Source organism: Ascaphus truei, chromosome 11, assembly GCF_040206685.1.
Source record: "Ascaphus truei isolate aAscTru1 chromosome 11, aAscTru1.hap1, whole genome shotgun sequence".
Taxonomy (NCBI): domain Eukaryota; kingdom Metazoa; phylum Chordata; class Amphibia; order Anura; family Ascaphidae; genus Ascaphus; species Ascaphus truei.
Genome location: NC_134493.1, coordinates 28,767,545 through 28,839,633, shown reverse-complemented (window position 1 = coordinate 28,839,633; position 72,089 = coordinate 28,767,545). Strand labels below are relative to the sequence as shown.

At 43.3% G+C, this 72,089-nt stretch overlaps 3 protein-coding genes across 5 annotated transcripts; 2 read left to right on the top strand and 1 right to left on the bottom strand.

Moving 5' to 3' along the window:
• Positions 1 to 4,265: 4,265 nt before the first annotated feature.
• LOC142463126 (parvalbumin beta-like) lies at positions 4,266 to 10,837 on the top strand. Its single transcript, XM_075565457.1, has 5 exons — positions 4,266 to 4,423; positions 6,200 to 6,267; positions 7,928 to 8,060; positions 8,405 to 8,514; positions 10,218 to 10,837. Exons 2-5 carry the CDS (start codon positions 6,207 to 6,209, stop codon positions 10,241 to 10,243), a joined length of 330 nt encoding a protein of 109 aa, XP_075421572.1. The 5' UTR covers positions 4,266 to 4,423; positions 6,200 to 6,206; the 3' UTR covers positions 10,244 to 10,837.
• Positions 10,838 to 33,554: 22,717 nt separating this feature from the next.
• Positions 33,555 to 53,763, top strand: LOC142462964 (parvalbumin, thymic CPV3-like). Of its 3 annotated transcripts, XM_075565176.1 has the most exons (7): positions 33,555 to 33,693; positions 36,125 to 36,267; positions 37,142 to 37,192; positions 46,124 to 46,197; positions 49,287 to 49,419; positions 50,428 to 50,537; positions 53,519 to 53,763. In XM_075565176.1, the coding sequence occupies exons 4-7, from the start codon at positions 46,131 to 46,133 to the stop codon at positions 53,542 to 53,544; spliced, it is 336 nt and encodes a 111-aa protein (XP_075421291.1). In that variant the 5' UTR covers positions 33,555 to 33,693; positions 36,125 to 36,267; positions 37,142 to 37,192; positions 46,124 to 46,130; the 3' UTR covers positions 53,545 to 53,763. The 3 variants fall into 3 exon arrangements, with proteins under 3 accessions (XP_075421291.1, XP_075421290.1, XP_075421292.1); XM_075565175.1 differs by lacking the exon at positions 36,125 to 36,267; XM_075565177.1 differs by lacking the exon at positions 36,125 to 36,267 and having other exon boundaries at positions 33,556 to 33,693; positions 46,124 to 46,191.
• A 9,670-nt stretch (positions 53,764 to 63,433) lies between these two features.
• Positions 63,434 to 67,151, bottom strand: LOC142463124 (uncharacterized). The gene is made up of 3 exons (XM_075565456.1): positions 66,857 to 67,151; positions 65,376 to 65,453; positions 63,434 to 65,010 (listed from the first exon to the last, which is right to left on the bottom strand). The coding sequence occupies exons 1-3, from the start codon at positions 67,131 to 67,133 to the stop codon at positions 63,908 to 63,910; spliced, it is 1,458 nt and encodes a 485-aa protein (XP_075421571.1). The 5' UTR covers positions 67,134 to 67,151; the 3' UTR covers positions 63,434 to 63,907.
• Between the last annotated feature and the right edge of the window lie 4,938 nt (positions 67,152 to 72,089).

The following is a 72,089-nucleotide window of genomic DNA, read 5'->3' as shown; positions in this document are numbered from 1 at the left end:
GTTCCGGATCCCCTTCTGTGATACGATCGCTATCAGGACAGTTCTTTTAAGCAGGAGGCCTGGGACCAGGCCCCGCCACTAAGCCGCAGCGTGTCTGGGTGGGATCGCCCCGGACACTCACGGGTGACGTCATCTACGCCCACGTCGATCCTTTGTGAAGATAGTTGCAGAACCGGGTACAGGAGTGCCCGGCAGGTAAACTCCAAGTGCACCAACGGTACCATTTTCACTCCGGGACACGGTGGCTGCGCAGTCACACACTTATACATCCACTGACTCACTTGGGGGTGGGGGAACTTATTCCGCACGGGAACTGGACACGGGGTGGGATCACCCGGTGAAGGGAGAGGGAGAGTGAATGTTCAGCGGACGCTGGTAGTAGTGTTTCTTCTAGGGAGGGACACCTGTTATTTAATCTGTGGTTGCTGCAAGTAAACATATATTGGTTAAGGTATATCGCTGTGTGTGTGTTCATGTATATACGTTCCTGCGAAGACCCACTTCCCCTCGGGCGGAAGCTGTTGCAGGTGGAGGCGCTGCACCAAGTCATAAGTATTGTGAGCACCCCAGGCTCTCCGTGGCAGAAGCTTAGGCCCTGTGAGCCTACAGGTTATTATACAGTATATGGTAGTGGCCTGTGTCCGATAGGAAGCAGGGCTACATTTGGAGGTGCTGCTGAGATCTTAGACCTGGGGTGCCCCCCCCAAGCCAAAAATACCGCCATGGCCCTTCCGTCGCGTCAGGAAATACGTGACTGGGTGCGACAAATGCGCACACCCACCCGCCGCGCAGTGGCTGTGACCCGAGTACCCATGGCCCTACCCTTAGAGACATTGCAAACGGCCCTACGACAACTACAGGTGGAGGCGCTGCACTAAGTCATAAGTATTGTGAGCACCCCAGGCTCTCCGTGGCAGAGGCTTAGGCCCTGTGAGCCTACTGGTTATTATACAGTATATGGTAGTGGCCTGTGTCCAATAGGAAGCAGGGCTAGAGGAGGATCGAGTATAGCAGTGCAGACAAGGAACACTTCCGGGTTGGGGGTACTTGGAGTGCTTAGGTGCACTATACGCCCCACCACAGGCGTCCTCTGCCTGCTGCCCGGCCCCTGTTTCATTCACAAACTGCGGTGTGCTCGCGCTTGCCAGGGGCGTGCTGTGCTGCCCAAGCTGGGTTTAGAGGACAGGCAATAAAGCCTTATTTTAATTTCACCTTAAAAACGGTCCCCATTGCATATCGCTGCACATATCTTGGTATTACATGGCATTAAAGAGGCAAACCAAGCAGCACTTAAAATATAAATATATATTTATATATATTGTTTTAATGTACGCTGCCTTGGATTACCTTCATTGAAAACTAATTATCTAAGCTGCTCAATTTGTTCTCCGTAATTGATCTGCAATGATCCTGCTTCCCGGGGTTCATTAAATGGCTGCCTTTCAGTTTCAATCAATCCTTGAGTCAGTGTAACTCAGCAGCTACAATGTATCCTTATATTACAAAGGTAACATTATATATTGTTACAGTTTGCAGCTCAAACTGCTGGGACTATTGGCAACAAGTTACCACAAACAGGAAAGTATTACAAAGATCTTGCACTGTTGGGGAGGTGTGCTAAACCCTGTTACTGAAATCAAAGGATGATCAGAATATTAAAACTCATTAAAAATGGCATTGAGTTGAATTTTTTAATTTTTTTAGTAAGTCTAATCTAATTCTACAGAATTGATCTATATATACATATAAAAAAAACGTAGGATATTGCATGGATTGCTCCTTTATTACAGTATCTTATATTGAATTACACAGCATTAAGACAGTGTGTTTGCTTCATTGAACTTTATTTTTAGGGTCAAACTAGACCAACACCCAATGGATAATTTGGTTCTTTTGCCTTCCATGATCGCCACCCAGAGGTGTATAAAGGAACTGACACAAGAATCTAAAAATGGTTAACAAATAAAATACACAATAAATAACTATAAATGCTTATCATTTCCAGGAGTCCTCAAGGTGTGATCTGTGCTATCGCGTATTGACCATAATGACAAGTATCAGCTATTCAGCCGCCATTGCACGGTCACCATCTTTTATTATTGACCCCTTCAGCTCCGAAGTGCAGAAGCACCATCTTTTATTATTGACCCCTTCAGCTCCGATTGCTCTGCTGTGCATCCCAGGCCAATCTGGGAAGCAAAGTGTTTTTTTTTTTCATTTGATGGATAAAATAATTTGTACACACCTTTTAATGGATCAACATGAAATACAAATGCGGACAGAATATATATATACTGTATATGTATGTATGTATGTATATATGTATATATATATACATATTACAAATGCATTTTATATATATATATATATATATATATATATATATATATATATATATATAATGCATTTGTAATATGTGAAGAGGACATGCAGAAAACAAATGAAACAGGTGGCTTCAAGATAATACAATATATTATATGAATGTATTAACATTGTGAATATGAAATAAACTAAACACGTTTCGCACATACACATGATTATTATGTTTTATTTGCATGGTGCCAACATATACCGCAGCACAGTATACTGTGGGAGGGAGGATAATAACATTGTAGGACAAAAGAGCACATATATGTGGAGACAAACTGACACAATAGGAAGGGGGTCCCTTCCCCGAGGAGCTTACAATCACATACATCTGCAGAACACAGTAACTAAAATCAACTTTTATATTGCCCCGATAAAAGATATAATGTAAAGAATGTCTTTAGAAATATTCATTGCATTGATGACATTGCTCTTATCTGCGTATCCACCATAATGTTTGAGAAGATTCCAGTGAAGTGCGATAGTTTTCTGTATTGGATACAAGGCAACAGGGTCGCTGGGGTAATATACAACCTAAATAGACCAAAATATTCCATGAAGTCATTGGTATTTAATGATGTGTTGGGAGCTATTTATCAGAGTCTCCCAACTGCAAAACTGATTAAAAACTGAGGGGGGGGTGAGAGGGGGTGTGATAGATTTATTACAGGCGGTCCTCGGTTATCCAACGGAACCCGTTCTGGAAGTAGCGTTGGACAGTGAAACCGCTGTAAAGTGAGTCCCATGTTAATCAGTGGCGGTGAGCGTCGGATAACGCATTCCGGCATCGAAAAATGGCCCATAGGGAGGCATTGTAAAGCGTTGGATATGCCATTCGTTGTAAAGTAAAACGTTGGATAGCGAGGACTACCTGTACTCAACAAGATTTGATTGTAAAATTCCTTTCAACAGGATTTTTCTGATATGTCTGACTCGGAATGAATCGTCGAATTCTCAAACTGCTCGACCCGGAGTTACCCCCAAAAGTTTCATCCGTGAAGTTTGTCGAGCCCGTGAACTTGGCCATCCTTAGTAAACCGAGTCCTATTTTTGCTCCAGAATTTCTTGCATTTGGCAGCAGAAAGACTTTGCTAAATGTGTCCTTTGTCTTATTATATTATTATTATTATTATTATTATTATTATGTCTTATTGACAGTAGGTATGTCAATTGCATCATGTGACTGATCTTTTATTGGAGGCAGCTAAACAGGAAATTGCATTTCTACATAGACTCTCTTACTTTGTTACTTTTCTGTGATCTGTGTCCTGTGTAGTTGTAACATTTTACAAGTATATATGAAGGAAGCTATTCCACATTCTTATGTAAGTTTTCTTAATGCATATGATAAATGCATATGTAAGTGGCCCATTGGTGCGAAATACAGTCAGTTAACCAATAAATGAATATTTTCTAGCCAACACGTAATTTTTTTACAAACAGTTCAGATAGACCAGTATTTTCCAACCATGGTTTCTAGGAACGCTGGTGTTCCCCGGGAGTCCCTAAAGGGTTCCCTGGAATTTTCAGGTCATTTGAAAATAGTACGAAATACAGAAGAATATACAATGCATCTGATCTCAGACGCGCTGATAGAGAGGGTTGGGGTTCCTTACAATGTATCTGATCTCAGATGCACTATTAGAGAGGGTTGGGGTTCCTTACAATGCATCTGATCTCAGACACGTTATTAGAGAGGGTTGGTGTTCTGCAGAATTTCACATACGGTTCCTTAACCAAAATAAGGTTGGAAACCCCTGAGTTGGCCATAGCAAAGATAAGACATACAGCATATCTAATTTAGTTTGTAAGCATCTGATACAAGTTTGTTGACAAAAGCCCCATTTACATTCCTATGGGATATAAATACCTCCTTCATTAGCCAGCAGGTTTTTCCAGGATCTGATCTGTGACATGGTTCCTTGGTTTCTGAATATGGTCTGAGGGGGGTGTCTGAAGCATATATAAGCTTGTCCCAAGGCTTCAGAGACAAGTGAAGTTTTTGAGAAGATCTACTAAATCACTTCCCTTCAATTGAAAAATACTCAACCTTAAGGTGAGTGACACATCTTCCCGAGCGTTTTCGTCCATCTCTGGGATTCCCACTGGCTTTGTTAGACCACTGCTTGGAAATGTAACGGAGTTTATCCGATTTAGAAAAAGTTTCAGTTGTCATGCATTACTCAACGTTGATTAATACCAGATGGGAAGTGGCTGAATTGGTTCTACCAAGTCCTGTGAAAATATGGACACACATGTTGCCTAAATATTGCAGAGTTAGAATTGTGCCAGGTATCAGGGATAGGTCTTGTATTAATTGTAATTGGCTCAAATTGTATGGCTGCAAATTGGGAGTATATGTATAAAAATCCCACAAATGTGTCCTTCCTGCCATGGAAACAACACTAAGAGACAGTTATAACAGGCGTCTCTTAAAATGAATGTACCCAGCAATTTGTTTTGCACATATACTGTGTAGATTGGGCAATAAGAGGAATTAGGGAGAAGATGCAGGATGCAGGATGCACACGTTATAATGGGATTCTCCCTCTTGTCCTAATATATTTTTTTCACTTGGTGTAAAAAAACAACAACAAAAACCCAGGTTTGTCAGTTTAAAAAACAATGATAGAAAACATAATTATTATAGAGACATTATTGCACATAAAGAAGTTACTGTGTCAGATGCCTGGCCTTATATTAGGCTGGCCTTATAGTGTACCGGCCTTATATTAGGCTGGCCTTATAGTGTACCGGCCTTATAGTTGCTGGCCTTATAGTATACTGGCCTTATAGTATGCTGGCCTTATAGTATACTGGCTTTATAGTATACTGGCTTTATAGTATACTGGCTTTATAGTATACTGGCTTTATAGTATACTGGCTTTATTATATGCTGGCTTTATAGTATGCTGGCCTTACAGTGTGCTGGCATTATAATATGCTGGTATTATAGTATACTAGCTTTATAGAGTACTGGGCTTTATAGAGTATGGTGCCTTATATTATAGGGGGGGCTTATAATCTGCTGCCTTATATTATTGGGGGGCCTTATAGTATGCTGCCTTAATTATAGGGGGACCTTATAGTTTACTGGCCTTATAGAAAACTGACTTTATAGTGTACTGGGATTATAGTATATTGGCCTTACTGTATATTGGCCTTATAGTATATTGGCTTTATAGTGTACTGGGATTATCGTATGCTGGCCTTGTAGTATGCCGGCCTTGTAGTATGCCGAACTTGTAGTATGCCGGCCTTGTAGTATACAGGCCTTGTAGTATGCCGGCCTTGTAGTATGCCGAACTTGTAGTATGCCGGCCTTGTAGTATGCCGGCCTTGTAGTATGCCGAACTTGTAGTATGCCGGCCTTGTAGTATACAGGCCTTGTAGTATGCTGGCCTTGTGGTATGCTGGCCTTGTAGTATGCCGAACTTGTAGTATGCCGGCCTTGTAGTATGCCGAACTTGTAGTATGCCGAACTTGTAGTATGCCGGCCTTGTAGTATACTGGCCTTGTAGTATGCTGGCCTTGTAGTATGCTGGCCTTGTAGTATGCTGACCTTGCAGTATACTGGCCTTCTAGTATGCATGCCTTGTAGTATGTTGGCCTTGTAGTATGTTGGCCTTGTAGTATGCTGACCTTGCAGTATACAGGCCTTCTAGTATGCATGCCTTGTAGTATGTTGGCCTTGTAGTATGTTGGCCTTGTAGTATGCTGGCCTTGTAGTATGCCGGCCTTGTAGTATACTGGCCTTGTAGTATGCCGGCCTTGTAGTATGCCGGCCTTCACAGTATATTGATCTTGATGCTCTGATGTATTCCCTTCCTAGCTCTAACATGTCATTTTCCGGTGTCCTGAGTGAGGCTGACATCTCTTCTGCACTTAAGAACTGCAAAGGTAGAGTATTTCCCTCCTTCTCTGTCTCTGTCACTTTCTTCCTTCTACCATTCTCCTTTGCTTTCCTTTATTCTCTCTATGCCTTACATTCCTGTCTGTCTTTCCCCACATCCTTCCCTCGTTCTCATAATCACTTTCTTCCTTTCTTATCACCCTACTGATTAAACGTTTCGCTTGTATTAGCAAACTTTGTGATTTTCACCCTTTTTTGGTTCGGGGGACAAGCTCTGCTTCCTTTCCCAAAGTTTGCAACAACTGTGCTTACCTCTAAAAAAGTCAATGGTCATTGCATGTTCGATTAACTTTGATTACTTTCGCTTTTGAAATCGAATCAAACATTTTATTTTTAAAGTTAAAAAGTGGCAAGTACTGCTCTTTCTCCGCTTGAAAAAAAAAGTGTTATTAGCAATTAGGGCTGTTTCGCTAAAAATGTGGCCGCCAAAAGTTCAATCAACATTTTTGGAACCTTTTGTAAAGTTCATTGGAAACAGCAGCGGAAATCTTTGTATGTTATCAGATCTCTAGGAATAAATATACAAAGATTCCTTAATTTAATCAAAACGTGTATACGGGTATGTGATTATTATTTCCAAATATATCCGTGGTCACAACAAAATCAGTCCCAGGACCCCCAACGGCAGAGCAATTATAATGAGATCAAAGTAAAAAAGTGTCATTCGCAGCAAAGAAACGTTGGAGCTTATTCTCGTGGCTCTGAAGTTGTCATTGCCAAACCGCACGGTGTGACATGTTCAGAAGCAGCGGAACGAAATGTGAGAAATAACCCTATTCTCTATTGCAAATCGCGTCTTCTAAACCGCGTCTATAAAAAGTGACAAACCGCACAGGTTTCTCAGCCAAACCGCCCGGATTGTACCTGCTTTAGAAGCGGAATGGCCTGAGGTGGTGCTAGCTCCATCCCCGGTCTGACTTATGGGTTCTGCTCTCTCAGCCAAACACATATTTCAGGCTCTGGACGTAACTCTCAATACAAATCTCGCCACTCTGGAGGTAGCAGGACATTTTGGGAGTTTTTAGAAGTGGTTTGAATAACGGAGAGCTACGAGAATTACAGTTGTGGGCAGAAAATGCGAGTTGGATGATTTTGCCTTTTAGACATGGATTGGACCTGTGAGAAGGGCTTACAGAATAGCAAAGCATGCCAGTGCCATTGGAAAGTGCTCTTTAGAAGCAGTTTGTCCCACTTCGGAGCTACGAGAATGGGCCCCCAAAGGTCCTTTACCATAAGGGCCACAAAGATTTGACAATGACAAACTTTTGAAGCCACGACTACAAATATAGTGGGTATGTTTAGGAAAATATATCTTCTCAGAAAATAAAGTTAGCGTATATTGTACATGTTAAATTATGAGCCCATTACTTATCCAGTATTGTGATTGCCTTTTATTGGAGACAGATAAACCTAGTTAGAAAATGACATTTTGCACTGAATTTGCATCTTGCTCAAAACAAATAGAAATATTTCATCCAATTTAGCAGAAACCAAAAAGTTGGACTTGGACATATGTCTTTCCAAGTTGTTTCAATGTAATGCTTTTCTTGATGTACTGTATCAGCTATAAGTGTAACAGCTGTATGGTCTGCAACTATCTTTCCATCTGTTCTCAACTGTGCTGCTTTCTCTCCTATTTATACTCAGCTGCTGACTCCTTCAACTTCAAAACTTTCTTCACCCAGTGCGGTCTGAAAAGCAAGTCCCAGGACGAGGTGAAGAAAGTCTTCGAGATTCTGGACCAGGACCAGAGCGGCTTCATTGAGGAAGATGAGCTCAGGTTTATATTAATATAACTATCTGGGAGAAAAGAAGGGTCGCAGGTTAGCAGACAGGGAAAATAAAGTATAGTGTAAAACTCAAAGAAGTAGAAATGCAACAGAAAACAGTCAGAGCAATGGAATGGGAAAAGGAGGAAACAAAGGGGGTGATTACTGCACAGGGCAAAGCAGCAGCTGATTCCATATCTGAGGCTGAATAGGCTCCTTTGCCATTGAAGGAATCCCTTGGGGGGTTCTCCTTCTCATCTACTTCAAGTGGCTGAATCAGTATGACAAGAAAAAAGGTTTTGGTTTTGGTAGCTGGTTGCTGAACCTTATTCTTTGTCCCCCTCCCATTATCCAGACTCTTCCTGCAGAACTTCTGTGCAGGGGCCCGAGCTTTGACTGATGTTGAGACCAAAGCTTTCCTGTCAGCCGGAGACTCTGATGGTGATGGTAAAATTGGCGTTGAAGGTATGCGAAGATGAACTTTTGTTACAAGCTCAGATGCTCAGGTTGGGGTAATAGTCAGACATTGGAAAGGGTTTGTGGCTAATACATCTTCCAAAATGAATACGTTTCTATTTGTAATCACAGTTGGTTATTGTGATGATGTTATGATGACAGTAAAACATTTCCGTTCAGTGTCCATTCACATGTATTTATATTTTTATTAAATACTAATATCTCATAGTGAGCTTTTATAAGCTAAATTTATTTTTATAACTGTTTATAGATTATATATTGTTTCTGTGAATAATTGTGGTCTCATTTGAAATTTTATTTTTTTATAACAAATTAATAAATGAACAATGACCTCATGGCAGTGGCGTAGCTAGACATGTGCGGGGCCCTGGGCAAAAAAAAAATCAAGGCCTTCTCATATCTCTCTCTCTCTCTCTCTCTCTCTCTCTTTGCTCTCTCTTTGCTCTCTCTTTGCTCTCTCTCTCTTTGCTCTCTCTCTCTCTCTCTCTCTTTGCTCTCTCTCTCTCTCTTTGCTCTCTCTCTCTCTCTCTCTCTCTCTCTGCTGTCTCCCTCTCTTTGCTCTCTCTGCTCTCACTTTGATTTCTCTCTCTCTCTGCTATCTCTGTTTTCTCTCTCTCTCTCTCTCTCTCACACACACACACACACACACACACACACCCTTTCCTCTCTCTCTCTCTCTCTCTCTCTCTCTGCTCTCTCTCTGTTCTCTCTCCCTGCTCTTCCTTTGCTCTCTCTCTCTCTCTGCGTTCTCTCTCGCTCTCTCTCTCTCTCTCTCTCTTTGCTCTCTCTCTCTATTTACTCTCTCTCTCTGTTCTCTCTCCCTCTGCTCTCTCTCTCTCTCTCTGTGCTCTCTCTCTCTCTCTCTCTTTGCTCTCTCTCCCTCATGTCTTTCTTTTCCCTCATGTATTTCTCTCTTGTACGTCAGTTTCTCTTTGTGCCTCCTCCTTCCTATAGCTACGCCCCTGCCTCGTGGATATTAAATGATGATAATACATCTGCTCAATAACTTGTACAGTAGCTGTGCAGAGGCCGTCAGAAGTGACTTGGGTGTTCCCTAAAGCCTAAGGCTGCGCTTATAGTACTTGCTACAGCGACTGCGATGTCGCGCAGCGCCGTAGCAAGTACAGGCAGTCCGTCGTGGGTGCCCATACTTGGCGCTGCAGGGCGACGGAGCGGTCGCGATCGCCGGTAGACAAAAGATTTTTAGTTTTTCGGCGATCGCCGCGTGATGTCAGTGGCAACTGAGCGGTTCAGCCAATGAGGGCGAACCGCTCACGGCCACGCCTCCCCCTCGCCCCCCGGTCTCCCTCTGGTCTCCTACACCAAAGTGCAGGACCCGCTATTGCGATGGCTGACGTCACGCTGTCGCGTCGCCTTTAGAATAAGCGCAGCCTAAGAAGTCAAATCAACAAACTCTGAACCAGTTACATTTTCATGTTAACAATTGTTAACCTAACTCATTACCATGGCTGTTAACGATCACTTGCTCATGTGTTAACAATTTTAGAGCTTAGTGATTTTAGACCTCTATGCCTCTAAAAATCCATTAGACAATAAAATATATCATTTTCTATGCGACCATGAGAGAAATGGGCAGGGCACATCTGCAGTAAGTGCAACCTTCTAATCGTATTATTTCTTACACACTGAAATTAACACTGATTAAATGTTTTTGTTCTTCTTCTTTTTAGAATTCCAGGCTTTGGTGAAGGCTTAAAGATGTCCAAAAGCAACTCAGCTAACTTTCCCAAAACAGGACGTTTACGTAATCGGCCACTCTTAGTTAAATTGAAGTAAATAGAGGATGGTACAGTACTGTGCTAGAACAAAGTGTGCTGTAGACAAATAAAAAAGGTTTTACAGTATTTTATAATAAAACAGGAACACAAGTAGGGAGTAGTGATACCTTCTAATAACCAACCGATCAAGTGTTAATGGGACCTGGTTTACCAAGCGAAATCGCTAATACCGCTCCAAATTCTGCCAGAACAGTTCTTCACCCGTACGGATAGGGTCTCTTTCAAACATTCAAATGCTACTGTACGATCGGTGCTGGCCCCCGGGACAGCGAACGCGTTAGTGAAACCCCCATGCTTGCTCATGATGTTCCATACAACAGAAATTTAATTAAGAGTCGCTTAAATGCTCTAATATATTTATTTATTTTTTACATTGATTTTGCATTGACACAGCTGTTTTACAATGGCATCTTTTGTAAATCCACAATCTTAAAACAGTTTGTTTTGACGTCTTATACAGCGCATGTGAAGTAAACTCAATGCTATCAATAAACAGCGGCATTTTGAAATCAGTTGGCTTCGTGTTTCTTTTGCCGGATTAACCCTTTGGATGCCCCAAGACATAGTCACTACGTCATGGGGTCTGTCTCCCCAGGGCCACGTCATGGGGTCTGGTTCTCCAGGACCACGTCATGGGGTCTGTCTCTCCAGAGCTTTGTCATGGGGTCTAGTTGTCCAGGGCCAAGTCATCGGGTCTGGCTCTCCAGTGTCACGTCATGGGTTCTGGCTCTCCAGGGCCACATCATGGGGTCTGGCTCTCTAGGGCCAGGTCATGGGGTTTTGCTCTCCAGTGTCATGTCATGGGGTCTGGCTCTCCAGGGCCACATCGTGGGGTCTGCCTCTCCAGGGCCACATCAGGGGGTCTTGCTCTCCAGGGCTACGTCATGGGGTCTGGCTCTCCAAGACCACCTCATGAAGTCTTGCTCTTCAGGGCTTTGTCATGGGGTCTAGTTGTCCAGGGCCAAATCATCAGGTCTGGCTCTCCAGTGTCACGTCATGGGTTCTGGCTCTCCAGGGCCACATCATGGGGTCTTGCTCTCCAGGGCCAAGTCATGGGGTTTGGCTCTCCAGTGTCACGTCATGGGGTCTGGCTCTCCAGGGCCACATCATGGGGTTCACCTCTCCAGGGCCTCAACAGGTGGTCTGGCCCTACAGGGCCACATCATGGGGTCTGGCTCTCCAGGGCCACATCATGGGGTCTGGTCTCAAGAGTCACATCATGGGGTCTGGCTCTCCAGCACTATGTCATTGGGTCTGGCTCTCCAAGGCCTCATCAGGGGTCTGGCTCTCCAGGGCTACGTCACGGGGTCTGGCTCTCCATGGCCACGTCATGGGGTCTGGCTCTCCAAGGCCACATCATGGGGTCTGGCTCCCCAAGGCCACATCATGGGGTCTGGTCTCAAGAGTCACATCATGGGGTCTGGCTCTCCAGGGCAATATTATGGGGTCCGGCTGTCCAGGCTCACATCATGGGGTCCGGCTCGCCAGGGCCATATCAAGGGTCTGGTTCTCCAGGGTCATGTCATGGGGTCTGGCTCCCCAGGGCCACGTCATGGGGTCTGGCTCTTTCGGACCACATCATTGGGTCCGGCTATCCAGGCTCATGTCATGGGGTCTGGCTCTCCAGGGCCACGTCGTGGGGTCTGGTTCTCCAGGGTCATGTCATGGGGTCTAGCTCTCCCAGACCACATCATTGGGTCTGGCTCTGCAGGGCCACGTCATGGGGTCTGGCTCCCCAGGGCCACGTCATGGTGTCTGGCTCTCCAGGGCCACGTCATGGGGTCTGGCTCTCTTGGACCACATCATTGGGTCTGGCTGTCCAGGCTCACGTCATGGGGTCTGGCTCTCCAGGGCCACGTCATGGGGCCTAGCTCTCCCGGACCACATAATTGGGTCTGGCTCTGCAGGGCTATGTCATGGGGTCTGGCTCGCCAGGGCCATATCATGGGGTCTGTTTCTCCAGGCTCACGTCATGGGGTCTGGCTCTCCAGGGCCACATCGTGGGGTCTGGCTCTCTAGGGCCACGTCATGGGATCTGGCTCGCCAGGGCCATATCATGGGGTCTGGTTCTCCAGGGCCACGTCATGGGGTCTTGCTCTCCCGGACCATATCATTGGGTCTGGCTCAGCAGGGCCACGTCAAGGGGTCTGGCTCCCCAGGGCCACATCATGGGGCTGGCTCACCAGGGCCATATCATGGGGTCTGGCTTCCCAGGGCCACATCATGGGGTCTGGCTCTCCAGAGTCATGTCATGGGGTCTGGCTCTCCAGGGCCTCTTCATGGGGTCTGGCTCTCCAGGGTCATGTCATGGGGTCTGGCTCTCTAGGGCCTCATCATGGGGTCTGGCTCTCCATCCTCTTGGATATCACCTGTGGTGTCCCACAAGGCTCTGTTCTGGAGACTCTACTCTTCTCAGTGTTCATCAATGATCTTCCAAGGCTACGCTTATAGTGTCGGCTACGGCGACGCGACGGGCAGGTGACGGTTGCTGGAAAATCAAATAGAGATGACTTCCAGCAATTGCGACCAATCCGTTGCTCCGTCGCGCTTACTATAAGCACACACGGCAATGCATTTGTTTTGCCGCAACATTGCGTCACTGTCGCCGTTGCCACCACTATAAGCGCAGCCTAAAGCTTGTAAGGGAGCTTCAATACACATATATGCAGATTACACAATCTTATATGCACACGGCCATAGCCTCTCTGACCTTGAACACATTCTTCAATCTGACTTTTTGAGACTTGAAAATTGGATTTCCCAAAACAAACAGTTTTTAAACACTAACAAGACTGTAACAATGGTATTTGGGACCTAAGCTAAATTTTTAAGCTACAAATGACTGAGCTCCAGATCAGAACCAACATTAAAACCACCCTAACTCATGTTACTAGTTTTAAATACTTGGGCATATGGTTTGACTCTCATTTAACATTTGGGATGCACATTGATACCCTGACATCCAAGACCTATGCCAAACTAGGGGTACTTTACAGGAACAAATCCTCCCTAAGTCTACTTGTCAGAAAGTGTATCGCACAGCAGATGCTAATGCCAATTATCGACTATGGGGACATAGTATATGGCTCGGCCCCCCAAACCCACCTTAGCAAACTTGACACCCTCTACAATTCAATATGCCGTTTTGTTCTCCAATGCAACTACAACACACATCACTTTGAAATGCTCAAAGAACTAGATTGGTCATCACTTGAGTCTAGGCGCAACGTTCATCTTTCCTGTCTTGCCTTCAATTACTTTCTGGGCAAGCTACCCGCCTATCTGAACAAGCTCCTCACACCTACCACATGCAGCACCTATCATCTGAGATCTGACTCCAAAAGACTGTTCATGGTCCCAAGGTTCAGCAACGTATTCGGCCGCTCTTCCATCTTTTACCATGCAGCCCAAAACTGGAACAACCTACCTGAGACTCTCACAGCCGCCATCAGTCTAAGTTCTTTCAAAACTAAAGCTGTGTCACATTTTAATCTGGTCTGTAACTGTTACATACGCCTATAATATATATTATCTCTAACTGTGCATGCTATGTGTTGTATATAATGTATACCCTGTTCACTTATGTAACTGTATTTGTAACCATGTATTATTTGTCATATTAACTCTATGCCCAAGACATACTTGAAAATGAGAGGTAACTCTCACTGTATTACTGCCTGGTAAAATATTTTGAAAATAAATTTAAAAAATGGGGTCTCGCTCTCCAGGGTCATGTCATGGGGTCTAGCCCTCTCCTTGATAAAGGCAGTTCTCTGCCGAAACGTTGGACCTTTTGGTGGCACATTAAATATTCTTTGCATGAGACCGTGTGCCTGTTTCCATTTTTCTACACTGTTCTCCTCTGGGATGTCTGGACCTCCCTGGACCCAACACACCGGCAGATAAGTATCCCCCACCCCAGCACTATATTGTAGTGTGCATGTACTTATCTCTATGTCTGGCTCTTCAGGGCCACATCATGGGGTCAGGCTCAAAAGGGCTACGTCATGGTGTCTTGCTCTCCAGGACCACAACATGGGATCTGGCCCTACGGTGTCACGTCATGGGATATGGCTCTCCAGGGCCACGTAATTGGGCCTGGCTCTCCAGGGTCAAATCATGGGGTCTGGCACTCCAGGGCCTTGTAATGAGGTCTGGCTCTCCAGGGTCATGTCATGGGGTCTGGCACTCCAGGGCCACATCATCGGGTCTGGTTCGGCAGGGCCACATCATGGGGTCTGGCTCACTAGGGCCACATCTTGTGGTCAGGCTCTCCTCTGGCTCTCCTGTGTCATGTTATGGGGTCTGGCTCAACAAAGCCACGTAATGGGATCTGGCTCTCCAGGGCCATGCCATGGGGTCTGTCTCTCCAGGGCCACATCATGGGGTCTGGCTCTCCAGGGTCATGTCACGGGGTCTGGCTCTCCAGGGTCACATCATGGGGTCTGGCTCTCAGGGGTCACGTCATGGGGTCTGGCTCTCCAGGGTCATGTCATGGGGTCTGGCTCTCCAGGGTCATGTCATGGGGTCTGGCTCTCCAGGGTCATGTCATGGGGTCTGGCTCTCCAGGGTCATGTCATGGGGTCTGGCTCTCCAGGGCTGCGTCATGAGGTCTGGATCTCCAGGGTCACACCATGGGGTCTTGCTCTCCAGGGCCTTGCCATGGGGTTTGGCTCTCCAGGACTACGTCATGACAAAAGAGTGTTTTTTTCCCCCAGCTTTTATGGTATCCTGCATTCTCATGACGTGCAGGGCATGATCTAAAGTATAGTGAAATTGAAGTGGGGGACTCTGCCTCTTCCATTTCTGGTTTAAGGGCCACCGCGTTCACAGGACAGGGATGTGCCAGGGGGGCATTCAAAAGGTTAATTTTAGTATATTAAGTTTTATTCTCCTTGTAGATTTTTTGCAGCTTGGGAGAGTATTTACTGTATCTACATGAAATGTCTCTAAGAAGCAATCCACCTTAACTAACCTCCATTGTATTTTCCAGGATTAAAACCCCCACTATTTCCCCTGAGATGCTTACTGGTGAAGTTATCGGTATGACTTCCTGGTTTTTAAAGGGGATTTAAATGGCCGTTCAATAGGCACCTACAACCGATGATGTTGCAGCTTCCTATTAGCCCCGAGATTTGGCAGTCATTTTGTTTCCCCCTGGGAGATTTAAACCCAGCAACTACACCGCTAGGTTTCTCGGGAACCAGAAGGTCCCCATGGGTGGATAATAGTGTCATGTGTGTAAAGGGGACCCTTGGTTCTCCCCCTGTAAAAATGGGGGGGGGGTAAAAAAAAATGAGTAGGATGACTGCTCCTTTACCATGTGTTATGCACAAGCTTTAGACAACACCACAAAACCTTCATAATATTTAACATGTATTTCTAACATATATCAATTGCAGTGCAAAGTTGGTCTCCCACTAGTTACAAAGATCATTAAACGTACAAGATAACTAAAATCAACACTTTTCTATCTCAAAAGAGACATGGTGAAGGGCAGCCATAACCAAAAATGTGCTGCTCTGGGTGACTGACCCAGTTATGCTCCATTCCAATGCACCAACATATTTAGCAGCACCGTACAATGTGGGTGTGAAGGCAATAACAATAAAGCGATAATATTAATATACAATGGTAGAGTAGGTAAGGGGCTCCCAGATTCAAGGAGCTTACAACCAACAAGGAAAGGGAGAGTGGATATATAAGGTATGGTGGAGGAGATAGGTTGGAATGCTCTTTTCTTGATAACAGATCGAGGATTGGTACTGTAGGCATTGGTGGATATTAGGCAGTATCCCATAAGCTTCATTGACGAAGTGAGTTTTCAGGGCAACCTTTAAATAGATTTGGATGTTGGAGTGGTACTATTCCAAAGTGCAGGGAAACAGCCTCAGGCGAGGAGATTCCAGCTTGTGCAGCCAACACAACACAGGCAAACAATTCCTCCAAAGTGCCGGTCTTCTCTAAGAGAGATACAAAGTACAGCTCTACTCACAAGTTCAGGTTGATGAAAGGTCCATATGGGACCTGAAACTTTGTCTTCCCACTGTTCTTGGCTGTCACATTAAATGGAGAACCTCGTTATGAACGTGTGAGTAGAACGCTGCTTTGTATCTCTGTCATAGAGGAGACCTGCACTTTGAAGAAATTGATTGATGCTGGAGAGGCAAAACACAACCCCTACAACTCCACCAATGGGTGCAGCAGTAGACCAAAAAATGATCAATTTTTTCCCTGCTCACCGATGCCCATTTGTACTCGATGTCTGCTCTGATTATTTCATTTCATCTGATTGTGGCAAAAGGAAAGATGTGTTTCAGATGAAGAGCGTCTTTTATAAATAAATAATGCTGGTAACTCTAGATTCCCACTTGTCCCAATATACTGTGACACCAACTTCATTCTGAAATTCAAGTCTTTTAGTTTTTGTAACCTATCTGTCTGCTGGGATCAGCATCGCTTTTGGCCAAGGAATTGAATTTCGAACATTTAAGATCGTCACTTTAAATAGGTAGCACAATATCCATGCTGTGTTTCATTCTTTAACACAGTTGATTCATGTTAACGTTGCAGTCTATGATCGGACATCGGGACAAGGTCTGCTTTAATAGGGCCCAATAGCACACACTACTTTTTTACTCTTACATTTCTTTATTGGTGCATCAAAAGAACATCACACACTTATTACCATGAAATCACGTTGCAAAGTTTTCCATGTGAGCATATAGTGACAGTACATCAAACTATCAATATGGTCCTTCATTGCACTTTATACAGTAGTCTCCTAAATCTAAGAAGAAAGTTTTGTACATGAATTTGTTTAGTACTCAATGCTTTCTCTTCAGCAGGCACTTTATTCTTCAGCCGAAAAAAAAACATAGTTCAGGAAATGGAACAAAAATTAAAATAGACTGGTCCTATGTAAACTATGTAACTACTAATTACAAACTAATAACTATCTAACTCCCCAAAACAGAAGCAGAAAATGGGGGATGATGAGAGGAAGTGGGAGTAATAATAAGTGCAGGGATGGAAGGGAGTAATAATAAGTGCAGGGATGGAAGGGAGTAATAATAAGTGCAGGGATGGAAGGGAGTAAAAATAAGTGCCAGGGATGGAAGGGAGTAATAAGTGCAGGGATGGAAGGGAGTAATAATACGTGCAGGGATGGAAGGGAGTAATAAGTGCAGGGATGGAAGGGAGTAATAAGTGCAGGGATGGAAGGGAGTAATAAGTGCAGGGATGGAAGGGAGTAATAATAAGCGCAGGGACGGAAGGGATTAATAATAAGTGCAGGGATGGAAGGGAGTAATAAGAAGTGCAGGGACAGATGGGAGTAATAATAAGTGCAGGGATGGAAGGGAGTAAAAATAAGTGCAGGGATGGAAGGGAGTAATAATACGTGCAGGGATGGAAGTGAGTAAAAATAAGTGCCAGGGGTGGAAGGGAGTAATAATAAATTCCAGGGATGGATGGGAGTAATAATAAGTGCCAGGGGTGGAAGTGAGTAATAATAAGTGCCAGGGGTGGAAGTGAGTAATAATAAGTGCCAGGGATGGAAGGGAGTAATAATACGTGCAGGGATGGAAGGGAGTAATAATACGTGCAGGGATGGAAGGGAGTAATAATAAGTGCAGGGATGGAAGGCAGTAATAATAGGTGCAGGGTTGGAAGGGAGTAATAATACATGCAGGGATGGAAGGGAGTAATAATAAGTACAGGGATGGAAGGGAGTAATAATAAGTGCCAGGGATGGAAGAGAGTAATAATAAGTGCAGGGACAGAAGGGAGTAATAATAAGTGCCAGGGATGGAAGGGAGTAATAATAAGTGCCAGGGATGGAAGAGAGTAATAATAAGTGCCAGGATGGAAGGGAGTAATAATACGTGCAGGGATGGATGGGAGTAACAATAAGTGCAGGGATGGAAGGGAGTAATAATAGGTGCAGGGATGGAAGGGAGTAATAATAAGTGCCAGGGATGGAAGAGAGTAATAATAAGTGCAGGGATGGAAGGGAGTAATAATAAGTGCCAGGGATGGAAGGGAGTAATAATAGGTGCAGGGATGGAAGGGAGTAATAATAAGTGCCAGGGATGGAAGAGAGTAATAATAAGTGCCAGGGATGGAAGGGAGTAATAATAAGTGCAGAGCTGGAAGGGAGTAATAATAAGTGCAGGGATGGAAGGGAGTAATAATAAGTGCAGGGACAGATGGGAGTAATAATAAGTGCCAGGGATGTAAGGGAGTAATAATAAGTGCAGGGACAGATGGGAGTAATAATAAATTCCAGGGATGGATGGGAGTAATAATAAGTGCAGGGATGGAAGGGAGTAACAATAAGTGCAGGGATGGAAGGGAGTAATAATAAGTGCAGGGATGGAAGGGAGTAATAATAAGTGCAGGTCTGGATGTGAGTAATAATAAGTGCAGGGATGAAAGGAAGTAATAATAAGTGCCAGGATGGAAGGGAGTAATAATACATGCAGGGATGGAAGGGAGTAATAATAAGTGCAGGGACAGATGGGAGTAATAATAAATGCCAGGGGTGGATGGGAGTAATAATACGTGCAGGGATGGAAGGGAGTAATAATACGTGCAGGGATGGAAGGGAGTAATAATAAGTGCAGGTCTGGATGTGAGTAATGATAAGTGCCAGGATGGAAGGGAGTAATAATACATGCAGGGATGGAAGGGAGTAATAATAAGTGCAGGTCTGGATGTGAGTAATAATAAGTGTCAGGCTGGAAGGGAGTAATAATAAGTGCAGGGATGGAAGGGAGTAATAATAAGTGCAGGGATGAAATGGAGTAATAATAAGTGCCAGGATGGAAGGGAGTAATAATAAGTGCAGGGACAGATGGGAGTAATAATAAGTGCAGGGATGGAAGGGAGTAATAATAAGTGCAGGGATGAAAGGGAGTAATAATAAGTGCCAGGATGGAAGGGAGTAATAATAAGTGCCAGGATGAAAGGGAGTAATAATAAGTGCCAGGATGGAAGGGAGTAATAATAAGTGCAGGGATGGAAGGGAGTAATAATAAGTGCAGGGATGGAAGGGAGTAATAATAAGTGCCAGGGATGGAAGGGACTAATAATAAGTGTCAGGATGGAAGGGAGTAATAATAAGTGCAGGGATGGAAGGGAGTAATAATAAGTGCAGGGATGGAAGGGAGTAATAATAAGTGCAGGAATGGAAGGGAGTAATAATAAGTGCAGGGATGGATGGGAGTAATAATAAGTGCAGGGATGGAAGGGAGTAATAATAAGTGCCAGGGATGGAAGGGAGTAATAATAAGTGCAGGGATGGAAGGGAGTAATAATAAGTGCAGGGATGGAAGGGAGTAATAATAAGTACAGGGATGGAAGGGAGTAATAATAAGTGCCAGGGATGAAAGGGAGTAATAATAAGTGCAGGGATGGAAGGGAGTAATAATAAGTGCAGGGATGGAAGGGAGTAATAATAAGTGCAGGGATGGAAGGGAGTAATAATAAGTGCCAGGGATGGAAGGGAGTAATAATAAGTGCAGGGATGGAAGGGAGTAATAATAAGTGCCAGGGATGGAAGGGACTAATAATAAGTGTCAGGGATGGAAGGGAGTAATAATAAGTGCAGGGATGGAAGGGAGTAATAATAAGTGCCAGGGATGGAAGGGACTAATAATAAGTGTCAGGATGGAAGGGAGTAATAATAAGTGCAGGGATGGAAGGGAGTAATAATAAGTGCCAGGATGGAAGGGAGTAATAATACGTGCAGGGATGGAAGGGAGTAATAATAAGTGCCAGGGATGGAAGGGAGTAATAATAAGTGCAGGGATGGAAGGGAGTAATAATAAGTGCCAGGGATGGAAGGGACTAATAATAAGTGTCAGGTTGGAAGGGAGTAATAATAAGTGCAGGGATGGAAGGGAGTAATAATAAGTGCCAGGATGGAAGGGAGTAATAATAAGTGCAGGGATGGAAGGGAGTAATAATAAGTGCCAGGGATGGAAGGGAGTAATAATACGTGCAGGGACGGAAGGGAGTAATAATAAGGGCCAGGGGTGGAAAGGAGTAATAATAAGTGCCAGGGGTGGAAGGGAGTAATAATAAGGGCCAGGGGTGGAAGGGAGTAATAATAAGGGCCAGGGGTGGATGTGAGTAATAATAAGTGCCAGGATGGAAGGGAGTAATAATAAGTGCCAGGATGGAAGGGAGTAATAATACGTGCAGGGATGGAAGGGAGTAATAATACGTGCAGGGATGAAAGGGAGTAATAATAAGTGCCAGGATGGAAGGGAGTAATAATACATGCAGGGATGGAAGGGAGTAATAATAAGTGCCAGGGATGGAAGGGAGTAATAATAAGTGCAGGGCTGGAAGGGAGTAATAATAAGTGCAGGGATGGAAGGGAGTAATAATAAGTGCAGGGATTAAAGGGAGTAATAATAAGTGCCAGGATGGAAGGGAGTAATAATAAGTGCCAGGATGGAAGGGAGTAATAATAAGTGCAGGGATGGAAGGGAGTAATAATAAGTGCAGGGATGAAAGGGAGTAATAATAAGTGCCAGGGATGGAAGGAAGTAATAATAAGTGCCAGGGATGGAAGGGAGTAATAATAAGTGCCAGGATGGAAGGGAGTAATAATAAGTGCAGGGATGGAAGGGAGTAATAATAAGTGCAGGGATGAAAGGGAGTAATAATAAGTGCCAGGATGGAAGGGACTAATAATAAGTGCAGGGATGGAAGGGAGTAATAATAAGTGCAGGGATGAAAGGGAGTAATAATAAGTGCAGGGATGGAAGGGAGTAATAATACATGCAGGGATGGAAGCGAGTAATAATAAGTACAGGGATGGATGGGAGTAATAATAAGTGCAGGGATGGAAGGGAGTAATAATAAGTGCAGGGATGGATGGGAGTAATAATAAGTGCAGGGATGGAAGGGAGTAATAATAAGTGCAGGGATGGAAGGGAGTAATAATAAGTGCCAGGGATGGAAGGGAGTAATAATACTTGCAGGGACGGAAGGGAGTAATAATAAGGGCCAGGGGTGGAAAGGAGTAATAATAAGTGCCAGGGGTGGAAGGGAGTAATAATAAGGGCCAGGGGTGGAAGGGAGTAATAATAAGGGCAAGGGGTGGAAGGGAGTAATAATAAGTGCCAGGATGGAAGGGAGTAATAATACGTGCAGGGATGGAAGGGAGTAATAATACGTGCAGGGATGAAAGGGAGTAATAATAAGTGCCAGGATGGAAGGGAGTAATAATAAGTGCAGGGATGGAAGGGAGTAATAATAAGTGCCAGGATGGAAGGGAGTAATAATAAGTGCAGGGATGGAAGGGAGTAATAATAAGTGCCAGGGATGGAAGGGAGTAATAATAAGTGCAGGGCTGGAAGGGAGTAATAATAAGTGCAGGGATGGAAGGGAGTAATAATAAGTGCAGGGATGGAAGGGAGTAATAATAAGTGCAGGGATGGAAGGGAGTAATACTAAGTGCAGGGACAGATGGGAGTAATAATAAATTCCAGGGATGGATGGGAGTAATAATACTTGCAGGGATGGAAGGGAGTAATAATACATGCAGGGCTGGATGTGAGTAATAATAAGTGCAGGGATGAAAGGGAGTAATAATAAATGCCAGGATGGAAGGGAGTAATAATACATGCAGGGATGGAAGGGAGTAATAATAAGTGCAGGGATGAAAGGGAGTAATAATAAATGCCAGGATGGAAGGGAGTAATCATACATGCAGGGATGGAAGGGAGTAATAATAAGTGCAGGGACAGATGGGAGTAATAATAAATGCCAGGGATGGATGGGAGTAATAATACGTGCAGGGATGGAAGGGAGTAATAATACATGCAGGGATGGAAGGGAGTAATAATACGTGCATGGATGGATGGGAGTAATAATAAGTGCCAGGGATGGATGGGAGTAATAATAAATGCAGGGACAGATGGGAGTAATAATAAGTGCCAGGATGGAAGGGAGTAATAATAAATGCAGGGACAGATGGGAGTAATAATAAGTGCCAGGATGGAAGGGAGTAATAATAAATGCAGGGACAGATGGGAGTAATAATAAGTGCCAGGATGGAAGGGAGTAATAATACATGCATGGATGGAATGGAGTAATAATAAGTGCCAGGATGGAAGGGAGTAATAATAAATTCCAGGGATGGAAGGGAGTAATAATAAGTGCAGGGATGGAAGGGAGTAATAATAAGTGCAGGGATGGAAGGGAGTAATAATAAGTGCAGGGACAGATGGGAGTAATAATAAATGCCAGGGATGGATGGGAGTAATAATACGTGCAGGGATGGAAGGGAGTAATAATACATGCAGGGATGGAAGGGAGTAATAATACGTGCAGGGATGGATGGGAGTAATAATAAGTTCCAGGGATGGATGGGAGTAATAATAAATGCAGGGACAGATGGGAGTAATAATAAGTGCCAGGATGGAAGGGAGTAATAATAAATGCAGGGACAGATGGGAGTAATAATAAGTGCCAGGATGGAAGGGAGTAATAATAAATGCAGGGACAGATGGGAGTAATAATAAGTGCCAGGATGGAAGGGAGTAATAATAAATGCAGGGACAGATGGGAGTAATAATAAGTGCCAGGATGGAAGGGAGTAATAATAAATGCAGGGACAGATGGGAGTAATAATAAGTGCCAGGATGGAAGGGAGTAATAATACATGCATGGATGGAAGGGAGTAATAATAAGTGCCAGGATGGAAGGGAGTAATAATACATGCATGGATGGAAGGGAGTAATAATAAGTGCAGGGATGGATGGGAGTAATAATAAATGCAGGGATGGAAGGGAGTAATATTAAGTGCAGGGATGGAAGGGAGTAATAATAAGTGCTAGGGATGGAAGGGAGTAATAATAAGTGCAGGGATGGAAGGGAGTAATAATAAGTGCAGGGATGGAAGGGAGTAATAATACATGCAGGGATGGAAGGGAGTAATAATACGTGCAGGGATGGAAGGGAGTAATAATACATGCATGGATGGAAGGGAGTAATAATAAGTGCAGGGATGGAAGGGAGTAATAATACATGCAGGGATGGAAGGGAGTAATAATACGTGCAGGGATGGAAGGGAGTAATAATACGTGCAGGGATGGATGGGAGTAATAATAAGTGCAGGGATGGAAGGGAGTAATAATAAGTGCAGGGATGGATGGGAGTAATAATAAGTGCAGGGATGGATGGGAGTAATAATAAGTGCAGGGATGGAAGGGAGTAATAATACATGCAGGGATGGAAGAGAGTAATAATACGTGCAGGGATGGAAGGGAGTAATAATACATGCATGGATGGAAGGGAGTAATAATAAGTGCAGGGATGGAAGGGAGTAATAATACATGCATGGATGGAAGGGAGTAATAATAAGTGCAGGGATGGAAGGGAGTAATAATAAGTGCCAGGGATGGAAGGGAGTAATAATAAGTGCAGGGATGGATGGGAGTAATAATAAGTGCAGGGATGGATGGGAGTAATAATAAGTGCAGGGATGGATGGGAGTAATAATAAGTGCAGGGATGGATGGGAGTAATAATAAGTGCAGGGATGGATGGGAGTAATAATAAGTGCAGGTATGGAAGGGAGTAATAATACATGCAGGGATGGAAGGGAGTAATAATAAGTGCAGGGATGGAAGGGAGTAATAATACATGCATGGATGGAAGGGAGTAATAATAAGTGCAGGGATGGAAGGGAGTAATAATAAGTGCCAGGGATGGAAGGGAGTAATAATACATGCAGGGATGGAAGGGAGTAATAATAAGTGCAGGGATGGATGGGAGTAATAATAAATGCAGGGATGGAAGGGAGTAATAATAAGTGCCAGGATGGAAGGGAGTAATAATACATGCATGGATGGAAGGGAGTAATAAAAAGTGCAGGGATGGAAGGGAGTAATAATAAGTGCCAGGGATGGAAGGGAGTAATAATACATGCAGGGATGGAAGGGAGTAATAATAAGTGCAGGGATGGATGGGAGTAATAATAAATGCAGGGATGGAAGGGAGTAATAATAAGTGCAGGGATGGAAGGGAGTAATAATAAGTGCTAGGGATGGAAGGGAGTAATAATAAGTGCAGGGATGGAAGGGAGTAATAATAAGTGCCAGGATGGAAGGGAGTAATAATACATGCATGGATGGAAGGGAGTAATAATAAGTGCCAGGGATGGATGGGAGTAATAATAAATGCAGGGACAGAAGGGAGTAATAATAAGTGCAGGGATGGAAGGGAGTAATAATAAGTGCAGGGATGGAAGGGAGTAATAATAAGTGCCAGGATGGAAGGGAGTAATAATACATGCAGGGATGGAAGGGAGTAATAATAAGTGCAGGGATGAAAGGGAGTAATAATAAGTGCAGGGATGGAAGGGAGTAATAATAAGTGCAGGGATGAAAGGGAGTAATAATAAGTGCAGGGATGAAAGGGAGTAATAATAAGTGCCAGGATGGAAAGGAGTAATAATAAGTGCCAGGGATGGATGGGAGTAATAATAATTGCCAGGGATGGAAGGGAGTAATAATAAGTGCAGGGATGGATGGGAGTAATAATAAGTGCAGGGATGGAAGGGAGTAATAATAAGTGCAGGGATGAAAGGGAGTAATAATAAGTGCCAGGATGGAAAGGAGTAATAATAAGTGCCAGGGATGGATGGGAGTAATAATAATTGCCAGGGATGGAAGGGAGTAATAATAAGTGCAGGGATGGATGGGAGTAATAATAAGTGCAGGGATGGAAGGGAGTAATAATAAGTGCCAGGGATGGATGGGAGTAATAATATGTGCCAGGATGGAAGGGAGTAATAATAAGTGCAGGGATGGATGGGAGTAATAATAAGTGCAGGGATGGAAGGGAGTAATAATAAGTGCCAGGACGGAAGGGACTAATAATAAGGGCCAGGGGTGGAAAGGAGTAATAATAAGTGCCAGGGGTGGAAGGGAGTAATAATAAGGGCCAGGGGTGGAAGGGAGTAATAATAAGTGCAGGGATGGATGGGAGTAATAATAAGTGCAGGGCTGGAAGGGAGTAATAATACGTGCAGGGATGGAAGGGAGTAATAATAAGGGGAGTAATAATAAGTGCAGGGATGGAAGGGAGTAATAATAAGGGGAGTAATAATAAGTGCAGGGATGGAAGGGAGTAATAATACATGCATGGATGGAAGGGAGTAATAATAAGTGCCAGGGGTGTAAGTGAGTAATAATAAGTGCCTGGGGTGGAAGGGAGTAATAATAAGTGCAGGGATGGAAGGGAGTAATAATAAGTGCAGGGACAGAAGGGAGTAACAATAAGTGCAGGGATGGATGGGAGTAATAATAAGTGCCAGGGATGGATGGGAGTAATAATAAGTGCAGGGATGGAGGGGAGTAATAATAAGTGCCAGGATGGAAGGGAGTAATAATAAGTGCAGGGATGGAAGGGAGTAATAATAAGTGCCAGGATGGAAGGGAGTAATAATAAGTGCAGGGATGGAAGGGAGTAATAATAAGTGCCAGGATGGAAGGGAGTAATAATAAGTGCAGGGATGGACGGGAGTAATAATAAGTGCAGGGATGGATGGGAGTAATAATAAGTGCAGGGATGGATGGGAGTAATAATAAGTGCCAGGGATGGAAGGGAGTAATAATAGGTGCCTGGGATGGAAAGGAGTAATAATAAGGGCCAGAGGTGGAAGGGAGTAATAATAAGGGCCAGGGGTGGAAGGGAGTAATAATAAGTGCGGGGATGGATGGGAGTAATAATAAGTGCCAGGGATGGAAGGGAGTAATAATACGTGCAGGGACGGAAAGGAGTAATAATAAGTGCCTGGGATGGAAAGGAGTAATAATAAGTGCCAGGGGTGGAAGGGAGTAATAATAAGGGCCAGGGGTGGAAGGGAGTAATAATAAGTGCAGGGATGGATGGGAGTAATAATAAGTGCAGGGATGGAAGGGTGTAATAATAAGGGGAGTAATAATAAGTGCAGGGATGGAAGGGAGTAATAATAAGTGCAGGGACAGAAGGGAGAAACAATAAGTGCAGGGATGGATGGGAGTAATAATAAGTGCAGGGATGGAAGGGAGTAATAATAAGGGGAGTAATAATAAATGCAGGGATGGAAGGGAGTAATAATAAGTGCAGGGACAGAAGGGAGTAACAATAAGTGCAGGGATGGATGGGAGTAATAATAAGTGCAGGGATGGCTGGGAGTAATAATAAGTGCAGATGATAAAATGACAGATGTTACAAACCCTGAAATCAGGAAATATCTTAAGTTGCCACTTGCTCGTGGACCAGTTCCCACTGGAGGTCCCGGAGGCCCTTGATAAATATCCCTCTTGTTCTCTAACCTCCATCCATTTCCCCCGGGTTAAGCGAATCCACAGAGTCTGTGGGGACATTAGAAATGTCTTTTGTGATGTGTTATTCCATTTGTCTCATGTCTGCTATGTGCCTCTTGCTTGTAGAGCAGAATAGTCGTCCGCAAGGGCTGTAAGGTGATCTTGTGCTGTCTTTGGTAGAAAGTCTTAGTTCCCTCCACGCCGAATATTTTCAGTTGTGCTGGGTAAATGAGGACAAGTGGTATACTGTATGTTTTTCCGCCATGTCTGAGCAAATTTGCTCTAAGCCTTTTCTTTGATAAATCTATGGAGACATCTTGGAAAATAAGGATCTTGTTATTTTCAAAGGTGACTTCTTGTAGCTGTTAGGACAACTTCCTTATCTTGGAAGTTTAGAAACTTTGCTACTACCGGTCTCAACATGGGTAGGCCACCCTCTTCTTTTTGCGTGCCCAGCCAATGGAAGGTAGACATGAAGTATCCATTTTTCCCTAGGTAGGGAAAGGTACAGCAAAGAAAAGAAAGCGTGGATTGTATCAAAGCCAAGACATAGGTTCTATTTGTGGCTTAATTGTTGTTCTAACTTCCTTTTTTTTTTTTTAAATATTCCTTACAGGCCCGTATACAGCTGCAGCGGTCGTTATTCGAACAAATCACTGATCCGTTTTCGTGTGTGCTGCTTTACTCCACGCGGCATTAATGCGGCAAATCGCCCCAGGCACACATGTTTATCGCGATTGCTTTGTTTGAATTTCATGGATTCTGTTTCTTTGTGTGCAATGAAATGAATGAATTGCAATGTGTACAGTACTGTGCTCCTGGGTTAATTTCAGGTGTTTGAAAACCAGAACACTAAAATGCCATTTTCTGCACTCGCGTCTTAAGGCGGGAAGGTTGGAAGAAATCACGCGCCATGACGTGGGTATTCTGAGGTATACACCGCGTGAAGTGTTCAAATAACGGCCGCTGCATCTGTAGGTTACATTCTTTCATAAACACACAACCCCAGCAAGCGCTAACCCTAGAACCCACCACAATATATACAGTTGTGTGAAAAAGAAAGTACACCCTCTTTCAATTCTATGGTTTTACATATCAGGACATAATAACAATCATCTGTTCCTTAGCAGGTCTTAAAATTAGGTAAATACAACCTCAGATGAACAACAACACATGACATATTACACCGTGTCATGATTTATTTACGCCACAGTTGGACTGGGAGGACTGCGACAGACGGTGACCCAAACAAGGTACTGATGCTGTAACCAGAGTCTACCCCACCACTTGTGAAAGAAAAAAAAAACTTAGATTTTAAAATGGCCGCCCAGCTGAAGACAAATACAGACTCTGCAGAATGGGGGAGAAAATGTGTTCCTGGTGTAAAGAGTCCAGGCACATGTAGCAGTGTCCCTTCAGGCCTTATTTGGATGATGAGGATGGCCCCTACGTGACCCCACCAAAAGGGCAGCAGCCAGAGGACTATTTTTTTCAACGAGCCAAGGACCTGCAGCAGCAGCAATGCGCTGTGGACCCAAGGAAGGTACGAAGGTTTTTCTTGGCAGGTGCACATCCGGTATCACTAATGAGAAGGAATGTGTGTACAGTGCTACTGATGTTTCAGAATCTGCAAAAGTAAAGAAAAAGTCTACAGAGACGCCTGTGAGAGCTACAAACTCTACAAATAAAGTCTGCCCACCTGTAGGACTACACAATTTGGGGTTCTAGCGAATACAGAGAAAACAGCTGCAATAGCGCCTCCTGAGGTCCGGAAGGAAAATACACCGGATACCGCCAAAATGGAGGACAAGATGTTGCATTCCTGTAATGAACCCTACCCCACAGAGGAGTGGCCCTTTTGATCATATGAAGATACGCATGAGGAGGAAGACATCTCTTATAGGGAACCCGAACCGAGTCGCACCCACAAAACACCCCAAGAATGGTGGGGGTGCCTGAACTTGGTATGTACCGAAAAGACAGCTCTCTATGATGACGAATGTGATCGGGAGGAGCAAGAGTGGGAGCAGCAGATCTCTGAATATCTACGGCACCTAACGCAACTGCAAGGAAATCCTGGCGGATACAGTGAAACTGCTGAAAGTTCAAATAAAGGAGACTCCAGCATCCCTGATGGGACGGAGTTGTCCAAAGCAAAGAGGTGAAAAAGGATAAAGAAAAGCTGTTCACTTACCGTGGAAGGAACGACACGTCCGCATATCCCGCGGAGAAAAAGGGGGGTCCGAGATGCCCTGCAGTCTAGAGAAAATTGAGAATTTGTCCCGTGAATGACAGAATATCCAGAGGCCCAAGGCAGATGTCGTGTACCCCAAAGAAGTGTCTGTCCAGTGCTAATAGTGGGAAACCCTCATCCAAACATACCAGGGAAGCGGAGCCGGAACCAGTGAGTGACGATCCCTTGACCAGCCCTGAAGATGCACTGCAAGCTGCCAGGCATAACTGTGTTCTGCTCCGTGAAGAAGTGAAACTGGAGAGAAAATAATGCTGAGCTACAGAAGACTGTGCTCACAATTTACTCGGCGGCCAAGACCGAATTGGAGGATCTCAAGACTTAGCTAGATACTGCAAACGCTACTAATGCAACCATGGTGGAAAAACAGAACAAATCTGACAGAATGATTGCAACCTGAAACAGAAGTATGAGGCACTGAAAAAAAATAGTCTCTCTCAGCAAGAGGTTCACAATCGCCATAGAGAGGTGAAATCTCTCAGAATGAGGTTCACACTCTTCGCATAGAACTGAATGCCTCATCCCAGGAGGTCAACAGTGTCCGGACAGAGGTGGACATATCCCAGAAAGAGGTTCATACTCTCTGCATAGCACTGGATGCCTCACACCAAGAGATCAGCAGTTGCTGCACAGAACTTGAAGTCTCTAAAAAGGAACTTCACAGTCTCGCTGAGGAGCTGGACATCTCTCAAAAAGCTATCCTCAGTCTTGATATGGATCACAAAGTCTCTCAGAAGGAGCTTCAGACCCTCAACCTAGAGATAGAAGTCTCACGCCAGGAGATTGGGAGACTCAAATCAGAAGAACGTAAATGGAAGGAGGACTACAAGGAGGCCCTGAATATTACAGAGACTGCAAAAAGAGAAAAATTAAGGCTGAAAGAAGAAAATTCTAATTTGACAGACCACGTCAATAAAAAGAAGGAAAAGCTGCATGAGATACAAAAATTAAAGAAACTATTGTAAGATGAAAAGTTTGCAACATTGGAGCAACACGCACAAGCAGAGCACCTTTTGCAGAACCAACTGCAAGGTCTGTGTACGCACCTCCAGAATGCCAAGGAGAAGCAGCGATCTCTCTAGGAAAAAAATCTGCAGGCTGCTAAAGAAATACAAGTGCTGCAGGAACGTCTAATTGCCTAGTGTGTCCCCGCAGAGCAGCAGGAACTCAAAGCTACCCTGAGCATCACCAGAGCATAACTAGAGGCCAAGCTTAGAGGTGACTCGGTACAAGAGGGAGCACAAGAAGGTCCAGAAACTGAGGCAAGCAGCAGCAGCCCAAGCGAAGAAATTCACAGAGCTTCACAATATAATGAAGGAGACATGGAAGCAAGCTCAGAGAAAGCACAGGGAAGAGATAAAGACCCTGAGAGGAGAATTACAGGATGCACTCAAGAAACAGGGATTTCTCGCTGATGAGTTGAACTTGCAGCAAAGCCTAGAAGTGGAAGAGCTACAGCTGGCAGCTAAACACACATACGAGCAACTTGCAGCTCTGCAGACGCAGATTGCAGAGCTCAAGATACAGCTCGCAAATAAAGAAGAGAGTGAAGATGTGTCAGTTCGCCAAGGGGCCAACCTGACACTGCTCCATGAGGCCGAAATGGCTGATTCCCGCAATTTGCTGGACTGCATGGACAGTGAGAGGGCCCGGCTGCAGCTGGAGCTGGACAACATCCTGGAGGAGGACCAGTAACTGCAGATCAGAAATAGAGAAAAGGAAACAGATTTAAGCCTTGCTCTGAGTCAACTGGGAGATGTGGAATCACAACTTAATTCCTAAGAAGCTTAAGTGACAACTGCATTGAGTGGAAAAAGAAGTGCAGAAGGACAGCTTCAAGAGCTGAAAACTCAAATAGCTATTCTTGAAAACTCTAAGTGATACCATGAAATGGCACGAGTCTAGGATAGTAGAAATAGATTCCAGACATCAGACAGAGTTCAAAAGTAAGCTGACAGAGGCTTTGCCAGACCTGAGCAAGGGTTACAAGGAATGGACATTTAGGGCTAAATTGGAAAAAGATGGCGAGAGAAAGTTATTTGCGTAACCGCTCTGTGACTGTCGCCATACAGTCTACCTACAAAGAGAGGATCACCCGATGTAAGAGAAATCTCATGACCGCGGTCAGTAGAAAGACTGTACTCGGAAAATGTCCTCCTCGAGTGACTGAGGAGTGCTGATCTCAAGCACCTTCTGGAGGAGACACTAATAACCTGAAGAAAGGGCTACAATCTCTGTGAGACTGAGGATTCTCTTCCTCCATCCACTCTCATTTGAGCCGCAGAGAAATCTCGAGTGAGAGTGGAAGGATGGTCTTCGGCCATGGTAAGCCAGAGCTTCCCACAAACAGGGGAGGTATGTAACAGGGACTTATCCCTGTTGAAGAAACTCTCTCTAAAATCCAGCAGGGATCTGGTTAAGTGCAGTAGGCAATTAACCAGACTCCACCTGGCCAATTAAGTCTGTAAAGAAACGTCTCCTGTTTCCAACAGGAGAGAGATTTTCCTCAGGATACAAGGGTGCTGACAAGAGGTCTTGAGTAGAAACGCTGTGCTGAGATCAAGACACCCAGAGACCTATATTCCTAGACACAGGGGACCCAGGAACCTACCAGAGACTGACATGAAGGGCCACCTGATTTAAGGTATCTCTTGAGACTTTGGGGAACAGGCTGGTAATGGGATTATCTCTCCAGCCCTGCAGAAAGGGACTGGGGAAGTAAGTTAGCCCTTACAAGTGATAGGTGTTTGTTGTTTTTGTATATTTGTGTTTGCTGCGCTATTTAAAGGAACAGGCAATAAAGCCTTATTTTAATTTCACCTTAAACAGTCTCCATTGCACACCTCTGTACACATCCCTTACAGAGTAAAGAGCATAGTCCAGGCACACGGTCTTATCACAAAGTAGAAAATTTAATCCAGCATAAATTGGATTTACACTGGCGACACACTTTATTCGAGCTCGGCTAGTACCACGAATTCGGGTATACCCGGGTGTATTGAGGTTTGTGACTGTTTTCTGCCCGAGTGCATTGAGGTATTTTCCAAGCAGGGATTGAAGCATTTTATTCCCGCTGGCTGCAATACTGCACAGTATATATATATATATACTGCATTACAATTCATGAATTTATGCCATCTGGTAGACACGCGAAGCATTGCAGCCTATTAAATCCTAATCATTATCATTTAACAGATCAGCCGCCCGTCAGCCAGGCATGAACCCAGGCTGGGAAGGCAAACGCAACGGGGCTTGTCAGAGGTGAGGAGCGGCGCATTCCAGGTATCTGCCAGGTACATACTGGGTATTTGCTCGAATAAAGTGTGTCGGTGCAGTATGCTGGATTAAATTTTCTACTTTGTGATAAAACCGTGTGCCTGGACTATTCTCTTTACCCTGATACCACTTGGGGACCTGGTAGGACGACCCCCCTTGGTCCGTGGGCACCGGCAGGTGACATTATAGTGCTTCATTGATTGTGTGCCAGATCACCTCTTTCTATTGCACACCTCTTACAGACCCATTAAAGCAGTTTTTCTCACCCTTTTTTGAGCATGGACACCTCTGAAGGATTTTTTTACATCTTGGGGCACTTCAAACCTCACTTATCCCCTCCTCACCTACACACATACATACACCATCCTTTTCACATGCACACGCCTGAAGGAAGGTGAGTTCAACACACTCACCCACCCTCTTCTTACAAACTCCCCATTCACACTCACACATCACACTCGCCCTTTTACTCAACACACCACATTTATTTCCCTCTTTTCACACAGCACACTCCCCATATTATTTTTATCATAAACACCACATTTCCCCCCACATCCTTTTCTTACTTACAGCACACACCTTCCCCCACCCCTCAAATAGCCCTTGCCTTCCTCGCTCTCCCAACACACAATCCTCACACTCTCCTTACTAGACACAGCCCTCACACTCTCCTCCCTAGACAAAGTCCTCACACTCTCCTCTCTACACAAAACCCTCACACTCTCCTTCCCACACACAACCATCACACTCTCCTCCCTATACACAACCATCACACAACCCTCACACTCTCCTTCCCACACAAAGCCCTCACACCCTGCTCCCTACACAAAACCCTCACACTCTCCTCTCTACACAAAGCCCTCACACTCTCCTCCCTAGACAAAGTCCTCACACTTTCCTCCCTACACACAACCATCTCACTCTCCTCCCTACACAAACCTCTCAAACTCTCCTTCCCACACACAACCATCACACTCTCCTCCCTACACACAACCATCACACTCTCCTCCCCACACAAAATCATCACACTCTCCTCCCTACACAAAACCCTCACACTCTCCTCCCCACACACACCATCACACTCTCCTACCTACACAAAGGCCTCACACTCTCCTCCCCAAACACAACCATCACATTCTCCTCCCCACACACAAAGCCCTCACACTCCTCCCCACACAACCATCACACTCTCCTTCCCACACAAAGCCCTCACCCTCTTGTACCCACACAAAGGCATCACACTCTCGTCCTGTTAGGGTCTCCGAGACATCCTGCCTAGCCATAGTTCCTTTCCTTGTCCACCGGGTGTGCTGCTGCTTTCTGTTTGCTCTGGGGTTCCTCTGTCTGTCTTCTTGTTGCTCCTCTCTCTGTCTTATAGTTCTGCTTCCTGTTTGGTTCCTTGCCTTTGTTTTGAGTCAGACTCCTATGCACATGCTTCTGTCTCTGATCCTGATCTGTTCCTGTACCAGTCCTGTATTTGATTCTGTTAATAGTAAAGGCCCTTGCTGGTAATCTGGCTTGTCCCTGTTTGTTCCCTGGTCTCAGTCCCTGCTCCCAGACCTGTTCCTGCTCGCCTGTCCTGTTCCAGTCTCCTCGTTGCCGACCTCTGCTTGTTACCCGACTACGCTATCTGCCGCCTGCCTTGGACCTCTGCTTGTGACCCCTACTACGCTCCTGCTGTTCTGGCCACCGAGATTCTACCCGCCACAGGAGTCTCCTGTGACACTTCCCTACACAAAGCCGTCACACTCTCCTCCCTACACAAAGCACTCGCACTCTCCTCCCTACACAAAGCCCTCACACTCTCCTCCCTACACAAAGCCCTCATACTCTCCTCACACAAAGCCGTCACACTCTCCTCCCTACACACAGCCGTTACACTCTCCTCCCAACACACAACCATCACACTCTCCTCCCCACACACACCCTCATACTCTCCTCCCTACACACAACCATCACACTCTCCTCCCCAACAACGCCCTCACACTCTCCTCCCACACAAAACCCTCACTGTTTCCCTCTTTTCTCCAACCTTCCCATCCCTCAAACATGTCAGCTGCTCAGCGCGCACATCCTGCGCTGTCCGGATATTAAGAGGCTTCTCTCTCTCCTCTGTGCCCGTCTGAGAGAGGAGAGGCAGATCGCAGCCTCTAGGTCTCCGGGAAGGGCAGGACATGCCCACTGAGTTTTTCCCCTGGGGCCGCGGCCTGCGGCGGATTTCCACATTTGCCACCCGTAGGCACTTGCCTGTGTCAGACACCTCCTTGGTGCCGCCCTCCTGCTCCTTTGGAATCCCGGCATCAAATGACTCCACAAGGTCACCAACGTTGTGATGCCGTACGGCGGCGCGTTGCCAAGGAAATGTGACGTAATTTGACGTTGCAACGTCACATTGCCATGGCAACGAGACGCCGTGTGATATCACGGTGAAGGAGTTCGCCGCGTCATTGATGCCAGGATTCCAAAGGAGAAGGAGGGAGGCAAAAAGGAGGCGGCCGACACAGGCAAGTACCGTCCCATTTGGTCTGATAGACTCGACAGCATGGGAAAATTATATGGGGGCGAAAATTCTTGCCGCCCCCAAATGTTGCCACCTTAGGCTCGGGCCTAACAGGCAATCTGGCCGCGGCACTCTTGGCATTGTGTCTCAGCATATCCGGATTCCCTGGTTGAGAAACTCCGCCCTAGAGCACGAATGCGCAAACTTTTGACCTCGTGGCGTCATTTGACGCCACGTTGTCATGGCGACGCGTCGCCGAAGTGCCGGCTGAGAGCAGGTAAGGGAAGCTGCAGAGGCCTCATGCTTCTCCCGGTATTTAATTGAAATGCCTTGGGGAAGAGCGTGGGGCCTCTGTAACCGCCACCTCCCCCCAATGAAAATCCCGCACCCCCCTTGGGGGGCACGCCACCCAGTTTGCGCACCGCTGCCCCAGAGGCTTAAACCAGTGCTATAAATTTCCTTTTGCTTAGAAGTCAAAAACTGAACTTGAATCAATGGAATTCGCCTGCCTCTGATGTCTGCAAACATGTCACAGATGCGTGATAAAGGAATTATTTAATGAAAACTGGTCACTCGGGAGTGCACATCAGGACCTGTCAGGGACGGTCATCAGCGGGAAATGACAATGTGCTTCTAGTGTTACCGTCTGGGGGTCAGGTTCATCTTTCAGTATGCACAGCCCCAGGAAAGCAATGGCATTGTCAGTGGGTGAAGCCCTGTATTACCGTACAGTGTGCTACTTTAGCTGTTATTAACTTCCTGCACATGCAATGCAATGTATTCTTTTAGTCTAAACCTCTAAGAACTTTTCTTGCTACCGACTTGTATTATTACATAGTGAGAACTCCTACTACTGAATTAGCAACTTTAAAGCTAAGATAACAACATTAAAACTATTCGGAATCGGTGCTAAAAGGCACAGAAGTAATCTTCTATTTAAGATGCAAACTACCTCGTTACCAGAATAAAAGTGTTGTTATATTGCTCATGCCACCACACAGCATACTAAGAAAACGAGACGATAAAACACATTTTTATTATTTGAACTGATATACTCTACACACATCCACAGGACTCCAACTATGTACAGGTCATTAGCAATGATGTCACATGACCCCGCAGTGTCATTTGACGCTTGAGACAAGTTAAGGGGGGAGGGTGAGAGCAGGCAGGGGGGCACAGGGCACCCTGATCTAACCATGCACATCTAACCATATACAATGAATCAAACTAATCCCAACTCGTTACACTATCCTCTTCAATGTGACCACAGACTGTGAGAGCATAAAACCTCGGGCCAAAAATGTAGCTGAAATAACGGGAATGCACACAGGCAGCTAGCACCTTTTCTGCATTATTTAATTATTTAGTGTTTTTTTCATCATTTATTGTATTTTAATAGTTTAGTATATGTATTTATTATTCCTAAATGGGGGCAGTGCACCGCAGCAGTTACATACTCACTGCGATTAGATCTGAGCTACGAAGCAAAGAAAAAAGGTTTCCCCGTCAATATTTCTTCAGAACAGAAAACTGCTGGAAGAATTTGTAGTGCAGTATTTTATCAGGATGAAATAGGAAAGTAAGCTATTTGTACAAATGAAATTCCCATGTACGTTGTCCTGTGCCTTTAAATCGGATATTTTTGTTGTTTGACTGAAAAATCGCTTTGCGTTTCTTTAATTCACTTTCAAACTTCACTTCCTGCTAGCCCTGTTTTCAGTATGTTCATGCATCTTTGGCACGCCTGATATAAAAAGATACATAAAATAGAATAACATTACCCCATTGGAACATGAGAATATCTTCAAAGTTGCCAAACAATGTTTGCACATTTTTGTGAATTTTTTGTAACATTTTTTTTTGTAAAAAAATTTGGCAATTTTTTTTTTTTTTTTTAAAGAATTCTGGCAAAATTTGCAATTTTTTTTAACAAAACGGCAGTATATAAAGAGTAATGTGACCTGCGGTTTTATTACATTTTTAGTGGGGGGGGGGGGGGTGGGAAGTCAATTTGACCGTTTCGTGAACTTTTGGAAATATTTTGCACATTTTAAACCGTAGCGGATGAATGAGCGCAATATAAATGTCTTTTCCCCACTAATCGCTACATGTCCATATGTAGTGTTCAAAATATGTTTTCTAGGGTGAGCTTTACAATCTAGGGGAGGAGAACAGTTTCAAACATTGTGAGAAGTTACCAGTATTGTTAGTATTTTATTTATCCGTAAACGCCTTTTGTACAGAATCATCAAGGAGCATATGTGAAACGGATGCACATTTATACTCTTATGTATGTACCCCAGAGCTATAAATAGAAAAAGTTAATTAGTTAGGCAAGAAATTTGAGTTGGGCATGAAATGATGCACTTGATCCCTGCATTGGTAACCCAAGTAATACTTATTGTCACCTTTGGGGACCTATATAAAGCAGGCTTTTCCTATCCTCCTCACAGATCCATCACCTTACCTGTCCTTACCTGCAGCCTCACTCCTACCTACGCCAGGTAAGATACGACAAAGCTCTTCCTTTCATTTTTCTGGTTGAGTGACACTTTCTGCTATCAGCATTGTGCTTATCAGAAAGATCCTGCCATACGTGCTAAAGGGGGTCACAAACAGAACCTGTTGTCGCCCTGGATATCTGCCACTTTAAACATCAGGTGGGGAGGTAAAGGGATCATTTCAACCCAATAATTGATTGTTTTCCTCTTGATAAACTGTTTTTAATAGTTAGATAATTAGCCTTTTGCTTAAATACAGACACATTCAGGAACAACACTCGCAAGTAGTTATGTTATTATTTACTGCTGCACTGTGTATACCTGCCGCATTGTGTGTACCTGCCGCATTGTGTGTACCTGCTGCACTGCATGTACCTGCTGCACTGTGTGTACCTGCTGCACTGTGTGTACCTGCTGCACTGTGTGTACCTGCTGCACTGTGTATACCTGCTGCACTGTGTGTACCTGCTGCACGGTGTGTACTTGCTGCACTATGTATACCTGCTGCCCTGGCATACCTGCTGCATTGTGTGTACCAGCTGCATTGTGTATACCTGCTGCATTGTGTATACTTGCTGCATCGTGTATTCCTTCTGCATCATGTATACCTTCTGCATTGTGTGTACCTGCTGCATTGTGTATACCTGCTGCATCATGTATACCTTCTGCATTGTGTATACCTTCTGCATTGTGTATACCTTCTGCATTGTGTGTACCTTCTGCATTGTGTGTACCTTCTGCATTGTGTATACCTTCTGCATCATGTATACCTTCTGCATTGTGTGTACCTGCTGCATTGAGTGTACCTCCTGCATTGTGTGTACCTGCTGCATTGTGTGTACCTGCTGCACTGTGTGTACCTGCTGCACTGTGCGTACCTGCTGCACTGTGTGTACCTGCTGCACTGTGCGTAGCTGCTGCACCGTGCGTAGCTGCTGCACAGTGTGTACCTGCTGCATTGTGTATACCTGCTGCATTGTGTATACCTGCTGCATTGTGTGTACCTGTTTGTAACAGGGACTTATCCCTGTTTAAATAAAGCAGCCTCAGAGCTCTGAGAATCCAGCAGAGAGATAGTTAATTGCAGCCACTCAATTAACTAGTCTCCACCTGGACTAATGAGAGCTCTGTAAAAAGCCTCATGTGAGACACAGGAGACAGATTTCCTTAACTCACATTTGGGCTGACGGAAGGAGAGCAGAGAAGCCTGCACACAGACACTGTGTTGAGTACAAAGGCTGTGCTGAGATAAATATATTCAGACACCCAGAGACCTATATTTCCTGGACACAGGAACCTGCCAGAGACTGAGATGGAGGGCCACCTGCTTAAGGTACCTCCTGAGACTTTGGGGTGATAGGCTCGTGTAACCCTCCTTCCTTCTGACTAGACTGGGCTACTGATGCTGTATCTACCTGCTGGCTCACAGAGATCTGGGCCTCCGCTAATGGGAGCCTGGGCCAACAATAAGTAAATTGGCAGCGCCTCCACTTGCCCAGGATCCCCGCTATGTGAGATTCCCCTGGACAAGAACAATAATGACAACCCACAAATATATATAACCTTTTACTATATATATATATATATATATATATATTGGCATAGAAACGCATAAGAATGGTATAACGTTAGAGAGCATACAGACATATATGGCAATTGTAATGATGAATAGCATATACAATATATAAGGCAACTTTGATGATGAATAGCATATACACATATTCCAGCAGTTCAGGCTACACGCATGGTGCAAGTATCCCTATCCCACCACTGTGTATACCACCACACCGTGTCCAGTATAAAGAACCAATTCCTTGGTCACTTAACCCCTAGTGTCCCCAAAGAACCCACCCCCAATGCGGGATCAGCGCCTGCAGGAACCGGTGTTGGTGCACTTATAATTATACCTGCCGGGCGCTCCAGCACCCGGTTGCTGATACTTCGAAAAGGATCCGCAGATCCAGCGTCATCTCTCACGAGTAGTTCCTCACTGTCAGGGAGGTCTCTCACGAGTCTTGACTCCGCAATGTAGTCTGATCCCAAACTACAGATCACCTTGTAGCTCAGGAAGATGCTGTGTCCCTGACTGCTACTATCAATAAGTGAGTAAAGTCCCTATCTAGGGCTGTTCCCTGCAGTACCACAAGCAGGGCCTGCACTGGGGCCTAAGGGAATATTCTGGCCTATGCAGTGGGTCACTGACCCCCTGCACTATGCACCTCCTCTCCCCCTGCTCTCTCAGCACCAACTGTCACCAACTGCCACTTCTCTCTCCTGTCAGCCAGCAACTCTCAAGCCCTAATTGGCTGCCTTGCACCCTGTGACCCTGCTGAGGCTTATGGGAATTGTAGTCCCAACTCAGAGCCTGCACAGGATTGGTCCTGCTTCGCGCACTTTTGTCCTGCACCTGCTCAAACCATCCCTAGGGGCCGCTGCAACTATCGCGCTACTGCGCATGCGCGAACCACGCATAACATGGCGACGCCCTGCAGCAATATCTCCAGGAGCCCTTGGCAACACGGCTGCCCCCCACAGCTCCCACTAGCACCAGGAGGAAGAAGGGGGAAACCGGAGCACCTGGCTACACTGGTAATGGGAATATCCCTGCAGATAGGGTCTGGGGAAGTAAGTTAGCCCTTACAAAGGGATAGGGGTTTGTTATTTTGTTGTTTTTGTATGTTGTGCCTAGATAAAGGAACAGGCTCAAAAACGCCAAGATATAATTGCATCCAAATGGGTTACCATTATATGTACCTCTGCGCACATCTCTTATATATGGGGTCAGAAGTTGGGATGAGAGGTGGCCCTTGAAGCTCAAAGGCGCCCCAGAGATTGCCTGTGCTTTTGATTGCATACAGTTCCTGCAAACAGCCTGAGCAACAAAACAAAGAATCACGTGCAGAAGTGACCAGAATAAAAGGGCTACACATCCAGGCAGGAAAGCTACACTGCACTGGAGAAAGCCACAATGCCACAGTTGGACTGGAAGGACTATGACAGATGGAGACCCAAACAAGGTACTGATGTTGTGACCAGAGTCTACCCCACCACCTGTGGAAAGCAACCTGGGAATTTAAAATGGCCGCCCAGCTGAAGTCAAATACAGACTGCAAGAATGGAGAAGAAAATGTGTTCCTGGTGTAAAGAGCCCAGCCACACGGAGCAGTGTCCCTTTAGGCCTTATTCGGATGATGAGGATGATCCCTATGTGGCCCCAGAAAAAGGGCTACAGCCAGAAGAATATTTTTTTCAACATGCCATGGAACTGCAGCAGCCAGCAATGCGCTGTGGTCACAAGGAACACGTACAGATGTTTTACTTGGCAAGGGCACATCCAGTATCACTGATGAGAAAGAATGTGTGCACAGTACTGCTGATGTTTCAAAATCCACCAAAGTAAAGAAGAAAAAGAAAAAGTCTACAGAGACATCTGTGAAAGCTACAAACTCTGCAAGCAAAGTCTGCCCACCTGTAGGACTACCAGCTGGGGTTGTAGCGAATACAGAGAAAACAGCTGCAATAGCGCCTCCCGAGGTCAGGAAGAAAAATACACCTGATAGCCCCAAAATGGAGGACATGGTGTGGAGTTCCTGTAATGAACCCTACCCCATGGAAGAATGGCCCTTCCGGTCCTATGAGAATATGGATAAGGATGAAGATATCTCTTATGGCAAACCCGAACCGAGTCATACCAACAAAAAAAACAAGAATGATGGAGGTGCCTAAACTCGGAAGGCACTGAACAAACAGGTCTCTATGACCCCGAATATTCCTGTCAGCTAACACAACTGCAAGGAAAGCGTGGTGGATACAGTGAAACTGCTGAGATTTCAAATAAAGACGGAGACCCCAGTTTCCCTGATTGAACGGAGTTGTCCAAAACAAAAAGGCGGAAAAAGAAAAGCGGTTCTCCACTTACCATGGAAGGGACAGACACGTCCACAGATCTCGCGTAGAAAAAGGGGGTCCGAGATGCCCTACAGCCTGGAGAAAATGGAGGATTCGTCACGCGGATGACAGAATATCCAGATGGCCCAAGGCAGAAGTCGTGTAACCCAAAGAAGTGTCTGCCCAGTGCTAACAGTGAGGAACCCTCAACCAAACATACCAGGGAAGCGGAGCCGGAACCAGTGAGTGACGATCGCTTGAACTGCCCTGAAGATGCCCTGCAAGCTGCCAGGTGTGACTGTGATCTGCTTCGTGAAGAAGTGAAACTGGAGAGAGAAAATAACACTGACCTACAGAAGACAGTGCTCATAATTTATTCTGTGGCCAAGACCGAATTGGAGGATCTAAGGACAGATCGAGATACTGTGATCACTACTATTTCCGCCCTGGATGAAAAGCAGAGCAAGTCTGACCGAATTATTGCTAATCTGAAAAAGAAGTAAGAGGAGGCACTGAAATAGATTAGTCTCTCAACAAGAGGTTCGCAATTGCCATAGGGAGTTGGAAGTCTCTCAGAATGAGGTTCATACTCTCCGCATAGAGCTGGATGCCTCACACCAAGAGATCAGCAGTTGCCGCACAGAACTAGAAGTCTCTAAAAAGGAACTTCACAGTCTCGCTGAGGAGCTAGACATCTCTCAAAAAGCTGTCTGCAGTCTTAGTATGGATCGTAAAGCCTCTCAGAAGGAGCTTCACACCCTCAACCTAGAGATAGAAGTCTCACGCCAAGAGACTGGGAGTCTCAACTCAGACGTGCGTAAGTGGAAGGAGGATTTTGAAGAGGCCGTCAAATGTATAGAAGCTATAAAAAGAGAAAATACAAGTCTGAAAGAAAACAATTCTGATTTGACTGACCACGTCAATGAAGAGTAGGAAAAGCTGCACAAGCTACAAAAAATAAAGAAACTATTGGAAGATGAAAGTTTGAAGCATTGGAGCAACGCACACAAGCAGAGCACCTACTACAGAACCAACTACAAGGTCTGCGTACGCACCTCCAGAATGCCGAGGAGAAGCAGCGAACTCTGCAAGAAGAAAATCTGCAGACTTCTAAAGAAGTACAAGTGCTGCAAGAACGTTTAAGAACCAAGTATGTCCTTGCAGATCAGCAAGAGTAACTGAAGGCTACCCTGAGCATTACCAGACCATCGTTGGAGGCCAAGCTTAGAGGCCAGGTGACTCTGTATGAGAGGGAGCACGAGAAGGTCCAGAAACTAAAGCAAGAGGTGGAGAAGCAGAGCGGCTGCTCCATCCACAAAATCAGTATGCCCAGGAGAAAGAGGTGTGGAAATCACAAGCAACGACGACCCTGGTGATATCTACAGAGCTCCAAAATATGAAGGATATGTGGAAGCAAGCTCTGAGAAAGCACAGTGAAGAGATGAAGACCTTGAGAGGAGAATTGCAGGATGCACTCAAGAAACAGGGATCTCACACTGATGAGTTGAACTTGCAGCAAAGCCTAGAAGTGGAAGAGCTAAAGCTGGCAGCTAAATGCACATCCCAGCAACTTACAGCTCTGCAGATGCAGATCGCTGAGCTCAAGATAAAGCTCAATAAAAAGGAAGAGAGTAAAGAGGTGTCCGTTCATCAAGTGGCCAGCCTGACACTGGGCTATGAGACTAAGATGGCAGATGACCGCAAATTGATGGACAATGAGAGGGCCCAGTTGGAGCTGGACAACGTCCGGGAGGAGCACCGGCAGCTGCAGATCAGAAATGGAGAAAAGGAAACAGTTTAAGCCTTGCTCTGAGTCAACAAGGAGATGTGGAATCGCAACTCAATTCCAAAGAAGCTGAACTGGCAACTGCATTGAGTGGAAAAAGAAGTGCAGAAGGGCCGCTTCAAGAGCTGAAAATTCAAATGCTCTTTAAGTGATACCATGAAATGGCACGAGTCTAGGATAGTAGAAATAGATTCCGAACATCAGACAGAATTCAAAAGTAAGCTGGCAGAGGCTTTGCAAGACCTGAGCAAGGGTTACAAGAATTGGACATTTAGTGCTAAATTGGAGTCCATGGAAAAGATGGCGAGAGAAAGCTATTTGCATAAACGCTCTGCGACTGTCGCCATACAGTCTGCCTACAAAGAGAGGATCGCCCGACGCAATGGAAATCTCATGACCACCCAGTCAGTAGAGAGACTGTACTCGGAAAAAGTCCTCCTCGAGTGACTGAGGAGTGCTGATCTCAAGCACCTTCTGGAGGAAAAACTAAGAACCTGGAGAAAGGGCTCCAATCCCAGCGGGACTAAGGGTTCTCTTCCTCCATCCACTCTCAGTGGAGCCACAGAGATATCTCGAGTGAGAGTAAAAGGATGGGCTTTAGCCGTGGCAAGCCCGTGCTTCCCACAAACAGGGGAGGTATGTAATAGGGACTTATCCTTGTTTAAATAAAGCAGCCTCAGAGTTCTGAGAATCCAGCAGAGAGATAGTTAATTGCAGCCACTCAATTAACTAGTCTCCACCTGGACTAATGAGAGCTCTGTAAAAAAGCCCCATGTGAGACGCAGGAGAGAGATTCCTTAGCTCACATTTGGGCTGACAGAAGAAGCCTGCACACAGACACTGTCTTCAGCACAAAGGCTGTGCTGAGATCATGACATCCAGACACCCAGAGACCTATATTTCCTGGACACAGAGAACCCAGGAACCTGCCAGAGACTGACATGGAGGGCCACCTGCTTAAGGTACTTCCTGAGACATAGGGGTGATAGGCTGGTAATGGGAATATCCCTCCAGTCCTGCAGATAGGGTCTGGGGAAGTCAGTTAGCCCTTACAAAGGAATAGGGGTTATTTTTTTTTTTTAAAGTTTTGCCTGGATAAAGGAACAGGCTCAATAAAGCCAAGATATAATTGCACCCAAATCAGTCACCATTATATGTAACTCTGCACACATATCTTACACTGCTGCACTGTGTATACCTGCTGCAGTCTGTATACATGCTGCACAGTGTGTACCTGCTGCGCTGTGTGTACATGATGCACTGTGTGTACCTGTTGCACTGTGTGTACCTGCTGCACTGTGTATACCTGCTGCACTGTGTGTACCTGCTGCACTGTGTGTACCTGCTGCACTGTGTATACCTGCTGCACTGTGTGTACCTGCTGCACTGTGTATACCTGCTAAATTGTGTTTACCTGCTGCATTGTGTATACCTGCTGCACTGTGTGTACCTGCTGCACTGTGCATACCTGCTGCACTGTGAAGACCTGCTGCATTGTGTACTGTATACGTGCTGCACTGTGTGTACCTGCTGCACTGTGTGTACCTGCTACATTGTGTGTACCTTCTACACTGTGTATACCTGCTACATTGTGTATACCTGCTGCATTGTGTATACCTGCTGCACTGTGTGTACCTGCTGCACTGTGTGTACCTGCTGCACTGTGTGTACCTAGGAATAAAGAGGGATCCAGCGCTCCACGGATTTTCTAAATAAAGAAATGTATTTGTGCCACACAACGTTTCAACCAACAGGTCTTTCTCAAGTGACTAGTGTGTACCTGCTGCACTGTGTGTACCTGCTGCACTGTGTGTACCTGCTGCACTGTGTATACCTGCTGCGCTGTGTATACCTGCTGCACTGTGTATACCTGCTGCACTGTGTGGTTACATGACAATATTGGAATATCTAGGTTACAGTCAGTGAGCAGACTGTTATCATACCGTAGGAAAAACTGAGGAGCGGCAGCGTGACGTCGCAGCGTAACACAAAATATGGGCCGTCTGGAAACTAGTTTACCACACCTTCAAAAGAGCAATCCTCCCCAAATACTGCCATTGTGTTACCCCAAATACTGCCATTGTGTTACCCCACATACTGCCATTGTGTTACCCCAAATACTGCCATTGTGTTACCCCAAATACTGCCATTGTGTTACCCCACATACTGCCATTGTGTTACCCCACATACTGCCATTGTGTTACCCCAAATACTGCCATTGTGTTACCCCAAATACTGCCATTGTGTTACCCCACATACTGCCATTGTGTTACCCCAAATACTGCCATTGTGTTACCCCAAATACTGCCATTGTGTTACCCCACATACTGCCATTGTGTTACCCCACATACTGCCATTGTGTTACCCCACATACTGCCATTGTGTTACCCCACATACTGCCATTATGTTACCCCACATACTGTCATTGTGTTACCCCAAATACTGCCATTGTGTTACCCCACATACTGCCATTGTGTTACCCCACATACTGCCATTGTGTTACCCCACATACTGCCATTGTGTATCCCCAAATACTGTCATTGTGTATCCCCAAATACTGCCATTGTGTTACCCCAAATACTGCCATTGTGTTACCCCACATACAGCCATTGTGTTACCCCACATACAGCTGTTGTGTTTCCCCACATAGTGCCATTGTGTTACCCCACATACTGCCATTGTGTTACCCCACATACTGCCATTGTGTTACCCCACATACTGCCATTGTGTTACCCCAGATACTGCCATTGTGTTACCACAAATACTGCCATTGTGTTACCCCAAATACTGCCATTGTGTTACCCCAAATACTGCCATTGTGTATCCCCAAATACTTCCATTGTGTATCCCCAAATACTTCCATTGGGTTACCCCAAATACTTCCATTGTGTTACCCCACATACTGCCATTGTGTTACCCCAAATACTGCCATTGTCTTACCCCAAATACTGCCATTATGTTACCCCAAATACTGCCATTGTGTTACCCCAGATACTGCCATTGTGTTACCACAAATACTGCCATTGTGTTACCCCAAATACTGCTATTGTGTTACCGCATTAGAGCCAGAGGGCAGAAGGGCCTGTTACAGCTTCCTATTGGCTATTATACTCCCCCTGAGGGAAGGTATCTCGGGAGCCAAGGTGCCCCCATACATTACATTGTGGTGTTTGGCTCGCGGGGACTGCCGGTCCCACCCAGTAATAAAATGATTTGATGTAATTACTGTAGGTGTCCTGATAACATGTTTCTCCTAACAGATTCAAGATGAGCCTTACAGATGTCCTCAGTGCTGCTGACATTGCTGCTGCCATGAGGGAGTGCCAAGGTAAAGGTAACACAACCACGTCTGTGCCCTCACGGCCAATATTATACGTCCCAGCCATGTGCATCAAAATATGTGCATCATACATATACAGTACATATACTGCATGACGCCTAATTAGTTGTTTGAAATGAAGTTTGATGCATCGGGTCATGTTGTCTACCTGATACAATTTAAATTAAAGCAGAATGACGTGTAATTTTTATTTATGACAAGTGTTCGTAAATACATTTTCAATTATATTTCTTTCTTTGAGAAATCTGATTCTGGATGTGCGCTATTTGTACATCCCAGAAACTCTGATAAATACCCCACAAAATACCTTCATGCATTAACGCTCATTTCCTGGATGAAAATGCACCCATTTAAGTCAAAATCCCTAAGTCAAAATGATTATACTGTACATGGGTGTGAGATGTGTACCCGACACAGAACAATTACACGGAATGTTTAGTAGAATGATGACAGTTATGGACTGTTCACTGTCCCAAGGTTCAACAAAGTATCCGGCCGCTGCTCCTTCTCTTACCGTGCAGCGCACACCTGGAACATTCTATCTGAGACTCTCACAGCCGCCACCAGTCTAAGTTCTTTCCAAACTAAAGCGGTCTCACATTTTAATCTGGTCTGTAACTGCTACATACGCCTATAATCAGGGCCGCCGCAAGGGTTTCATGCGCGCTAGGCGAAACTTCAAATTTGCGCCCCAAAAATAAAATAAACCATGGTGTAGCTATCGGGGCTGCAGGGGCACCCCAGCACGACGCAAAATAAAAATAATAGGGCGCCAAAATACCGGGCAAAAAAAAAAGAAAAATAATAAAAATAAAAAAATAGATAAATAAAATAATAAGAGGACAAAATTATTATTATTATTATTATTAATGTGCCCATAGGACCTTTGCACCCTAGGCGACTGCCTGGACGGGCGGCCCTGCTAATCATATATTATCTATTACACCCGGGGAATTACAGACCTGTAAGCCTGACTTCAATAGTAGGGAAACTACTTGAAGGTTTAATACGGGATAATATTCAGGAATACCTAATGGAAAACAAAATTATTAGTCATAGTCAGCATGGATTTATGAAGGATAGATCTTGCCAAACTAACCTTATTTGTTTCTTTGAGGAGGTAAGTAGGAATTTAACCAGGGTAATGCAGTTGATGTGGTCTACTTAGATTTTGCAAAGGCTTTTGATACGGTTTCACACAAGAGGTTGGTGAACAAAATAAAGAAAATTGGACTCAGTAATAATATATGCACCTGGATTGAAAACTGGTTAAAGGACAGACAACAGAGGGTTGTCATAAATGGAACTTTTTCAGTTTGGGCTAAAGTCGTGAGTGGAGTACCTCAAGGATCGGTACTGAGACCCCTGCTTTTTAACTTGTTTATTAATGACCTTGAGGTTGGGATCGAGAGCAAAGTCTCCATCTTTGCTGATGATACTAAATTGTGTAAGGTAATAGAATCAGAGCAGGATGTAATTTCTCTTCAGAAGGACTTGGAGAGATTGGAAACGTGGGCAGGTAAATGGCAAACGAGGTTTAATACAGATAAATGTAAGGTTATGCATTTGGGATGCAAGAATAAAAAGGCGACTTACAAATTAAATGGAGATATATTGGGGGAATCCTTGAGAAGGATTTAGGAATGCTTGTAGACAGCAGGCTTAGCAATAGTGCTAATGTCATGCAGTAGCTGCAAAGGCAAACAAGATCTTATCTTGCATCAAACGGGCAATAGATGGAAGGGAAGTAAACATAATTATGCCCCTTTACAAAGCATTAGTAAGACCACACCTTGAATATGGAGTACAATTTTGGGCACCAATCCTAAGAAAAGACATTATGGAACAAGAGAGAGTGCAGAGAAGAGCCACCAAATTAATAAAGGGGATGGACATTCTAACTTATGAGGAGAGGCTAGCTAAATTAGATTTATTTACATTAGAAAAGAGGCGTCTAAGAGGGGATATGATAACTATATACAAATATATTCAGGGACAATACAAGGAGCTTTCAAAAGAACTATTCATCCCACGGGCAGTACAAAGGACTCGGGCCATCCCTTAAAGTTGGAGGAAAGGAAATTTCACCAGCAACAAAGGAAAGGGTTCTTTACAGTAAGGGCAGTTAAAATGTGGAATTCATTACCCATGGAGACTGTGATGGCAGATACAATAGATTTGTTCAAAATAAGGTTGGACATCTTTTTAGATGGGAAAGGTATACAGGGATATACCAAATAAGTATACATGGGAAGGATGTTGATCCAGGGATTAATCCGATTGCCAATTCTTGGAGTCAGGAAGGAATTAATTTTTCCCCTTAATGGGGTTTTTTGTTTGCCTTCCTCTGGATCAATAAGTAAGTATAGATATAGAATAAAGTATCTGTTGTCTAAATTTAGCATAGGTTGAACTTGATGGACGTACGTCTTTTTTCAACCTCATCTACTATGTAACTGTAACTATGTAACTATGTAATCTGTAAATGTTCATGAATGTTATGTATAATCCGGTTCATTTAATGTAACCATGTATTTGTAACCATGTATCTGTCGTTATAACTCTGCCCAGGACATACTTGAACACGAGAGGTGACTCCCAATGTATTACTTCCTGGTAAAACATTTTATAAATAAACAATATAGCAACCCTGTGCCTAGCACCGTATATAATAGTTTTATAAAGAACGCCGGGTTAAGGTGGTGTTTATGATGTTTGAGAAGGTCAAAATATGAGATTATTTACTTGATACATATAGTACCATACGATAAACCCGTGTTTCACTCTGTAGTAGGATTCCTTGGAGAGTGTGATAAAAAAAAAGATATTTATATGGATCCACGTTTCTAACATTTAGTCATATTTGAGGGCGAGGGGAGAATGTTTGTCTCAGTACTAAGAGTACTGAGTACTCAGTACTAAGAGTACTGAAAATATTCTTTTTTTTGTCTTCTTCCAGTTCAATATTCTAGGTAAAGAACAAACATGAATTCTAATGACAACATTCGGTGGGCCCAGAGTATTTCTTCAGCAATATATACTATATGAAATTAAATTGACAGATTCTCCCATTTCCCCTCCAGCTCCAGACTCCTTCAATCACAAGAAATTCTTCCAAACTTGTGGATTGACTAAGAAAACAGCCAGTCAAGTGAAAGATGTCTTCCGGGTCATAGACAACGATGAGAGTGGATTTATTGAACAAGAGGAACTCAAGTAAGATGTATTTATTATTATTATTTTTATTTTTTTAAAGCAATCAAATTTTATTGAAATATTTGGGGAAAAGAGTAGGGAAAATAAAAACGGGAGGGAACAGGGATTTTTCACCCACTTACACATATTTGGTCCAGAACAGATTTGTACATATATTACAATGTCTCGCAAAGCAGCAATACTACATTCCCGTCCCCCTTTTTTTTTTTTTCTTATTGCTATATGTAAAGCATGTGGCAATGTATAATTCTGCATTCTTACCAAAGCGGGCAATCGTTTGGTGCTCCTGTTATAAATCCGTAAAAATCCTCATTGTGTGACTAACATAATGGCCGCCATCTAACTGTGTGCTACTGCAGCTGATATGTACCATTATATTACTAAGTGTAAAACACTATTGTTACAGATTTCAGAGTAATAGACAGTCTGCTGTTTGGAAGATAGCAACAGAGCTGTTTGTGATACTTTGTTGGCAAAGGGCAAAGCTCAGAGCCTGTTTCAAAAAAGGAAGTGGATATGACTTTCTAAATGGTTGCTGTAGCAACCAAAGAAAGATTAGTACATTTTAAAAAAAAATCATTAAAAATACCATTAGGAGTTAAAAGAAAATGCCAGACAGTATTATCTAATACTACAGAACTGATTTATTAAAAAAAAAAAAAAAAAAGGATTTTTCATGTTTTGCTGCTTTAAGGAATACAAGATATTAACAACGGTATTAAGCTCATTCAAGTACGAATTGGACTAAAAAGAATGTATTAGTATAGATCACTGACAATATGTGAGGTGGTGAAAGTGGTGGGAAAATATTGACAAAGTTCATCATTTCGTCAAAGAATTTACAATCTAGCTTTGGTACAAGAGTAACCAGGGATAAGGTGACTTTCTCTGCGAAGAGAGGGCTTGAAAGTGGAGTCTCTCGCTCCCAAAAGATCCGTCTCTGCTGCAAGAATAACACGTAGCTGGAGCCAGAAACCCCATAGCAATGTTTTTTTTTGTTGTTCTCAGGTTTTTCCTCCAGCGTTTCGATGCTGGAGCCCGTGTGTTAACAAGCTCTGAGACCAAGGACTTTATGGGGGCAGCTGACCACGATGGAGATGGCAAAATCGGAGTTGATGGTTAGTAACACAATGTTATAACAAGTAATTGCCATGGAAAATTGGGCCTTTCATGAAGACATAGTTACCCCCATGTAAGGCCAGCAAGGATTTCCGGTTATTTTATGCCTCTATCCTTTAGAAGCTTAAACTTTTTTCTTTTTTTTAATGAACGTGTAAATGTTTTTAATGTTCACAAAAGAGGCATATATCTAGTTTATTCTGTAAGGACACAAGGCATTTAACCAACAGCACACAAAATGTATGGGAGGTATGTAAGGATAGAATAGAAATAAAAGTTTTGTTTTTTCTTCTGAAGATGGAGATAACCAGAGAACCCAGTTGTGTGCACTCGCCTGTTATCTAAATATTGAAGGTAGTATAAGTAGTAGGAGACCAGCATGGGGCATCTACCATACAATGCCTGTTGTGAATACCAAGAATCCCCTCTAGAGACGGAGTAGGGTGTGGGAATAACTTAAAATACCTCTATTAGTTAAATATATCAAATATATTGGGGGTTAACAAACAAACAGTAAACTGAACAAACGCTTAAAAGAGCCACCAGTACTGAGCAAGTGTAACTGGCTAGGAGTAATGTGCTCTGGATAGATACCTGAACTGCTTGTAGAGAGACAATACACGTATCATGAGGCGTTCTGGATCTGATCCAGAATTGCTAAAGTCCACCCTAGTATAGGGATAATGTAGGTATCCGGTCCTTTTGCCAATTACAAGGGGCAGAGTCTGTCAATGGACCACTGATTATATACAGGTATGGATTCCTACGTGATCCAGCTGGAGACAAGGAATCAGGACAGCACCGCAGCAGAAAGTGCGGACCAAACCATGACAAAGCGCTGCATAAGCATGAAATGCGTTAGAGGAACACTTGCCTCGCCTGTATGTTGCTGTGTATCATCTATTTGGATTAAAGTACCTTGGTTTTACTGCACTTCATGGTTTTGGTCCCCACTTTCTGCTGCGGGGCTCTCCTGATTCCTTGTCTCCAGCTGGATCACGCAGGAATCCCTTCGGTTGTATACCTCTCCAGGAGACGCACGCGATCTGGAGTCCACACAGATGGTCACACTCAGTGAGTAATATTTTATATTTTCATCGTTGCCTATCATTATTTCCTGGACTGTATCATTGGGCATAGGCATGCCAACAGGACTGACAATTCTGCATTATTATCTGCAGTGCAATATTGCATGAATATGCGCAAGGGGGAGTCAGGACTTATTGCTATCTAAAAATACTAAGACTCCTACTACCATCTTTTACTCACTTGCAACATATGACTATCTTTTCTCTGGGTTAACCGCACATGACACTACCTGGTTGGTCTGTGCTGTTTGTAACAAGTGGTTTTGAGCACTAGTGGAGACTCAGCGGTCTCTTGTTCATTGTTATATACAGCTATAGCTGGCTTAATGTAATGCGTGCTGGATGAAATCCAACCTGGCTTAGCTCTGCCCGTAATAGGGACAATGAGGATATCAGGACCTATGCCAGTATATATTTAGCTTTGTAAAAATTCAGGGTTTAGTCCATTTGTTTATGGCCATTAGATAGTTTGAGAGTGCTAATTATGCAGTCCATGTTGCTAGGACCTTAACCCCTTAATAAGAATCTGAAGTCCATAATGTTCACGCTTACTTCTTGGGCACATCTGTATATTGTATTGACCCAAGTAGTCATATAGCAAATACAAAGCAGAAGTTATAAGGTACAGTATGTTATTCGTAAATAATATACTGTGCCTATAACCACAGTGAGTTTTATGAGGAACGTTCTAAGGAATAGCCCACACTAGTTTATGCAATTACTCCGAAAGCTAAATATATACTGGCATAGGTCCTCATATCCTCATTGTCCCTATTACGGCAGACCTAAGCAAGGTTGGATTTCATCCAGCATGCATTACATTAAGCCAGCTATAGCTGTATATAATCAGAGGTCAATTGACAGACTCTGCACCCTGTAATTGGCAAAAGGACCAGATATCTCTATTATCCCTATACTTGGGTGGACTTTAGCAATTCTGGATTACATCCAGAACGCATCACGATATGTGTATTGTCCCTCTACTCGGGTGGAGTAGCAGTTGGTCCCAAGCAGTTTGGGTATCCATCCAGAGCACATTACTCCTAGCCAGTTACAGTTGCTCAGTACTGGTGGCCCTTTTAAGTGTTTGTTCAGTTTACTGTTTGTTTGTTAACCCCCAATATATTTGATTATTTAACTAATAGAGGTATTTTAAGTTATTCCCACACCCTACTTCGTCTCTTGGGGGATTCTTGGTATTCACAACAGGCTTTGTATGGTAGATGCCCCATGCTGGTCTCCTACTACTTATGCTACCTTCAATATTTAGATAACAGACGAGGGCACACAACTGGGTTCTCTGGTTATCTCCATCTTCAGAAGAAAAAACAAAACTATATTTCTATTCATCGGTTATTACCCCAGTGCACCACAGTTATCCATTTGGCCAAGTGGGCTCTTTTGTTCTATATTTAGGAATAGAACCCACATCTTTGTCTATTCTAACTCCTCATTGCTGCACCACAAGTAGTAGTGAAAAGCAATATTTGTATCAATACTATGCAGTAATTAGCTTCTTTGTACGCTGTGTTGCCAGAGATTAATTAGTGTGTTGCTCTGCAATTGGTTTGCCATCTTTCTGGAATTAAGGAACTAAACATTACTGGTAGCTCACAGGACATACAAGCCCTGGGCTACTACATGAGTCTGAAAGCAGGAGGTCCTTTACAGTACATTTTGACCCATCAGATAATGTTCAATAGAGCTTTAGTAGAGTATAAAACATCTCTGAAACATCTCATTGTGAAAGGTAGAACTGTATCTGCTGGCTCTGCCTTTTAGACTCTTTCTGTGTTGAAAAGGTTTTAATGCATCACAGTCATTATCAATCAGAATAAAAAAATCTGCTGACATTTTGCTAACACATCTTGTCTGCTGTGTTTGTGGTCTAGAGTTCCAAGAAATGGTTCATTCCTAAGGCCCTTGTAGACTCCAGCGATGGGGGCAGCCGGGTGAACGCTCTTCAAGGCAAGAACCATCTGACCGTAATGGGAAGCTGCCCTGGATACTCCAGTTGTTCTTCATTCAATTACTCACCTCGACACGTGTATAGTTGGGAGATCAGAAATACACGCAGGGCCTTAATGCCATGTGCTGTTTTATTTTGGATGCTTTATCCAGTATTGGATATATTAAATACCCAATAAAAAAATAAACCATCTGAAAATGTGTGATGTATCTTATGCATGTTGCCACTACTATGTGTGTTGAAAAAAATAAACATTTGGTTGTACGCTGCTGTCAGAAAGCAGAAATTGGAATGTACAGACACAGAAACATAAGGACTGAAGGCAGGTATGGGCCATATGGTCCACCCAGGCTGCTCATATACCACCCAGGCAAGTACAACTATTGGCCCTTATTCTATATACTGTGAAGCTGTCTTCCCCTTACTCTAACTATTTCAGTTCCATTCCAATGAATTCAATGAAATGAAATCAACATGACATGAAGGACGCCAAAATATAACATACGTGACTAAATAGCATTTACACATATAAAGCAAAGATATACTTAATTCCCTTTGGGTAGATGTTACATGGTCCATGCTTATTCCAAGTCTTCTTCACCAGAAGCTCTAAACATGTCACGTTGATCTCTTTGCTCAATGTCCAAATATATACATTTACATTTATAGAACTAAATTAATGATGCCTAAAATGGGCATTATGTAAGATACAAATTGAAGTCGCTATTGTTAGTAAAAATTATAAACTCAAACAATGTGTTAGACATACACCACATAAAGATGAAAGCAACCAACACCGAACTTTACATTTGCTTTCAGTAAACATATCGACTTCTCTGTGGTTTGTGATTCATTTTTAACGGACAGGAAAGATTTGACATTGATGAACACATCATTTTCAACTGGTATCAGTTGTTTGGAGGTTAGGGGCCCCTCCTCCCTGGGTTTAAGCTCACCCCTCCCCACTTTTTAAGTAGCAGGTTTTCCATGTTCCTGTGCAGGACAGGTCCACTGAGGACATTCTCTTTCCACTGCAGAGGTAAATGAGAATTCTCACAGGTTAGTGCTAGGACCAGCATATACTGGTCATGCCGTGATGTGGCTGCAGGCTTATAACACTTTGGCCAAAGGGTTTAACTAAATGACCCTTACTCATGAAAGTACTAACATTGAAGTATTTAATTATGTATTTTGTCACATTGGATGTAGCATTGGGTGTTTTTTGTCTTGTATTGTAAAGATTTGACATTTAATAGATTTCAGGAGCTAACTTCCTCCCGTGATCAGGCCAGAGATAATAAGATAAAATGTAATATTCTTTATATCGCGTTGGAGAAACACATACAATGAAAACAGAGACAAGGAATAATATAAGACTTTGTTCTTCTAGTCATACATTTGGTGTTGTTTGACACAGGTAAAGTTACTGTAGGCAGCTATTTACAGTGCTTTACATGAAGAACAACATCTTCTTTACACAACGCATGCATCAACAGCACAAGTATATCATTTCCCCAAATACAGAGAAACAAACTGATATACAGTGGTGTGAAAAAGAAAGTACACCCTCTTTGAATTCTATGGTTTTACATATCAGGACATAATAACAATCATCTGTTCCTTAGCAGGTCTTAAAATTAGGTAAATACAACCTCAGATGAACAACAACACATGACATATTAAACCGTGTCATGATATATTTAACAAAAATAAAGCCAAAATGGAGAAGCTATGTGTGAAAAACTAAATACACCCTTACTGCTTCCATAGGAATTAAGATGCTAAGTAGCAGACAGGTGCTGCTAATCAAATGCCCTTGATTAATTGATCATCAGCAAGTGTGACCACCTCTATAAAAGCCGAAGTTTTAGCAGTTTGCTGGTCTGGCGCATTCAGGTGTGTGTTAACACAATGCCAAGGAGGAAAGACATCAGCAATGATCTTAGAGAAGCAATTGTTGCTGCCCATCAATCTGGGAAGGGATATAAGGCCATTTCCAAACAATTTAAAGTCCATCATTCTACAGTGAGAAAGATTATTCAAAAGTGGAAAACATTCAAGACAGTTACCAATCTTCCCAGGAGTGGACGTCCCAGCAAATTCACCCCAAGGTCAGACCGTACAATGCTCAGGGAAATTGCAAAAAAACGAAGAGTTACATCTCAGACTCTACAGGCCTCAGTTAGCATGTTAAATGTTAAAGTTCATGACAGTACAATTAGAACAAGTATGGTTTGTTTGGAAGGGTTGCCAGGAGAAAGCCTCTTCTCTCTAAAAAGAACATGGCAGCATGGCTTAGGTTGTATTGTATTGTATGTCTTTATTTATATAGCATGTAGTGACTTGGGGCCTCATGCAGTAAGCGTTGATAAGGGAATTATCGCCATTTTATAGCCAAAATTGGGTTTGAGATTCAGTAAGCGCCGATAAGTGCTTGATATCGCCATGTTTCGGAGCCAATTATTTTGTTATGGCCAGTCGGCTGCCGATAAGCCTGTTTTCGCCACTGATCGCCACTTTTTTAAATCGGCTGGATTCAACAAAAAAAAACAGCTTATCGGGCCTGATCGGCACTACGAAATTGAGATGTTATGGCCAATTTCTCCCGCCAACTAAAGTTGGCAGTTTGGAGGGGAGAACGATCGCTAAGGCTGCCGCAACGGCACTTAGAAAAAAAAATCTTCTGTACATCAATGGAAGTCAATGGAGCGGGGACGTATAACAGTATAGTACTGTTTACGTTTCATTGCTCACAATACAAACGTCATTTGCATTACAGTGTGGGGGCATTCCCTGCATTGTGTCACAGCTGACGTGTATTATTTGCATAACATTATACTTTTACATGTTTGCAGCATTTGCGGGTCACATTACTCATCATGTGATGATGTGCCAAGGGAAAATACTATACTCAACTCTTAAAGGAGAACCTCACATCATATCACACATTTTATTGAACTGAGCGACAATTATTTACATGATGTTACACATGTCACACATGTCACACATACACAGTATATTCATGTTCCTTTACATTACACAATGCTTGTAATGTGACACGCATCTTTAAACGTTCATGTACATCTAAATTCTCATGTTTACATATAGTTTTGGGTCCTCCCTATTTTCATGACGTCACTTATTGGACGCTCAATCACATTGCATGTTTACATTGTAACCGTAGCATTACAAGCACTTCAACCTAACTTATACACACATGTACAGTAATTCAGCATTGGGACACCTTGTTAACTCATTCTATACCAACTATCCTCCTTACAGAAATGCATGCATATGCACACGACTATTCATTGTTGTCAACATGTCACAATAACATGCCTAATTACACATGTTACACAAAACTTTTCCCACGTCAATCTCAGCCTTTTTGCCTAATTACATGACTGACTGTTGCGTTCACAAGTGTTACATGCATTGCACATGCAACTATTTATTTGCAAGCAATGTTTCTACAAAGGTTCACGTCACATCATTGCCAAATATCATCATTCCCTGCAGAATACACACAACAAATACTAATAACAAGAACTGCACACAGCTTGCCACAGAAGTACTTTATTATGTTAATGTAACACCTTGCATTTTACTATGTCACCTGACATCATCACATACCTATTTAAAGGACGCCCATTACCTGCTCATTCACAGCTACTCATTTCAAAATGTTGAGATTGTTTAGGAGACGGAGGAACATTCTTTTCTATGACATGCTTGATGATGAAGACAATCATATAGGGCAAGGGAGGGACACACCGAGGGACAGTGACAGGGACAGTCACGCGGATACGACAGGGACAGGGAGAGGGACAGGCCGAGGGACAGGTAGAGGGACAGGAGATCAGAGGAGAAGACAGAGGAGACAAGTTGTGCCTCGTCCGCGTCTGTACAGGGAGAGAACCCTGTTAGATGGGATGAGTGAGGAGGAGATTGTAAGTCGCTATCGTTTGAGTTCAGCAGCAATCTTAGCTCTTTATCAGGAGATAAGGGGAGATTTAGATTTTTTCACAGCCAGAGGTCGTGCAGTCCCTGGGCTTGTTAAAATGCTGTGCTTATTACATTATCTTGCTTCCGCGTCATACCAGACAACTGTGGGCATAGTGGGCGGGGTCTCGCAATCTACATTCTCGCGGGCCTTGACCCAGTTTCTCTATGCACTCAATAGACGCGCTAGGAATTATATTCATTTTCCTACAGAGGCGACAGAGTGGCTGGAAGTCAGGACTGGCTTTTATAATATAGCAGGGATACCATGTGTGCTGGGTGCAATCGATTGCACACATGTTGCTTTGATTGCACCTAGTCAGAGTGAGCATGTGTACCGCAATCGTAAGCACTACCATTCACTCAATGTACAGGTGGTATGTGATGCGACGATGAGGATAATGCATGTGGTACCCAAATTCCCTGGTTCCAGTCACGATTCCTCTATCCTGAGGAACTCTTCAGTCTTCCATGCGTTCGAAGAGGGACATTTTGAACATGGTTGGCTGCTGGGTGAGTACACATTTACATGTTCTAACACAAAACACTTTTTTATTTAGGAATGTTGGCATTGTACAATTTGATCACTAATGTCAGCTTATGTGTGCTCCATTCATTATAGGTGACTCAGGATACGGAATTAGGCCGTGGCTCTTGACTCCGGTGCTAAACCCTCAAACTGAAGCAGAGGAGAGGTACAATGCAGCCCATATATCTACAAGATCTGTTATAGAGAGGACATTTGGCCTACTCAAGACCAGATTTAGGTGTCTGGACAGAACTGGTGGGGCTCTTCTATACAAGCCTCAAAAAGTGTCTGATATTATCCTTGCCTGTTGCATTTTGCACAATGTTGCACTCAGGCACAATGTACAGTCAGACCTAGCTGAGCCTGTGGTAGACGAGCATCCCACCCATGTAGCTGCTGAAAATGAACAAACAGCCAGTGGTGGCCAGACACGCCAGAATCTCATCAATTCATTTTTTTCTTGTAAGTAAAAACATATATGTTCCAAGTTCTACTTTTATACTTACATTATGTTATCTTAACAATAATGTTTTTTTATATACCCTTCTGGTAGGACACAGATGAATATGGGTTGCACACCTTTCTTCTCTCTGCTGTGTGCACAAAGGGATGTGGCACCGGTATGTTATTGTTGCACAGGTTATATAATCCCTCTTCAATTTTACTTTAGTTGTGTGTATGTGAATACAACTGGGGTAACAAAGCACTAATATTTTAGCATTGTGTAGTTCCTTATGCTAACACAATACACATATTATGCCCATACTCATTCATGCTTCTAGTATGCTTACATACAATGTTATTGGTGCAGTGTAACATGTACATCCATATGATGTGTACACCAGCCTGATTTACATTTGGAATGTCATGAAATATACATGGTGTTGCACATTTAACACCAAATACACACTTTGCTGTGTTGTTTACGGTACTGAAGATGGCATGTCAATGTTTGCAATTTATATATTGTTCCTTTGCATTATAGGTATATCTCCAGTATGACTGATCATGGTATGTATATTTGCTGACATCTCTCATAAGATGTGCCTACATCAATCTTCCTATAATTATTTGAAGTCAAAACCCAACATATTGGTTTAAACACAAATGTTACATATATGTACTTTCTGTATCATGTATATGCATTTAGCTACTCTTGAGCTTTCATGTGCATTGTATTAGAAAATGATTACTCCCATTTCATCACATTTTATGTATGTTTCCTTATAAATTCCATTAATGTAATATAGAGGTGTTTGGAGACAAGGGGATAACTGTAGTTATTTCTTTACTTACGGGAGATCATTCATCACGGATGAAATTGACTGATCATAAAACTCCATGCATGAATGCCTGCAATCACAACAATGCGTACTACATCTTATATTTAGCAATGTTGGTGTTTTGTAATGCTAGGAATTAATAGTCAACATTAATTTAAATTTGTGACATGTGTATGTATAAGTCACACGTGTGTGGATGTGTCCTACATGTACCAAGTGTTAAACTGTTAACAGAGAAGACAAATTTGTCACTAATGTTACTGTCATTTAGCATTTATAATTTACCAATATGACAATGTTGGTAATATTTTTGCAATATAATTCACGTCACTTCATCATTATCATGATGATAATTATCATGTATTGTCACAATTGTAACGTCAATCACGTGCACATTAGCATAGACACACTTTGTAAGACAACTGTTTGTGTCTGTATCAATTTGTGTAGGATCCATGTATAACACCGACAAATGATAACACCAGCTTTATTATGGTAGCTTATATCATCATATTGACTATACTATGTATTTTTAGAACGTTTAATAAACACAGTAAACTATAGTTAGTTAGGTTAATGAAATATACACAGAAACGTACTTCATTACATGATGTTGATGTCATAATCAGAACATCATGCATTGTAGGGGACCACAACATCTGGCCAATAACATTATTTGCTACAGTCCCAAACCATTTTATCAACATACCCATGTAACAAGAGATTTTTAACAAGAAATGGCTAGTTGGTTGTAAGTGTCCTTTACATTGGGAGAAGGAGTGGCTCAGTGAGTAAAGACACACACTGGCACTGAGATTTTGAAGCAGGGGAGTCTGGTTCAATTCCCGGTGTCGGCTCCTTGTGACCTTGGGCAAGTCACTTTATCTCCCTGTGCCTCAGGCGGCAAAAAATAAATTGTAAGTTCCACGGGCCAGGGACCTCAGCCTGAAAAATGTGTCTGTAAAGCGCTGTGTACAACTAGCAGCGCTATACATGAACATGCTCATATTATAATTATTATTATTATTATTATTGTTACATAGTTTCGACAGTCATACGTTCCATTACACAATAGAATTCACAAATGTGTTAGCAGAGTGGGAATGGTTGTTATATATAAAACACACCATGCCATAAAATGATAGTAGTCACTAAAGAACACTCAATAAAAATTCACTAAAGAACACTCAATAAAAATTCATGAGGCACTATTTTGCAACATCATTATGTTAATTAAGTGCTTATGCAATATAGGCATAAGGGTATCACATTTTTAATTGTTTGTTAATAAGCGCTGCAAGCAATATAAAATTAGTTCCATATGTAGTATAGTAGTCGGTGGCTCCTCCTCACAATCATCTCATATAAAGGTAGACTCTTCTGAAATCATACATTGATCCGATTGTATCTTCCCCGACATCTCTGAAATACAGCAAACACATGATGGTCAAATATGGCACCTTACTATATATGTATCCGTGACAACGCATTATACAGCTCTATATGATTGTGTACATACACACGTCACTCACTTATATGTTAGAAGTACAAGTGTACATCAGTATGTAATGTTTCTTTAAATTTGTAGCAGGCATAACTATGTATATGATGTGAACGTTGCCTGTATACTGAAAAATGTGCGCGCACATCTTAGTGTGCGCACGCACTTCACGCTTGGCTGCACTAACTGTTAGCGCATGCGCAAAACAAAGCGTACGTTGTGCGTTCAATACATCTTGAAAATACCATTAAACATAAAATCTTTATTTCAAATACAATGAATACGAAACTACATTCGTTCTAAACGAGTACATCTGTATTCTTTTTAAACAGACGTGTTTGGACAGAAAGGACGGCCGATAACACAATGCGCAAATGCAATACGTGTGACGTCATGTTAAACCAGCGTGAAACGCACGCTAACACTCCTCCCACTCAATTAACATTCGGCTAACGCCCAGTGAACGGCCCCAGTGTATGACACCGTGCAGTTACCGTAACTATAACAAAACAACACAGCCAATAGGCTTTGAGGCGCGCACGTCGCTTGGGGGCGGGACTTACATCCGTAATCCTTTTTAAGGACGCCTTGGGCCATGACAAGGGTCCCACGTCATACGTTGTGGACCCGCTTTTAAATGTTGCATGATAACAAAACAGGTATGTGTTAGAGTTATGTTAAAATGTTGCTAATATGGTTAAAGGGATAGGAAAGTACGTATATTTATTCCGTCAGCAATGTGTACTACTCTTTCAGGTTATACTATATTGTATTCGGCAACAATTTCTTTGTGATCGCTACATGTTATGCAGTCTGCAATGTTACGCTGTATCCACGCATTGAAAGGGAAAATGGTGGTTAAAAAAAAAAAAACATTTAAACGCACAGTCAACGCATAACGGTTGTTATATTTACCATTCTTCTAGAATTAACTCTTCGTCTGGCTGCAACTGGTCGCTCCAGAAATGCAAGGCATTTTCATCCACGCTTGACCCACCCGCTGAATACAGTATGACACACATCTCCTCCATGAAGCGCTCATAGGAATCGCCACTGCTTTCTTCAAACAATTGGTCGGGAGGTAGGTTCATTTCTTCTGGTTCCCATTCCAATGCATTTTCAGCTGAAAGGCTTGGTACATAATCATAGTACTTTTGTTGTTGTACAATGTGGGTTTCAGGAATGGAGGGTGCAGATATTGCAGCAGGTATCGATTCACACGGAACAGTAGTAGCGGATCCATTGCTATTGGCATTAGGAATAAATATGCCTTTCACAACAATATATGTGCCCTCTTTCAGGGTAAAATGCTTTTCCTTTGCAATCTTCCAGAAACCATAGGTGTGTTCTAGCTTATCCTGCACACGTTCAAAAAAGTCATTAGTTTATAAAGTGAATCTTATTGAGGAATTAAAATTCCGCGCATGCCTACGGTCTTGGTAATAAGGATATTTAGCTCGAATCAAATCATAGATTTGGCGTGTGCTTGCTTTGTGTCCGCGACTGTTTAAAATTGCTTCTGAAACCATGTACTTATACCCTAAAAGGGGATTCATATTGTTAACGAATTCATCAGCCATGTCAGAGTAGCACAAAAGATGTGTGCAGTTCTGTCTTCTTTGCTCATCAAAATGATTCTGCTCAATGGCTAACAAATTCCTGTGTTTCGTTTTCAAGGTCAACAAAAGTAACTACTTTTACTCCTTATTTCAAACGCCAATTGGATGTGTCCTTTTAATTGGTTTAAGTTTTGTGGTTAGTGATAGGCGAATGTGGGAAAAACATGTATCATTATTTTATCTCGTTTGTGAAAACATTCCTACACTTATTTCAGTAACATTGAGTTTTCTAGAAAAATAACAAAGAGCACTGTGTGAAAATAGTGCTTAGACAGCCATATCAGTAAATACACACACCTGCAAAATGAAATGTTTTTTTCCCACATACTTTTCTGTGTGTATTTGAAAGTCTGGTTAACTACCTGTGTGCATGAGTTTAAATACGTGTGTATCTATATATATATAAATATATCTCTCTCATAAAAAAATATATATATATATATATATAAAGTGTATATTGTACTATATGTATAGTGTGTGTGTGTGTGTGTGTATATATGTATATGTATATATATATATATATATATATATATATATATATATATATATATATATATAATGTATCTTTTTTTTTTTTTTTTATATTGCAGGAGTACACACAACATATTGATGGCAGTAAGTAGGCCTTGTATGAAACCTATTTAAATGGTGATAAACATGAGTGAATTAAGTCATAAACATTTGTTTGCACCCAATAATGTTAGAGGCTCACACTTAGTACAGTTGTCAAACATTAGGCCTGTATTATTAAAATAGTGTGTTTTCACAAGGAAGCATGAAGTGTATGTTTTTTGTAAATACATCTATACCAGTTTAGATAGTACTATATATATATACACACACACACACACACACAGTGTGTGTCTGTGTGTGTGTGTGCATATATCAATACATACTACATATATTTTAGTATAAATTCAGAGATGTTCTTGAAACAAGAACACATAAATGATTAAAGGACAACATTACAATGGCCACCAAAGGTAAGTAATATTTAACACAAAATCCTGCTGTACACGTACAAGAAAGATGTTTGCAGTTAAATAGGTGCTTTTATAATTGCATGAAAATAATATGCACATGCAATGATTACATCAATTAACACACCCAAATGCAATGTTTTGCTGCAAAGTCAATGGCAGCTTCTCTAAACTTAGCAACTGGCTCCTGGTGGACCATTACTGAACAGACGATTAATACATCAATATTTATAACACTATTCATTAATTAGGAGTGTTAACATTTCCAAAAATTCACGTGTACAAGAACATACTTGAAAGTTTGGAAACAACACAGTCTTCATCATACATACAATAGTAATTAGATAATCTGAAGTCAACAAAACAAGGCCAAAGACATATTTTGTGAATTTTAAAATTTATTTTTTTTGTTCTTTTTGCGAGCGAGTAACAGGCCTGCTTGTTGTCTCTTGAATTTTCCTTTTTCTTTTGCCACCAACTTTAGGTACAACAGAGCCACTTTGAGTGGCCTCTGGCACTTCACGGGCAGGGCTTGTGGCCAGTGACTCACCTACAGGGCTTTTGGGCAGTGACTGTTCACCTACGGGGCTTGTGGCCAGTGACTCACCTACAGGGCTTGTGGCCAGTGACTCACCTACAGGGCTTGTGGGCAGTGATTCACCTACAAGGCTTTTGGGCAGTGATTCACCTACAGGGCTTTTGGGCAGCGATTCACCTGCAGGGCTTTTGGGCAGCGATTCACCTGCAGGGCTTTTGGGCAGTGACTCACCTACAGGGCTTTTGGGTAGTGACTGTTCACGGACAGGGCTTGTGCCCACTGACACATGTGAGCAAGTTGGTAGACACTGCACAAGTGATGGTTGGTCTGTTTCATGTGTGTCTTTTGTTGTTTTTGACCAAAAACTGGTCAGTAGTAACTGCTTGTGTTTTCTTTTTGTGGCCTCCTTTGTAGGTGTCTGCTGCTGAATTTGTACAGATGGCAGCGGTAGGATGTGATCAGGAACCTGCACAGCAATGTCTGCTACTTGACCGGTAACATTTGGGCCTGGTGAATGAATATCAGATGAATGTGGTGAAAACTGACCTGCATGAACAGATCCTTGCTGTGAGGTGTTGAATTGTGGTACATTAGTCATTCTCCAGTAATTAGCTTGTGTTTGCTGAACAACTAATGCTTCGAATGAGGTGTTGATTTTTTGCAACTGTTTAGGCACTTCAATGAAGACTCTGTGGAGATGTGCCAATTGTGAAACTGTTTCTTCCTGCAGTGCAATCATCCTTTCCAGCACTGTCATCAGGTCAGAATGGCGACGATTTTCTGCTTCCACAATTTTTCCCTCAGAAGCTACAATTGCATCATATGTGGTATTTGCTGGACGTTTTGGCGGTAAAACAGTTTCAATTGGAACCTCTTCATGGTCACTTGCTTGTATTTGTGTGTCTATGGCGGCGGCGGCGGCATCATCATCATCATCATCATCAAAATCCTCTTCATCATGTTCTACAAATAAATGTACACATTATTAAATGGCATGTTAATCTCTGCTGTGTTACTATGTAATTGTACTGTGTCATAAGTAACAACTAACATGTTTCCATACGTTTTATAACCTCACATTAAAAACTACCTTGACTTAAGAATAATGTTTGGACTCAGTATGAAATATGAGTGACTGAAAACTTGCTGTAAACTCACAACTCCTACATGATAGTTAACATCACTAACACAATACAAGTTGCCTTACACTTCATTTTCACTGACACTAAGTAATCCTATTTAAAGAAGATGTGCAAAACAAATAATGAACATGACAACATAACATATAGAAGAGCACATATTATATGGCCACCAACTGATACACTCACCTTCTAGGTGTGTTGAGCTGGCTGACCCAGGTGAAGACACTTGTTCAGTCTCAGGTGACACATGTCCTTCAGGGGCAACTATATATAACAATAACATAAGTTTTACATTTACTGTACATGTGTAAATATTGAACAAACAGTTATTGTATGTTCTGTATTTATGAGTACCTAACAGCATCATTTCCTTAACCCAAAATGTGTGTGTGAAAGTGAACATAAATAGTTGTAATAACAATGTACATGCCTGTGTACTTAGAACTTTTGAGTTCCCTAACATAAAACATACTATGTTCCTGCAGTAATGCGTGAGGATAAATAGATAAAATTTGTACATAAAAATCATATGTTGTGTAGTGATATCAGTATCATAATGTACATAACTATCATGAGATGACCATTCACAATGGTTATCATGAAGGTGGTAATATTGCAAAAAGTGTTGTTTTTGGTAGAGGATATGTGTGGTACATTAATATAAGATGTGGCACACATGAATGTGGCTGTGACTAAACAAGACAACACATGCAGTGTGTGATAATGTGTCGTTGATAGTAGTAGTTCAACTATAGATATGAGTGAACTAATGTGTGATGTACGCTTTGATAAGTAATGAGTTGTTGGGGCATTTAGTAGCTAAAGTTAAGCTTTCAAATGAGTGTGATTAACTTCAGTTGTGCTAGTCAGGTTGTAAGAACGGTATTCCCTTCCCCAAAAAGCCTAATCAGCCACACCTTTCAATTACTTGAAACAGGTGAAAATGGTGTGAACTAAGTTGACCCTAAAATGAGGCTGCAATTAGTGTGTGTGCTGAACCCCACCCCCTCTGTTGAAGTGTATGCTGTGATGAGATATTAATTGCAGCTGCTTTAACACAATGGTAGATGAGCTAAATAGTCGTGTGCAGTTTTTAAGTTATGAAAACAATGACATAACATATGCTACGTGTGCCTCATTATGCTGTCTGTATATGAGTTAAAGCAAAAATGGACCTTTTCATAAACAACTATAGATGTGTTAGTGCAAGTGATGTTTGTAGGCCGTTGCATGCAATATATTTGATGCATGCTTAAAATAGGCAGTAATGTCATGTTTGTCGGAGTAAAATAAATAAAATACACAATAATATTATACATATTTCTGTTCTGTACCTGTAGCTAGTAATAATTTCTCATTAACATGTGTTACACATGTGTACTACCCTGTTGTTCCCCATCTTCGCCCACCATCAATTGCTTCCACTGCAGCAATGCATTTTGGGAATTCACATGTAAATGAGCACGCAATGGCACGTGCTATATTAGTTACTGCTTTTAGTAGGACTACAACATATATGTCTATTTTGAGATATATATATATACAGAATCAGACATATACATATATAGATGCAGGTATGCTTATATTGTGAAGACAGTATAAAAAGCAGTGTAACTAAGCAAAATAACTGTAAGCAACGACACGCCTAGTACAGTAATATTTCTCACCTGGTGGAAATTGTGAGGGGTAAATTCCTATATCACGGTCACCAGGTAAGCCTTCCACGACGACGGGAAGTAATTTTGCCCGAAGCAGCTCCTCCAATGGACTTAATATGAGACGTTGTGGTGTGGGCCCACCTCCAGTGCCAGTAGCATGCACGCGTTGGTGTTGTATTTTCTTTTTCAATTTGGACCTAATATCATCAAATCTCTTGTGACAATTCCGCTTGTCCCTCACATGATTCCCACACGCATTGACACCAATGACTATTGTGTCCCACATTTCTTTTCTGCTTGCTGAACTTGAAAAACATATAAAATATATGAGGTAAATGAATAATAATAGAAGCACCAGTTTCCTACACTGCTAGCTGTTCCAAGAGATAGCAAACATGCTGTTTTATGTGTAATATGTGAAGCACATGAGCATTCACTACTAAACCTATACATGTAAGCAAGGTTGCATTCATATTGTATGCAGTTATGGCAAATTGACCGCCTGTGTTTAGTTGTCCTTGTAAGGCATGATAAAAAGCTGTGTTTCCAGACTAATTAACATAGAAAGATATTCTGAACCCATATTTGCATATGAACAAAACTCAGATGACCTAGGATCACATGTATTTGAATAATAAATGTAAAGGTACACTTACCTAGTAAATGTCCATATATACTGTCATAGTGCTCCAGAATGCCAGTGACAAGAGCTGTATTTTCCTGGTCATTGAAGCGAGGATTACGTGGCTTCTCCACACGTTTCTTCCGAGCAGGTTTAGGGTCAGAGCTTGGCTGGTGCTGACTGGACTCTCCTTCTTCCAATGGAAGAGCCTCCAAAAGCTGCCCACCAGCAAGCACGCCACCACCAGACACCCCATCAGCAACTGCGCCACCAGCAGCACTCACAGCACCAGCACTCCCACTCCTAGCACCAGCACTCCCACTCCTAGCACCAGCACTCCCACTCCCAGCAACACCACTCGGTGCACCAGCAACATCACTCCCCTGAACAGTACGTTCACTCCGACGCGTACTCGCACGAGTAGCACTCCCACTCCCACCAGCATCACTCTTCCCACGCTTTGCGGGCATACTTCCAGCACTCACAAAAAACAGACAACTAATGTACAGCCAATCACACGAAACACTTCCACATATAAAACAAGACAAAGATGTAAACAAAACAACAATGGACAAAGCTCACCCAATACACAACAAGTCTCTCCGTCAATATGCAAATGTTCAATCAGCCAGCTCTGTGCGTCTCTCTCTCTCTCTCACTCCCAACAACACAGAGAATGATTATCAGTACACGTTGCCTTTAAATATGGCGCGCAATCCAATACATGCTTGTTTCGCCTGATTCAGCAAGATTTGTGATTGGGCAACCTATCAGCACCCCGCCACGCACGCCGATACACCTGTGTGTGATCGGCTAATCATCGTGAGAGTGGGCGGATTTGTTTTCGGGTTGATTTTGAATGTATTCGGCACTTACTGCATACGGAGAGGAAAAATCGCCATTAACATGACTAATCGGTAAGCTTGCCGATTTCACTTAATCGACGCTTACTGCATGAGGCCCTTGAAGAGAAAAAAAAGCACTAGCTCCTTAAATAAATAATAAAACAATGAGTGCAAATAACAAGTGCAATTACCAACGTGTGCTCAATATTCAACCAAATTAAAAGTAAAATGTACATAACCCTGCTCAAACCCTCTGGTGGAACCTGTTTCACGGGTTCCAAGAAGAAAGATATATTTCAGACAGTCCAGGAGGAGCATATAAGGGAAACAATAACAAAGAGTGCAAAATTTAAGTGCAGACGTTTGGATATAGAGATTATTGATGTGATGAAATCTTGGCTCTTGACACACTCCTGACGAAGCCATACACAGCTTTCAAGGGCTGGGCGAAACGCGTTGGTGTTATGGACCAGTGAGGGACCCGTAGCTTCACCATCTGCAGAGCCGTAACGTCAAAAGCACCGGAGGACACACAGAGAGGAGTTGGAATCCCGAAGTGCAGGCAAAGGAGCTCTGGAGCAACGAGGGGAGGCGGTGAGAGCTGCGGATTACCCACTTAAATCACATATATTGTGACCAATGCGTGTTTCAATCTAGCACATTGTAAGTGCACATTTTAGATACTTACCTTTTACATAAAGTATTTTATATCAGATTGCGCTATGTAGTGCTGTTTTTCTCCTCTACATATACCATCACCTACTGACGAGACGTGCCTGGAGGGAACCCCACACACCATTCCATCCTATTGGGTAGCAGCCCTATCTGCTAATTGCATTTATTACCACAAACTTCTTGTGAGTAGTTATACCAGTAGAGCCAAGATTTCATCACATCAATAATCTCTATATCCAAACGTCTGCACTTAAATTTTGCACTCTTTGTTTTTGTTTCCCTTATATGCTCCTCCTGGACTGTCTGAAATGTATTTATATAGCGCCATTAATGTACGTAGCGCTTCACAGTAGTAATACACGGGGTAAACAAATAAATAACAGATAATATAAATAACAGGTCATGGGAATAAGTGCTTCAGACATAACAGTAACATTTAGGAAGAGGAGTCCCTGCTCCGAGGAGCTTACAGTCTAATTGGTAGGTAGGGAGAACGTACAGAGACAGTAGGAGGGAGTTCTGGTAAGTGCGTCTGCAGGGGGGCAAGCTTTATGTATCGTGTACAGAATATCCACAGTGCTATTCATATGCTTCTTTAAGCAAGTGTGTCTTAAGGTGGGTCTTAAAGGTGGATAGAGAGGGTGCTAGTCGGGTATTGAGGGGATTGGCATTCCAGAGGTGTGGGCAGTCAACGAAAAGGTTTAAGGCGGGAGAGGGCTTTAGATACAAAGGGGGTAGAAAGAAGGCATCCTTGAGAAGAATGCAAGAGTCGGGATGGTGCATAGCGAGAAATTAGGGCTGAGATGTAAGGAGGGGCAGAAGAGTGTAAAGCTTTAAAAGTGAGCAGGAGAATTGAGTGTGAGAGGTGGGATTTGATCGGAAGCCAGGAGAGGGATTTCAGGAGGGGAGATGCTGAGACAGATCTAGGAAAGATTAGAGAGATTCTGGCAGCAGCGTTAAGGATAGATTATAAGGGAGACAGGTGAGAGGCAGGAAGGCCGGACAGCAGGAGGTTACAGTAATCAAGACGGGAGAGAATGAGGGCCTGAGTCAGAGTTTTAGCAGTCGTGCAACAGAGGAAAGGGCGTATCTTTGTGATATTACGGAGGAAAAAGCGACAGGTTTTACAAATGTTTTGAATGTGAGGGGTGAATGTGAGAGTGGAGTCGAGTGTGACCCCTAAGCAGCGTGCTTGGGCTACCGGGTGAATGATCGTACTTCCAACATTAATGTGGAAGGAGCTAGTAGGGCCAGGTTTGGGAGGAAGTAGCTCCTTAGCTCTGTTTTTGCCATGTTGATTTTAAGGCGGTGGAGGGCCATCCAGGATGATATAGCAGAGAGACATTCACTTTGGTTTGTACAGCAGGTGTAAGGTCGGGGGTTGTAAAGTACATTTGTGTGTCGTAGGTTTGCAAAAGTTTGCAAATTTGTAGGTTTGCAAAGTTGCATCTGAACAAACCACAAGACTTCGACACTTTTTGGAACGGTGCAGATCGGGACAATCTGGCTTTATATGCCCGGTCCGGTGGCACTGATAGCATCTCCGCTCATGCACGAATTCCGTGGGCTTTGCTACAGTTCGCCCGGCTGGAGGTTTGAGTTTCCAGGTCGGGGTAGGGTGAGCAGGCTGAGCTGCCTTGGCTGGGACAGTCTCAACAGGGGCGAGTGCCCGCTTGGCAAGTTGTGGGCGAGTAGTCATATACTCGTCTGCCAGCCTGGCAGCAGCAATGTAGGTTGTGGGTTTTTTGTCAATGACCCACTCTCGGACCTCCGGCGTACATTTCTGCAGGAACTGGTCCTTGAAAATGAGATCCAACAGTCCCTTGTACTTGGTGGCCCCGCACCCTTCAATCCACTGGGTACCGTACTGGGCTAACCGGCCCACAAATTCGAAGTGGGTGTCCCGGCCAGTCTTTTCCCCAGATAGGAATAGTCCCCGATAAGCCTCAGGATTGAGGGCATACTGGTCAAGCAAAATCACCTTGATGTGCTTGTAGTCGTGGCTGTCCACGGTCTGGATTTCCTAGAAAGCCTTCAGGGCTCTGCCGGTTAACAGTGAGTACAGTTGTAGCACCCAGTCTCTGGGTGGGAGATGGAACCATCCGCACTGGTCCTCAAAGACCTTTAGAAAGCCATTGATGTCGTCTGTGCCATCTACAAACTTGGCAAAACTGTGATGAGAAACTCTCGGGGTCTCAACTGGTCAGGGTCCTGACAGGGATAGGACATCTGAGCACCTTGGGAAGCCGCGATCAGTTGCAATTTCTGCTCAAAGGTGGCCATGGCTGTAATGAGAGCCGTCAGATCCACAGTAGGCACAGCAATAGCCACCAGGGCTACTGCAAGTGGGACCACAGGCCCATACTCGCCCTCACCCTCACTCTCATCCTCTGTCTCCTCAGCAATCTCCTTGATATCCAGGGGTACATCCCGGGCTGGAGTAGCCACGGTTGCCTCCATAGCCACAGGCAAGCCAGCCAGACTTCGTAGAGCTCCAGATCTTCCTCGAGTTGTGTTTTAGCCCGACCGTCTGTCCGTAGTCCATAACTCTCACATCGAGTCATGATTCTCAGATGATCCCAGGACCGAAACCATCCTGACCGCTGAAACATCTTCACCTTTGGGCACTAAGCTACAGTGAAAAACAACAGTGTACTTTCTCCTGCCCTGTGTAAAAACTGTGTATGTGTACTACTTGTTTTGGGAGCTCACAATCTATGAGCTCCTCTTTGTACTATAAACCCCTTCAGTACCTAGTCTGTACATATTGGATTGGGAGTTTACTAAGGAACTTCCGGTGGGGCCGATCCGATTATGGTCCAGTGCTACTACTCCGAGAACTCCTGCTGAGCACATGCTTACTTCTTTTTCTGCAGGAGAACAATCTTGGGCCATTACTATGGGCGCTATCTATATAGGGCACTTGCCTTAACTGAAAACAATAAATGGTGTCAGGACATCCTTAATACACATAACTATACACTTAAACATATATACAGGACTCACGGTGAGGCCCTCTACATGAACTCTGAGGAACTTGTTTCTAGAACATTGGGTGTAGCTATATATACCCTTCTATCTCCCTATGACAACCTGGTCA

What these genes read in the sequence shown, in the direction of transcription:
- LOC142463126 (XM_075565457.1), top strand. Translation starts at nt 6,207, where the DNA reads ATGTCATTTTCCGGTGTCCTGAGTGAGGCTGACATCTCTTCTGCACTT. An exon ending in TGCACTTAAGAACTGCAAAG is followed by an intron (nt 6,268 to 7,927) that starts GTAGAGTATTTC and finishes ATTTATACTCAG; the next exon opens with CTGCTGACTCCTTCAACTTC. An exon ending in TGGTAAAATTGGCGTTGAAG is followed by an intron (nt 8,515 to 10,217) that starts GTATGCGAAGAT and finishes TCTTCTTTTTAG; the next exon opens with AATTCCAGGCTTTGGTGAAG.
- LOC142462964 (XM_075565175.1), top strand. Translation starts at nt 46,131, where the DNA reads ATGAGCCTTACAGATGTCCTCAGTGCTGCTGACATTGCTGCTGCCATG. An exon ending in GAGGGAGTGCCAAGGTAAAG is followed by an intron (nt 46,198 to 49,286) that starts GTAACACAACCA and finishes TTTCCCCTCCAG; the next exon opens with CTCCAGACTCCTTCAATCAC. An exon ending in TGGCAAAATCGGAGTTGATG is followed by an intron (nt 50,538 to 53,518) that starts GTTAGTAACACA and finishes TTTGTGGTCTAG; the next exon opens with AGTTCCAAGAAATGGTTCAT.
- LOC142463124 (XM_075565456.1), bottom strand. Translation starts at nt 67,133, where the DNA reads ATGTGGGACACAATAGTCATTGGTGTCAATGCGTGTGGGAATCATGTG. An exon ending in CCCCTCACAATTTCCACCAG is followed by an intron (nt 65,454 to 66,856) that starts GTGAGAAATATT and finishes TGTTATATATAG; the next exon opens with TTGCCCCTGAAGGACATGTG. An exon ending in CAGCTCAACACACCTAGAAG is followed by an intron (nt 65,011 to 65,375) that starts GTGAGTGTATCA and finishes ATTTATTTGTAG; the next exon opens with AACATGATGAAGAGGATTTT.